Below are 53,408 nucleotides of genomic sequence, written 5' to 3'. Positions count from 1 at the left end.
GGTTCATAGAGGCCCATGTGCTCGCACGGTGGCCTGTGAACTTGTATAGCATTATTATTATATTATTATTATTATTAATTTATTTGGTAAAGCAGGTCAGGTTCTATATACAAAACTATATACAATTATACACAATTCTGTACATATTGGCAGTAAAAAACTGATGTGGACCTACTGGCTAAAAAACGAAAAAGTAAAATCTTGTGAATCAAGCTAAAAGTTGGTTGAATCAAGCTAAAAGTTAGTTGAATCTAGGAGTTTTTGTATAGGAACAAAAAGTTGATTAGGATTAAGACTCAGGAGAATTTAGGAGAAATATACATATATAAAAGTACATAAATAAACTCTAGGTAATAATAAGCTAAAAATTTGCTAAGAAAAAAATATATATTCAGTAAATGTAATTTAGTAATAAACATAATCTTTATATAATAGTGCACGACCCGTCATATTAAAATTAATTTTATCCAAACAATCAGATTTATTCAAGGCTTTTGTAAAAGCTTTGTAAGTTTTTATTTCTCGTATTGAGCTGGGAATGTTATTCCAAACAATAGCTGCTCTGTACATAAATGATCGTTTATAATCAACAAAGGTGAATTTTACCTGGTCAATTTTTGAAGATTTTCTATTTCCACGTGTATTTGATTTGCTGATAAGTTCCGATAAAAGTGGTGAGCTGAGACCGTTGTATATTTTGTACACTTTACACGCAATGCTCTTCTTATAATAATAAATAATTTCCTTCCATTTGGCCTGTGACAGAACATAGATATCTGGGACTGATTTCTTTATCCGCTGAATGAAGCGGGCAGCTCTTATATGAACTTTTTCAATGCTTGATAGTAAAGCATCGGAACAATTTCCCCAAATCAAAATAGCATACAGGACGGATGGTAATATTCCTTGAAAATAGATGGTTGAAAGGGTAGACTTTGGCATCCCTCTCATTTGGTATAGCTTCTTGACTTTAACACCAAACATTTTAGTAATTTTTTGAGCATGAACATCCCATTTCAATTCGTCATCGATTGTAACTCCAAGACATTTTGTTGAGTTTATTATCTCAACATTTTTATGACAAATAGTTATATTTTGAAGAGGACCAACAAAGCGATTTTTAGACATAAGCATAACTTTGCATTTGTCAGGGTGGATGGTTAACGAGTTTTTCTTGGCAAACGATTCAAGTTGATGGGCACTTCTTTGAAGGTTTTTGATGACAATATCGCTATGTGGATCTGATGTGTACGCTGTTGAGTCGTCGGCTAACTGATCTAGATCACAATCAATGCTTTCACTCATGTCGTTAACATTAACTGAAAAGCACGGTGGGCCGATAAGTGACCCTTGCGGTACTCCGAATTCCACATCAGCACAATCTGAGTTGACTCCATTGATAACAGTGAATTGCTTACGATTCGACAAATAACTCTCAAGATAGGTTAAAAAGTCACCTGATACCCCTGAAGCGCTTAGCTTTTTTAGTAGAATTGGGTGGGATACGCTATCAAATGCTTTTCGAAAATCTATGAACAGGGTACCAACTGATTGGCGGGAGTCGATGGCTTTTCTCCACTTCTCGGTCATATAGAGTAGGATGTCATCGGTCGATCGATTTGGTCTAAAGCCCCACTGGTGTTCGGATTCGAGACAATGCTCTCTGAGATGGTCAGTTAATTGTGAGCAGACAAGATGTTCAACAATTTTACTTGGGATTGAGAGTAATGATATCGGCCTGTAATTTGAACAATCCGATTTAGAGCCTTTCTTGAAGACTGCAGATACTTTAGAAGTTTTCCATTGAGTTGGAAAAGTACCAGACGATAAACTACATTTGACAACGTACTGTAAACCCTCAACTGAGGCTTTCGGGTTCAAAGATAGGTCCTTAGCGGTGATGTTATCAGGACCCCCGGCTTTACCAATTTTTACAGCAGCTTTGAACGATTTTTGAAGAAGTTCTTTTGAGAATTGGATTGTAGATATAGTAGGGGTCACTCGATAAATGTACGAGTTCAAAGATCCATATTCGTCAGTCTGTGGAGGTGTCGCAAGTTGTTTTCCAATATTAGCAAAAAATTTATTCATTGTTTTTGCTTTATCAGTGTCATCAGTAACAATGGTATCATTTTCATTTTTTAAGGGACCAATGTGTCGGCTATTTGATTTCCCTTTGAATTTTTTTACAAGCGACCAGAATGATTTTGAGGACTCGCATGTCACAAATTTCTCTCTCCAGTAATTTACTTTAGTGGTTCTTATCAAGTTGGTGCATTTGTTTTTGGCTCTTTTGTAGTCCTTCCATTCTTTGGAATTTCGTGGGGTTTGTCTTGCTTTATTTAATAGTTTGAAGCGGTCATTTATAGCTTTACGTACATCCCCATTCATCCAGGGTTGATTGTTGTTTCGAACTCTCACTTTCCTAGTTGTAATGTGAGAGGAGAGGACGTTTTTAAAAAGATGTTCCCAACACCATAACGAGTCATCTGGGTCGTCAAACATAGAAATAATATGCCATGGACAGGTTTCCAGGTCCTTGTTAAGTTTCGCGTTATCAATGTCCTTGTAATTTCTAACAGAAATCAATTTTGGTGGTGAACTTATACGCCGTAGATTCAATAAGAAATAAATGAGGTCATGATCAGAAAGCCCCATTGCATATGTTCCTTTTTTCAAAACTTTATCTGGGTTCGATGTAATGGCCAGATCAATAAGTGTCTTTGAGGTTGCAGTGATTCGAGTAAATTTCATTATAACGTTCGTCAAAGAATGTTCAGCAAGAACTTGGTTAAAGTCTTTCGTTAGTTTATTGTTATCTTCGGACATGTCAATGTTGAAGTCACCAAGAAGAAATATATTTGATCGATGGTTAAAACGGTTCAGAATTAGTGTAAAACTTTGAAGAAACTTTTTCATTTTGGGAGGGCGATAAATACAACCCAGAAGGTATTTTTGAGAGTTAATAGTTCCTTCTATCCAAATCGACTCGATCTTTGTATCAACTTCAATTTCATCTACCACAAGGTCTCTTTTGTAATAGACGAGGACACCACCCCAACTGTTTTTAGCTTTTCTGTCTCTCCGATAGAAGAGATAATTGTCAATTTTTAGATCATCATCATCATGCTCAGTTTCGTTTAAGTGAGTCTCTGTGATTGCAAATAAGTCAAATTTACTTTCTCTTAAAAGAATTCTCACATCTTCGAGTTTGTGGAAAAGACCATTTACATTCAAGTGACCACATTTTAAACATGGGATAGGTGTCTGCAGTTGTTTGAGTAATATAGGATGACTGGCGACCATATTGTCTGTGAACTTTTCACCTAAAGGTGCAGGTTGATCGCAACCCTGTTTTTGGTGCTGTAATGATGGGCTTAACAGCATTAACCCTTGAACTTTTCACCTAAAGGTGCAGGTTGATCGCAACCCTGTTTTTGGTGCTGTAATGATGGGCTTAACAGCATTAACCCTTGAACTTTTCACCTAAAGGTGCAGGTTGATCGCAACCCTGTTTTTGGTGCTGTATTGATGGGCTTAACAGCATAACATAACATTACCCCCGTCTTTTGCCAGTTTGGTATAATATGTTATGAATTACGTGGTTCTGCTGTGCGACGATAGCTCAAGTGGTAAGGCGTCGGGTTTGGAACCATGGTTGCTTGCATTTGGTGGTTCGAACCGAGGTGTGGGAGTAAAGTTTCAGGATTAGCAAAATAGCTTCAAATAGTCAAATTCAGAAAAAACTAAGTCCAGAAATCAGAAAAAACAGAGTTAGTGATAGGAAATAGAGAAAAAGAGGAGAAGGGCGGAATTGGTGATTGAAACAGATCATTCCAAATGAAACGCAGAAAAAAAGACTGGGCCCAGACATCTGGAAGAAGCGGGAAAAAGCAAAGGAGATAAAGTTTTGGTACTATTACTATTATTTGTACAAAAGTTGCAATTTTCATAAAAGATCTTACATTATAATACTCAAAACATAGATTATATTCTATTAAAATAAGTAATTTATGAAACAAATACTTCAAATAGTGCTAAACTAATTTTAACCCCATCCAACACGAAGCAAAGTCGATATTTCGCCATCCCACCGGCTCATTTTCAGAAATTTTCGTACATATACAGATATTTTTACGCCACGCGCAGATCTAGAGAAAGGATGCTACACTCCCTATTCGGGCGCTTCGCGCCCTCAAAACGGTCGTTCCGCAATAAGTCCTTAGCAACGGGATTTTTTCTGTTGCTAGGGCGATTTTTCAAGCACCCAACAGGATAAAAATGCTCACTGCGGCCTGAATGATAAAGATATAGCTCTGAAATTTTCAGGAGATGTTCAGAAAGACCTAAGGATCTCAAAACACCCAAAAACCAGAATTCGACAATTTTCTCGATGATTTTTTATTTTTGGGTAGACTACCACCTTAATTTCAGGGAAATCTTTCCAGCTGGCAAATCAGAACAGATATTTGCAAATTTTAGGTCGGTGGCTGCTTCTGATTTTTTCAGTGAAGTAGACTAGGAGCGTTTGGCGAGGTCGCCATTTTTAAAAGAATGTTAAAAATCCAAATATCAAAAAAACTACTTGGAGTTGAAAGATGCAATCAAAAATGAGAAACAAACATCAATAACAGATTCGCAATCCCTTATTCTCAAATAAAAACACTGCTTCGTACTGTTTTTACCTTTCAAAAACAACTAAAATCTGCGGCGGACTGTTTTACAGTCCCCCTAAGCAAAAGCATATTACCATATACTACCGGGCCACTTAATCGCGCCATCCAGTCTATCAAAAAGCTTTAAGTGGACCCCGGGCTAGTAGCCGGCGGAAAGGTTTTATAGAAATATGTTTTCTTATCTTCTAGGTGACCAAATGTTATGACCTTTCAAATTTTGATACAAATGATATGTTCTGATTTCTAGGAAACCTATATTATACATCGCACTATTTGTCTACCTTAACTTATCACTATTTTATTTATGGTTTGATGATGTGTTCTAAAATCTAAGATGTAAGAAAAGCAGTTTGCCAAGATAAGCTTTGCAAGATATTTGTTTTTCTCCACGAAAGATGTGTTCCGAAGCTTTCTAGGGTTACCTAGACAACAAGAACACGTTAGATGACCTTTGATTAAATACCCCTGTCACGTCAGAACACATCATTATTTCTAGCTGATTAATTTTCGAAGATTTTATCAAAACAGATCAAAATTTCTAACTGAAACATACTTTCAGAACACATCAGAAAAAAAGGTCACCTCGCCGAGTCCATTGATTATCAAGCTCAGAAGGGACTAAAGAAATCTAGACATATATTTTAATTAATTTCACAAAGTGCTCCTATTTAGCTAGCCTAGGTCGCCTCGCCGAGTCCATTGATTATCAAGCTCAGAAGGGACTAGAAATCTAGACAAAAAAACACCTTCTGATTAATAAAATACCTGAAAGAAAACTGTTTATTGATCATTAACAAATTTTTCTTGTAAATTCATTACTAGTCCCCTGAAAAGCCGACCTACCTGCTAAGGGTTGATAGGTGTAAAGATTCTATGAGATACCCAGGAATGGCTGTTTGTATCTAACGGGTTCTCGCTCCTTAAGCTACCTGTGGTTTGTAAAGGTCTGCAATTCATACTAGAGGGAAGAGGAAAGGTTGAAAAAAGAAAACACGACAAAAAAAATTTATTCGAAACATTTTGATTTATTTTTTTTTCTGTAAAAAATTTTAGTTTGCGATTTTTTAATAGGTACTCAGGGTTTGAATGTTGGTTGAATCTATTTACAAAAAATTACAATTTTTATGAAAAAAAGAAAAAAAGATTTGAGAATATTTCACAAAAACGAATCCTTACGAGGCATTCTTAGAAGATATGTCATACTTACTCAAAATAATCGAAAAAGTTCCCTAAACAATCTAATGAAAAACATTTCCGCTGGAAGTAAAAATTTACGAATAATTCGAGAGGCGAAACAAGCTGGCCGGTTAACAGAGACCCTGCAAAAAGTCTTTCGTAGATAAAGCACCAGTTTGGTTTTGTCTTTTTTCAAAGTGACTGTACCGCAACACTATCTGAATTTTTGTCATATTGGCGCGTTTGATTGTTAGGTAACTTTTGGATTGTTTTGGGTAAGTACGGTAGAAGCCATCATAATCTGGAAACGTAATAACATTGAAAACCCATTTAGCGTAAACGTCCAACATTTACGAAATCCGTATGGAGTTATATAAAGGTTTGTACAAGTTTGAAAATGATTTGAAAGCAGAAGTCAAAGAAGACTAGTTGCATAAGGAAACAACACTCATAAAACATTTCAAGGGTCTAGAACTGAATGATAACCGAAAGTCATATGACTGCAAAATAGGAAATAGAAAACAAAAAGTTACAAAAGCAGAAAACAAACAGATAACAAAAAATGACATAAAAATTAACTCTTTGGATTATAATGTACTCTATATAATAAATTTTGTGATCATGTGTCGTAGAAGGGTTAAACTTTTTCATTCCCGACAAAACTTTATCGTCCCTTTACAACAGAAGATCAAAACACTGGACGGATATGAAAATTACTTCATTTTCCTAGGCGATCGATCAGTCACAATACTGTCGGGATTTGTCTACGAATTTGTACCGCTGTAGAAAAAATTACTTTTGCAGGTATGACCTGAAAAACAGCAGGATGGATCTCGGAAATACACAAGAAATGTTTCCCCATGAGTGAAAAAGTTTACCCATCCTACGGTAGCATCAGTTTCAGCTTGTAGTACGGACAAGAAAGTAGCATTTGGGATTGAATAATAAATTAATAATTATCGATTGAAAAAAAGTCTACGACTCTTATAATTACATCATCATTTTTGAATTATCCAGACGTCACGAAAATTTGACAAAATATGATTCTCTATAAATTCCATTCCTATCATAGTAATGATGGCTGACAGTCACATATCAATATGCCGATTCACCTTTGTATTATCTCGAAGTTGGTAAGCTGGACATGTACTCCACTCGTTTTTGATTGGGCCTTGACCCGAACTTTTACAAGACAGCCTACACATAGCACCGAAAATAATAACTCATCTAACGTCCGAATTGTACGGCAAACGGTCGTTTAAAGTTTGCTAGATGGGCAATGGTTGAAACCCAGTTTTCAGATACAATGTATCATATCGTGTGACAGGGGCTTTAATAAACGCCAACCTGAATAGAACCAATCAGGAGGAAAAGATTCATCATCATCATTCCATGTAAGACTCTATCTACACTATCATACGACACCTTCCAAGAAAGACGTGTCTAAAGTCTTGATGACGGTTCTTAAGAAAGTCATTTCTTTGCGTGTGTTGTCAAATATCTCCCTGGGATCGTCTGACGGACAGCGTAGACAGTTGGGCGCCCACACCATGGCTAGATTGTCCTCTCCCATTTTTGAAAAATGAACATTATCAGGGATCATAAATGCCTGTATAAGAAAAACAAAAATTATAGAAGGTATAACTTGCTGATAGAAAAACAAAGGACACTATTTTTTCTTTGGAAGAACAAGCACAGCAATATGAAAATCAAATTCGGTAAAAATTCGATTCGATAGTTTAAGCGAGAAAAAGCGAATATATTTAATGATATTCAGTAGGTACTATTTTCTACAGAAAAACGCCGGTTTTTGGCAATAATGGCAAATTTTAAACGATTTTCCTTTATGTTAAATTTGGCACTACTGGCAAAACAGGTGTGCTTCTATAGAAATTCATAAATTGGTAAAAATAGAATAAGACATGGCCTCTTCTATCGTAAACAAATGGTAAATCTCTCGAATTTATGTCTTGACTAGACACGACGGGACGTATTCATGATATGCAACCACTGGACAAACTTCTGAACACTTTTAAAATTTTCCACCCCATACGTCACTTAAACAATAGAAAAAGTGACGTATTGGGTGGAACAAAAAAAAACAGAAAAGTTGCTTAATTTCGTGAAGTCATTGCAGTGGTACATATCATGAATTGTTTGTGGTAAAATAACTTCTCATTCAACTTACCTGTAGTAGTCTTATTAGATATGAAAAGACGATGCGATTACTATCCGGTAAAGAGTTCACGATATTTAGACAGATCTCCGGTGAGTCTGCATTGTGTATGCATTGGTCGTAGAATCGTTGCGGTATTAGTGGCTCGTACAGGTCGCGAAACCATAGTTTGAGAAGAGAGGCCGGTGTGTGAGGGTCCTTGACATTGTTCTTGGTTCCTTCCCATTTGTCGATTAGTAGTTTGAGTGCGTTAACGCTATCGATATCACCAGGTACTCTAAAGAAAAAGGAATAGGTTGTCAATATGAGGGGTTTATAAACCGGCAAATAAGTCGAGTGTTCGAGAAATGGAGAGTTGTGTTCGGTTTGAGTTATAGAGATCCTTTTATTGTATACCTGAGTAATTCTCTGAACGCCCGTCTGTCCGTCTCGTGTGTGTAAAAAAGGCTCCTTTTCAAAGAATTTAAAATTGACCAGTAACATAAAATCTTTGAAAAAATCAAGCGAAATCGGGCCGAAATCTGTTTAATTCAAACAGCTTTTAGACTTCTGAAATCGAAGAAGTAATTGTATTAAGGTGAGATTTTCTCTGATTTACTTAAGAAAAATCAGCTCGCATCATTATACCTGAAGATACCCTCTGTTTGTAGGCCGTTCAATAACAAGATGGCGTCCGTCAGAGTGGTCAGAATCCACGGTAGCCGATTGTCAGGGAAACGTTGTGATTGCATTTCCATGATGTCTTCAAGTGTGTTTCCGAACATGGAAGGATTGAAGACACGTTTCTGGCAAGAGAAAATGAATAAGTAATTGCTAAAAATGAAAATAAAACAGCCGTAATGACGGCTGCAAACTCCGGTAATTGTCATTTTTTAATAGCGAAGCATTGTACAAACATCTTTATCGTGGTCAGCCTTTCTTAATATATCTAAAATAAAATTTAAAAGAGTATATCCTAGTAAGTGCGAGCACAAACGCAAACCAAATCAGAAAATCAAACCGGAAAGATCGGGAAATCGAGACAGACTATCACAATTAATCGGATTTACGCACCATTACAAATGAAAACCATTGATTTTAAGAAACTCCTTAACCGGAGTTTAAAAAGTAATTACAGTTGACTGTCGTTAATTCGAACTCCAATGGTAAATCTTATTTGCTCGAAATAACAGAAAGATTTGAATTTTAGAAAGTATTTTACAAGGGTTTACCTTTGACGGGTACTGGGAATAAGTTTGAATTATAGAAAGATTCGAATAAGAAAAGTTCGAAATAGCGAGAGTCTACTGTACTAAACATGAAAAAGGCATCGTGTTGTTGTGTTGTATTCTACTTGTACTCTACTACCCTGGTGCTTGAATACTAATTTTCATAAATCATTTTCAAGGTCCCTAATTTTTCTGTACAAGCCTCTTTATTCAACAAATTCTAATCGAACTTTCTCATCCAAACACCCTCCAACTTATTAAGTTTTGCAGATTTTTTGAAACCACGATTGCTTATTTCAGGTCCCTTCTATTAGGGACCCAACAGTATGAGATGACATGACTAGACTTGGTTGTTTTGGTGTCGTTAACACCAAGCTCTGGTTTAGACCACTCTGATTTAGACCACCCACTTTAGCCCTGTCTGTTCTAATTGTGAATTAAAGTGTGCAGTAAGTTGGCTGTTTCAAGTCAATGCATTGCCCTCTTTTAATGTCTATGCGATGATTTCTTTCAATATCTTTCCCACTTCAAACTTACTCTAATGATTAGATAAGGCAGGGCAGAAAAAGTCGGCCGTCCAAACTAAAGCTTACTAATACACTACAGGAGCCTTAATACATGAACGTAGCATAAAACTTACTATAGCAGATTGTATTTCGTCAGTTGTGGGGCCTTTCAAACCACGCTTTGCACCCATCTCACATATCCTCTCCAGTTGTTTGTAACAATGTTTCGCGTACTTATCCACTTGTGCCTGAAAGGGAAAACAAATATATTTGAAATTCTCTATTTGAAACTTCAAGCAATTAAGAATTCTCTTCGAATTACAGAATATTAATGGGTCTCGGATTAGAGAATGGACTGTAGAGCTGTATTTCTATCATTAAAATTTCTAAAATTACACAGTAAATTTCAGAGTGTGTTTGTTCGTTTACACGTAGGAATATTGCAATCTTTTCAAGACCAACTCTAATCATGATATTTATTACATACGGTTTTTCTACGGAAATACTTCGGTTTTCGCCAGTAGTATCAAATTTGAAACAATTTTTCTTTAGCTGACATTTGCCACTACTGGCAAAAACCGGGATGCTTCTATAGAAAACATTACGTCATGAATATCATGAGCCTACGGGGGATTTAATAGCTTTAGCAAGATTTGACGTCTTGTTCTTACCTCTATGGCAATGGGCGATAGGTCTTCGGTGTCCAGATATTTGTAAATGTAACCTTCCAAGTATCCATGAAATTTGTTGGATGGTGGGAAGATGGTTAAACACGCTGTCATCAACTCCCAACCGTACCGTAAACTTTTCCTGTGAACGGAAACAAAGTGAACTGATATTATCCCGTAATAATAATAATCGTTTCATTATATATCACCCATATTACTGTATTACACCGATTATGAAAGACTCCAGTCGTTTTTTAAGACTTATGGCATCGCATGAACACTAGTTTTACGAAAATGAGATAATAAGAAACTGCTTTTGTTCCAATTAGGCCATTTCACAAAGAAAGGAATCGTGTAAATATGGACCTCCACGCTCTGATAACGACTCTCTAATGCTCCAAAAATTTTATGTTTCCTCGTCTAACCAATGGAGAGCCGTCAAGGGGCGCAATCAATCCTGATTACCCATGATTCATTTTAGCCTATACAGTCCGAATCTTCGGGGTTGGAAATAAAACGTACAAGTGTCAGTACTTACAGTTTATCATTACCCGTGGTTTGTTTACATAACTGCACGTAAATTTCATCACGTAAATGTGTGGTCTGCCATCCTCTAGTCGTCACCTCCACCGCTAGCGATTCGAAACTTTTACGACTTGATTTGTCACCCATGCATTGTAATATGACTAAAAGATACGAATATTCGATCAAATTTCAAACCCAATTACTAAAAGGGTATGGGCTTCCAATATCAAAGAAAGCTACCGAAATTGTCGATCCAAAATTAAGCGTGGATAAATCAAATAAGCGCAATTTACTCAAATTTGGGCTTTTTTTGAGATAATTAGTTCTCGCCCAAATTTCGGCTAAAATTTCAAGTAAAAAGGTATAAAACAAGCCAATTCGCAAATATTGTCAACGCGAAAATTTCATATTCTGAATTCAGGAAAGTCCATGCAAAAATTTATCTACTTATGAATGATAAAATACATAGATATTTGTACGTGACCCGAGAATCAAAGAGTAGAAGGGTCTCATGAACTAAAAAGCCTACTTTTGAATACTTCGACAGCATCTTTTCGCTGCTGTTTATCACGTGTCATCACCATCGGTTTCTTGATTGGTGTCTGAAAGGGAGAATGAATTCACAATATTATAATATCAGTTTTACCAGACAGTATGTATAAGTGTAATACTTACGCTTAGCACTACAACCTTGAAACAACCTTGAAGGCATAATCAGATTGTTTCTGATGTTTTTTATATTTTGACATATTATGGTCCTGAGAAAAGCCTCGAAATATTTTTGAGCCAATTATTCTCTAAAATTGGAATAACCTTACAAGACTATGTAAAGACTCATTAGAAAAAAAGTCGGCAAAATAATTGGAGGTTTATTATCTATGGGCTATGTAAGGTCTAAAGTACAAACATAAAAACTATCTGTTACCACTTCAACGAAAATTCATTACCTTGTAAATATGTAATAGAATAGAATTTAGCATTGCGTTCACTTGCCAAATCTTAAAAGTCAGCCGATGGTATTGAAGCGTTAAGATTAAAATTTATACAATCGAGTCTCCGTAACTCGAACTCACACGGGGAACACAAATTTGTTCGAATTGTAAGGACATTTCGACTTACGGAGTAAGGGGTTGTTAACTGAAGGGATAAGACAAATTTTTCGAGTAATAAAGCTTCGAGTTAAAGAGACTCTCATGTACATCGTCATGAAAATCAAAAATGACAATGACAAATACCTTAGACCATGATAGCATACTATGGATAGACATCCTCCTCCTGAAAACACCTTTACGATGTGTGTTTAACGATGTTTTGACTTCTTTGGGAATTTCACCTGCATTTGATGGTGTCTTTTTGATCGGTTTGCTACCACCTGTTGCTCCAGCCTGGTGATAGAGAATTGGGCAATATTGAGGGTATGAAAGGTATAGTTTTACATACGTATCTATCGTTTCTTATCAGATACTATTAGTCACACGGTCTTCTCGGGGTGGGATACGGGATATACAGGGTCAGTAACAACCGTATTGGTGGCGAGGCTTGCTGAGGAAGACGAGCCACGTGATGTCTTTTGACCAATGAAAACGCTAGAATCTTACTGATGCGGGGTAATATTTTCAAAATTTTGACTTTGCAGAATATTTGCAAACAATAGTGCTGCTTGACTGGAAATGCTTATTGCTGAAAATGCTTAAACTTACACCAAGACAAGACAAGACCAAGACGCTATTGTTTTGACTACACCAAGAAAATTGTTAACAATCCATGACTAGGTTTGGGCCTACTGGAGTTCGTTTTCCAATCCAATCTCTGGTCTGGAATTTTTTAGAGGCCGAAAAGTTTAACAATTTTTCCTGGGTATCCTAATAGGTTTAGGGTCATTCATGTCCAGCAGATTCCTGGGGAAAATATGGTTAAAAAGACTTCCAGAAAAAGTGAGGACAGTCTAGCCACCATAAGTGAAACAGCTGTATATTTAATATTCTAACATGACAGAGAAAAACGATATCCATACCAGATTCATCATAGAGATGGGCCGGAAGTTTTGATTCGCCAATTCTGTATTTTTTGCGAATTTAGCGCGTTTCTGTACATCCAACGTGTCCGATTTCATTCGCGTTAGCGGCGATCGTTTAGCGGCAATTGGTTTGTTGTCGTACGTCGCCGTAGACGACGCCGTATTGCCGTCGACTTGTGACGTTGGAATGGGACTTGAGATGTTGTATATTTCTCCATCATTCTCATTATCGTTGAGTCGTTCATAATATGAAGATCCTGTGAAGGACATGAAACAAGTTTAGGAATGGATATAAAGCTTACAAGATTTCTTTATTGCTTTCTGTTCTAGATAAGACGATAAACGATAAACGTTCTGGACAAGGTTTATATCTGTGTTTTCCAAAGCACCACCTACAAGTCCAATGTTTTTGAAGCCTGAAAATGTTCTGGATTTTGCCTTTTTGTGAGAATTATTTCAGTGCGGTTTCCTAAAAACTGCACGTTCTAGAGCCTAAAGCCTCGAAATGTTCTTATATACTTTGTTCTTATAAAAAGAACGTGTAGGAGCCCGATTAACTCAATTCTTTGGTATTTATTAGAGGAAAATGAAGGCCTATTTTTTCCATATCATTTAGAAATTATCGATAATGAATTGACTTACGATTGTTTTCTTCACCGCGTAATAGCGTGCCACTGGGCGTGTACGAATCATCTGACGTCGCAAACCTAACGTAAAAAGAAGATCAAAGATTGTTAGTTACACATAGTCGACATAGGGATAGTAGTACAGATAGCCTAGTTATAATTTTCCTTCCCTATTTGATTGAAGTAGAATAACGTGCCATCTTCAATGAAGTGACGTCACAATTAACCTTGCACGAGACTTGCAATTTTGAATTCATTGCAGTGTCAAAAAAACCTCAACAGCGAAAACAAGGTTTCTACTGTGGTCAATTTTTAACAAAGATGGCGCATTATTTTGCTTCGTGTGCCGTATTTGGATTATCGGAGGACATATCCTGACTGCACATGAAATTTACGGGCCTTAAAGCTAAAAGACTATGGTGGGCATTCAACTAAGTGATGATAACACTGATACACGTTGTTTTTTTTATAAGGAACACGTTTATAAGGAACTCGAGGCTGAAAATGGTTCAAAAAATAAGGAATTGTTAAGGAACTGCTCAGGCTGAGAATAAGGTGATTTGAAAATAATGTACCTTATTGGGACTAATTTGACCAAATTTTGATCTTTCAAGGGGCAAAAAGTTCAAAATTTCCTATGTAGTAAGGAACTCGATAAGGAACTTTGAGACTGAAATTTTCTGTAAAAATAAGGAGCTCCAGGCTCAGAGCAAAGTTAAGGTTCCTTATAAAAAAAAAACGTGTATATTAAGTGTAAATTTGGTTATTGCTCATTCCTTCGGTCTCTTGTTAAGTGATTAGGGTAAAATAATAAGGGTTTTCCTATCCCTAAGGGTTCCATAGTACTCGCTTAACATATTTTTTAAGGAAAACTACTGAGTTGGAAAAACCTACTGAGTTGGAAAGTTCGAAACTATGTATTAAAGGCAATCTAACAATCCGTTTTAAAAGAATCTTTTATTCAATTTTGACTCGACAGATCTTGCGAAATGATCAAGACATTTGATAAACTTTAGGAAGTACTCTACCAAGGGGACTACAATCAGGGACAAAATACTTGGCACAAAAGGGAAATTCACCGGGGTGTTTTGAAACCACAATCGATTTGTAAGTGCTCTAAAGTAGGTTCGAAGGGTAGAGTTTTAACGCTAGACTTAAGGACCTTAGGATCTGAGGATCCAAAAGTTCAAAAATGGTCCAGTAGGGCTTGAAATATAGCCTAGAAACCAATAAATCCCTCCCAGATCGAAATACTCGATCAAATCAAGTTGAAGGCCTAAAAATTGACATTCTCGCTCGAACTTCAATTTTCGAAAAATTGTAAATTAGCCAAAAGTGCCAATATATTATGACACTGATTGTAGCGATCTGCTAACCCCTTTCTCTTAAAATCATAAATTCTGATTTGTATATAAAGGCAACGAAACAAAATGAACCGCGCTTAAAAGTTAACTAAGAGCTGTTCAACGTTCAGACATCTTCAACGCTTTGATAGCCTCTAGTTATTAGCGCTAACAACAAATTCAGGTCAGGAAAATGATATCATTGAACGATTGCACAAATAAAAACAAAACTTTTTTTCAACTTACATTTTACAATTTAAATAGTTCATCGTGAAAATAATAACAGAGGCCAAAGTCAGACCAGAGTGAGACACGCCTTTCAGTGTTGAATCGAGTAAACTTCTACTCGTTCACAACACTAAACCAACCAAAATGAAAACAGAACACGAAATTTTTGAAACGAACAAAAATGCGAGAAGACAAACTAGTATTCAAAACACATTTTCAGAATAAATTCAATAAAGCTCTTCATTAAAAAAGTTCCCAGCAGCTAAAAAAAGCATTCTCAAAAGCCTTGCTGAGCGAGCTGAGTAATGTGAGAATTTATTCTTAAATCTTGAAAAGAGCTAACAACTCTAACAGTCTTTCCAATTTATTGATTGTTCAAAACAAAATTAAAAGTGAAACAAATTGACATGATCCTATAGTGGTGGTACTGGGTCCTGAGCAAACGAGTTAACTTTCTATATTCAGCATACCGCAAACTTTGCAATGACCAAATTATTTTTGATAATGTCTTTATCCAAAACCTTCATACTAAGGAGGCAACAGTTTTCGTAAAAGACATTGACACCTAAAAGGGTATAACTTACTCGGGTGGAATATGTAGAAATCACTTTTGTTGAGATCTTTGTCACAACTTCCTTGTAGTTGAAAAGAGAGGTTTTCGCCTAAAATTTCGTCACTTACCTAAAAATTTCATCACTTTCCCCTGATTAATTCTACCTTTAAGGTAGCGATTTACGTGTGGCAGGTTGCGAGTAGGTTCTGCCGGGCAACAGTAAACTAACACACTTTTAAGGCCAACCCAACTCCCAGCCTAAAGTTTCCAAAAAAGAAAATATTCCTCTCCAAATAAAGAATTTGATAGAATGAGATTTGTTTCGTACCTGAAGAATGGGCACCGATAAATACAAAGTGCTGCCATTTTGGAAAACATTCGTTCTGTATTTTACACACCACCTTTTTTATTGTAAAGTGATTACATATAATGGACAGGTTATTATAACGTTGTAACAGATTGACAAAATAGTTAATAAAGTGGTATTGTACGAACTGAGAAGTTTGAGCTAGTTCTACCAAGACAAATCACCCAACTGGGACACAACGTTGTTTTAACGTTCATGTAACGTTATATGGACGTTGTGAACATTAGACAAACGTTGAAACAACCTCAAGTGCCAACTGGGCAGCTCTCTAGTCTCCGTCACTCTTTATAAATATATTTTATCTCCGTATGAAATGAAAGCCTTTCTAGCTATGTGTACTACTGTCTATCCAAAACTGACCACAAAAAAAAACTGGTCGACTCTACAGTAGTACAAAATGCTAAAGAAAAGAAAAACAAAATGAAATGAAATCCCCTCCCTTTCCTTTTTCTTTTGGGTTCCAGTTGGGACGTAAAAATCCACCTTTTTGACGGAAAAGCCACAACAAGAAAGGAATGAAGGAAAAATGGGGGAAAGGGTGACAAGAAGTTCCAAAAATGAATGTCAGACACAAAGGAGTTGTCTGAAAACCAATTTTTGTGATATGAGGAAAAGTAAAATACGCGTAACAAAATTTTGGTCTGGAAAGTTTCACGTCTTTTTGTCTTTTTCTGGGACATTCTTTCTATTTTCTATCTTTTTCACACCCCTTTTTCTCATCCCTTCTTGAAAATTGGGAAAAATTCTTTCCTTTTCAGACTAATTTTTCACACCTCTCACATAGACATTTCCTTCCTTATTTTGAATTTTCCTGGTTTTAAAATCTCCAAACTTCTGCTCAAGTCATTTTCTTTCGACTTTCTATCAAATGCCCTGTTTCCCTTGTTCACTTCTTGATAAGAATGAGTTTAGAAAATGAAAGATAAAAAAGTGAACATAGAATTTCGAAAAAAAAAGACGGCTATCTTCTATGGAATTAGACCTTCAAAGGGAAAAATATTGAAGAAAATTAAATCAAAATTGTTCAGTAATCTTTTTGACGTCTTGAAATAATAGCGTTCTTCTTTTCAAGGGCTAAAAATGTTTCAACTGAAAACAAATTACTCAAAAAAAAGTTCTAAAGTATGAGGAGTCTATAAAGAAAATGGTTTGTACTCTTGAAATAAAAAATTATCTTCAAAATAAAGTATTTGTAAAACTTCAATTGATTGGCTGGTCTAAACTTTTGCTATAGACAGACCCCTCCTCGTGAGCGCTCTTGCACTAAAAGAATCTAATGTTTAGGCCCTGACCAAAACTTAGACACTGTTAAATACAAGATCTCCAAGCAATGTCATATCATAATATATCTCCAAACTAAAACGACATCAAAATCACGAAATCGACAGAATGATAATCAAAAACCGATGGTAGCATTTGCTAAATCTTTTACTGAATCAAAGTTTTGACTATTGAAAAGCTTCTCTCCTAACGTATTCAAAACAATCAATGCACATTTTTCTCAATCAAAGTATGTGTGAATGACTCAATGTAGAAATAATCAAAAATATAATTCTGATTTTTCATAAGAAGAATATTCCCGAGAGTTGGTCTCATAGGATTAAATCATAAGTTAGAGTGAGTGCTGTAATTTTTGGTAGATCCCTAATAGCGGCCTCATTTCAGGCAAAAAAGAACTAATTTATCATGCCAGTTGCCAAAATTAGTTCTTGGCAGAGTTAAAAAATAAGTTCCTCGACAAATTTAAACATTTTCACTGCTTATCAAATTAGGCCCTTTAAAGGCAATCAAAAGCCTTCAGTTTCTAGTTAGTACTATGAAAAAGCAATTGCTCGTAAATATTTATTTGCTTGAAAATTCTACTCAACATCCCCGTTTCATTAATTATCAACAACCCAGTCTTGAAATGGTGCACAAAAATCAAAGGTTTTCAAGACGAGAGGAGCAAATTTTGGGCAACCTTTAGAGTGAGAAGATCAAACATCCCAGGGCGTTCGTGGGCTTACAGCGTCCCCAAAACCCCCTACAATTTCGACCACCCCTGAATTTATGCAAGTGGAATTCCACACTGGTCAAAAATGGCTGTGACATACGTTCGTTAAACGTCCATCCAAGGTCTATAACACCCGAATAGAGGTGGAAGATTGAAACAATGCTTTTTGCCAGCAGCTGTGTCCTCTTACGCAAAAATGGGCTTTGTATTCCCAAATGTGATCTACATTTGGTTAATTTCCTTTTTCACTTTTCAATACTCTTTTCCCGAGATGCACAAAAGAATTGCGGGCCTCATTTTGAAATGGTATAATTACTACATATCAATTATACATTAATCTACTCAAAATTATCTTTCCAACGAGGTATCACTTTTGATCTCCTTTATTCCGCCAAGAAAGTAAAAAAATTATACATCCAAATTGTTCTTATAAAGAATTCTTATTTGATGCCAAATGAACAATCAGTTATGAATAATAGAAAAAGAGCAACATTCAAAAAATGGTGACAGAAAAAATTGAAAAACGAAACACCTCCTTTCTCAAGCAAAAGCAATGTTTGCAGAATGCAGCTCGAATTGATCATTCACAAGGCATTCAATGTGAAAAAAAAAATCGTTACAGAGGTCCCCAAAATAAGAACTAAGTATTCACTTATTAATGTATGTTTGTCAGGCCCATATAAAAACAGAAATGTTCGTCTGTCCGCCTTTCTCTACACGAGGCCTTTAACTTTCACCATTGTTGGATTCTTTCAGGGGAGATATTATAGGGATTTGTTTCTGAGCTTGACGTTTGTGTAGTTTGTCCCAAAAATCCCATGAATACATGTACGAATCTTTTAGTCTTTGGTGACTTTGCGAAGAGGTATTACGATATAGAACATGAAAGATATTCATTTATTGTCTCTACTCATAGCTTTTTAGCCTCTCGTTACCGATTTCAAGGAAAATCCATCATTACCACAAAGTGAAAGGTTGACTTTTCCATACATCTTCAGTCCTTTCAGAGAACAAAATAAATTGTGAGTCGCCTTTTCTTTCTATAAATTTTTAGATGTTTAAGCTTAAAAATCAAAGACATACATACCAACCATTGTCCAACACCAGCTGCTGGGAATAATAGACGAGAAACTGTGAAGTGAACACACATTTTGTTGTTACCCCAGAAGAATGAATAACTTTTACCTTTGACACTGTTTATAGTTGCTTGGTTGGAAACAGCTTGTGCATCCCAAATAACGGCGTATCTTCGTTGAAAAACATGGCTTTGTCGATACTACCATGTCTTGTTGTTTGATGAAGCCAACTTCAGAATATTTCCAAATTTCACTCAATTCAGATGATATCTTTCAAAGTTTTATGATTTCAGTTTAAAGTGCTACACGTTTCTTAAACTTTTTCCTTTCAAAATGGTTTAAAAGCAAATTACAAGAAAGCCTAAGTAATGATTTATAGCAGTGAAGCCAATATGAGTAACTTTTTATACTTTATCCTGCTTTATCAAGTCATACCTGGCAGTAGGGCCAAATAAACGCCCCCTTGTTAATCCTTCGATTTCTTTAAATCCTTGGACTTTAATAAACTTTATTGATTTCGTTTATTAGGCTCCTAAGAGTAAATGCAATAACTCAGCAAAATACCAACTCTCATCAGACTAATCAATACAACTCTTAGTAGCCTCTCCAAAGAAACTATATACCACAAGATATCAACTAACTTGCAGCTGGTAAATATTCATACATAGAAAGTGCAAACGACTCCACAACTATTTTGTGTAATTACTGTAATCTCAACCAGACCACAAGGTGATTGGCAAGTAGGAAGATAGGAGAGAAAAATGATCCAAATAGACCTTCATTCTTTATAAGAATATCAAAGAATTTGGAAAGTTAGTGGATAATTTTTAAGGCTGAGTGCTAAAAGAAATCTTCCAAACATTCTAATATTTAGCATTTTCTCGGTATTTTAGAATAATATAATTATAAACAAATCAATAAAAATTTCAAGTTTTTGAGTTTGCAAGTAAACAAGTAGTTCTAAAAAGAATTTCAATATTTTTACGCGAATTCGAAAGATTTGATGACATAGCATCGGGACCTCTCGTTTTCTAGCCCCTGGAAAACAAAATCCAATCAATGTTATCCGCCAATAAATCACGAAAGTCAATTTTCCATTTTCTTTGAGACTTTTATCCAAGAAAGAAAAGTTCCAAGAGAGAATAATTCCACTGTCTCAAAAAGAGAAATTTTAAGCAAGAAAGCTCAGGAAGCTCTATATATTAGAATATTATAATAAATGAAATAGTCTGTTCGTATTATTATCACCAAGTTCATGCACCAAAGAAAACGAAGAAGGGAAAAATTTGGAAAATGAAAAAGGAATTTTAAAGAAATGTGTTAAGGAATAAATAATGTAATATATAGTAATATAAGAAAACGAGAGAAAAACAAGAGCCAGCCAGATCAAGATCTTCCCAAAACAGAATAGCTGAAAAGCTATATTTCCATCATAATATTTTTCTCCCAGCTCATGAATTTTTTAATGATCATAAAATTTCAAAAACATTCTTCTTCTATCTATCGCTTTTTATTTGCCTCTTTTTCAATTCAATTCAATATGTAAACGAGGCTCAAGTAAATAATAGAATGCCAGTTTTTATAAGAATTCCCCATATGGCAAAATAAATTTCACATTTAAAACTCTAGGTTTAAATGGATGTAAAGTTGCAAAGAAAAGCGACGTTGTTTGATGACTGATGGAGTTGAATCGTGGAGGAAAAATATGTAAAAAAGCAAGATACAATAGTATATGCTGAACGTCAAAACCTTTCTTTCTTAAAGTTTGAAGTAACTTTCTATGTTCTTATGAAAAAAAGATATTTTACAATATGTTGATATGTTTGCAATGGCACTCACAAACACAAAAAAAACAAGAGAGATATTCGTTAGTAACCAGGGGCAACTGATCAAAATCAAAGAGTTCCTCCTCTGCAAACATGGCTCAAGGTAAAATAAATGAAATCCTCAAAAAAAAACAAGCTATTTTTTCACATTCATTAGCCGGAATAGTAAAAGGAAAAAGATAACTAAAAGTCACTCTTCTACCAGCTATTTAATACCCGAGGGTGGGAGCACTCGATTTCCAAGCCACAACATGCGCCGCCAAAAAATTGGCTTTCAAGTGCACCCAGCTAAAAAGAACATCCTTACACTACATTTCAAGGGCCTTGAAAAGCCTACCCTTAAGGGCGGCGCATGCCGTTGGTCGGACCATATGAGTGCCCCCCCCCGGATTCAATAAAGATATATTAAGTGTGATTAACCGAAGACTCCTTTCCAAAGCCTTCTATTCCATATACATGATTCAACCAGCAATAAATTTCCAAAGTTCATCAACATTTACATATGAAAAATGCGAGAAAGATGAGAAAATTCAAAGAGACCCATCAAATCACATGCAAACTGATTGCAATCATCAGAAGATCAATCAAGATTCTTTTAAGAGATTTTACATCAAAACAAAAAGTTTGATCACATCTCTTTATTTGATTTCATCATGATGAAAATGTTTCAACACACAGTCGTAGAATCAATTTGATGAAAATCTGAATTATAAAATCATAAAATTTAATCCGACTAAAATTATGTAGATGTTTTTCTTTTAAGCTGATGCAGAATGATAGTTTTTGTATGTCAGGACGTTGAAAAATTGACGAAAACATTACCAAGCTAATGAGAAGTTGGATCAATTGGTCTGAAAAATATTTAGACAAAGGAAACGTTCCAAGATGGCTTTCTATAAGTCCCTAAATTAATTCTGTTTGCCCACAATATCAAGTTGCAAATGAAATAGCACCTATCCCAAACGAGACAAAAATTAGTTCCTTTTGAGACCATTTTTTAATTATAGTTCTTCCTTAACTAGTTTTCGTGTCCCCCTTCTCAGTCCAAAATCTTAATTCTAAATAGTCCTGGTGTTCTCTATACAGAGCAAACGAAATCTTTTAAAAATTAAATCAGGTCCGATAAATAAAGAAGAAACACTTTATCTTCCCTTGCTCAGCATGGTACAATTTTCTCAAAACACTATCTCAAAAACTGATTAGCTGACGTTATTCTCTGTTAGGGGTTAACCCTGAAACTTCTATTTTGCATAAATAGCCTTATACAGCTTCTTCCACGCACTGTCCCCTGTTCAGAAAGTATAATTAAAAAGCCCTCTTATTTTTAAACAGTTCCAAAACCCTTCATAATCAGATTTAAAGTTAAAACAACAACATTCCTAAGTATTCTCACTCCGAGCGATTTAAAACGGAGCCGAACAAGATTAAAAAGAAATTTAAAATTCATGACTATCAGATTTAAAATTAGTGTACACTTTATTAGCCTCGCCAAACTCTTGAAGACAAACACACCTTTTCGACCATAGTCGCACGGTCAGGCGCGTGCCACTTTATAAAAAAACTGGGGTGGTTTTAGGGTGGTAAAACGAACAAAAAAATGCCCGCGCAGCAATTGGCGGCTACGGTCGAAAAGGTGTGATTCAACAGAGAAAATGAAATGATCAAACTCACGTTTCGTTCATACTGGAATTCGTCGTATCCATACATCCAAGATCCTCAACACTTTCCTCGTTATCCGACACATTATCATACATTGATCTCGGTACGTTGTCGTAAATCGACATTTGGGCGTGACGCCCTGGTGGAAAACGTTGTAAAGAGGCGGGGATGGGTGGAGCGGGTGGTATAGTACTTCGTGATTCAGTGACCGTGCTTTCCTCTCGTGAAGACAAAGGCGGTTTTGAGTCGACGTCATCTTGCGACTGTAATAAAGAGAAAAATAATGTAGGATTGCAGTAGCGAACGGTGGTATTTATTTCGAAATAATTTTTTCGGGATGTTTTTGAAAATTTGGCAATTTCCAGCTTTATTATAGAAATCCTCTTATCCTATTCTTCCAGCATTTTTATAAGAATACGAATTCCACAAATCCCTCAATTCCCATGCCGAATCGTGTTTTCTTTGGTTTAACCTTTATGGTGTCACTAAATTCAACCCTTCTCCTCTACAGAATCTAAATGGTCTCATACGGCACGGAAAATTTCTTTCAGGTAACTAAAGTTGACGCTCTCTTATTCGACTTTCAAGGGCAACTCGCTTAATCGAATAAGGGAGCGTATCGAATTAGGGCGTTACCTATGAGAGTTTCTTGTTGACAGTGATTTTCAATATTATCGAATAATGAAGCGCAATAACGTCGAATACACGGGTTGCAAAATTATATCAATGCAGTCAAAACATGTGATTACTCGAAAAAGTTCACGTGATTTTATTCCCATGTTACTTGTTTTGCAACTTACAGCTGATAACTTTGTTAGTGTCAATTTTGCAACCTGTGTATTAAAGTACCGGCGAAATTGGTTCGATATAAAGAGACACACTCACTAAATCATCGATAGCGGACGGTAGATTGACATCAGTGCACATTATATTGGACGGTGTATCATAAGTTGGTTCTTCAACATCTGGCCCTATGTTCTCTTTGTCGCCTTCTTTCTGTGGGGCGTCTAGAATATGGGTGCGTGGCGGCTTCTTGGGTGGGCGTAACGAATGGAATTTTTGTTTCTTTTCGATCGTTGATTCGTCTAGAGGAGCGGTCGTCTTTTTGTTTGGCAACGTAGCGCTCTTAGAAAATGTAGTAGTTGAGGGGATCGTACGTTGGTGATTGTTATTGGTGAAAGTGTTTAACTGTGAAAGAGAATGTATTTATGATATGCACCATTGCAATGTCTTACACGGACCAAACAGCTGATTGGTTGCAAGTGACGTAATGACTGATTTTACGTCACTCACAACCAATCAGCTTTTGGGTTCGTGATGTATTGTCAGAAGACAATTCAATGGCGCATATCATGAATATGAAAGTCCAGTCATTTCACGATTGAAGGAAACATGGGTAATCAGAATCACCACGCTCTGATAACGACTTTTCATTGGCTTAAAATTTCGGAGGCTTGTGCGTCTAACCAACGGGAAGCCGTTATGGGGGCGCAATCAGTTCTGATTACCCATGATTCATCTCGACCGTGAAATTGTCCCTGACCGAAGTATGGAACCGTTAATAGAAAGTGACGATATCTAAAGAAGTAACTTATCAGAAAAATAAAGATAGGTTAAAAGAGACTAATCTAGTTTAACTAGTAATGACTTAAAAAGATATTATGCTGACAAAGCAGCAGAATTACCAAAAGAATTTCTCAGAATTATACACCCACAAACGGTAGTTTAAAAAATGCTGTGTAATCAAGGAGAAAAGTTAAATGATGTTCGGTAAATGATGTCCGGTAAATGACTTGGGTGAAATGACTATGTAATGATCACTGGTGGACAAGACATCGGAAACATGCGAAGGAGTGCAACAGTCGTCAAAAGACAATGAAATTACAATTACAAATCTCTTCCTCTGATAAGTCTTCCACATGGTCTAAAATCGCCAATGAATGATTACCTGTGGCATACTGTCACTCGTGTCTTTAATGTGTTGTGATGAAATGATGGAGAAATTTTGATAGTGATTTTCTTCTTCATCATCACTGCTGTCTTGACGTTGGTACATCATGGTCCGCTTATTTTTTGTTGTACTATCCACTGATAGCGCGCTCTCGGAACTGTATTTCTGTAGGTTCTTGTTGTTGCGGTGAGCTGTTATTGATCCTTTGCCTGTTATTGTTGAATATAAATGAGGTTTACATTAAAGTACAATAAAAATAGAATTTGACCCGTATCCACGGTAAACATTATAGTAAAACCTTCAGAAGATTAATAGCTCGAAAACAATGAGTTTCGACGATGCAAGGTGTTACATACAAGAAGTCGAGTGGCAAATCTGCATAGATTAGCTTTAGAATGAAACGAGTGCTAAAAAGTAGATTAAAGTTGGTCCATTTTGCCTATTTTTGGGCCATTTTTAGCGTACTTTGAAGGGTTTGTATCTTTCGATCCTAGAAATATGTGAAAAATTTAAATAGATATTTGAAATCAGCGAAGTCCCAAGTTACAGAATTAAGTGTAATTTCTAAATCTTTGGTCTAGTAATCATAATTAAATATCTTAAAATTTTCGTTTTTCATCTTCATTTTCGAATAATTTGAGAAAATTAAAACCCTTCAAATCAAAACTCATAATTATCTTTCCAACAAAATAATACTTTGAGTTTTATATTTTTTCCTTCGAAAGCTTTACATTAAAATAAAGGGACAGCAAATTTTTTGGAACAGGCTCTACCTGAGAAAGAGCTAGAACTTCTTGGCAAATCGGTGATGGTATTATGTGATGAAAATTTCTTCGAAGTTGGCGATGAAGGCTGTATGAGGCTTGTCGTGGATGATTCTTTCTGTCTAACCTCTTCTTTCGCTTTCAGCATCTGCAAAAAATAGAAATGAACATTAAGGGTCTCGTTTTTAAAACAAGTTGGTATTATTTGGGTGCTTAATTATGTCAAATTTTACAAGCCTTTTGATATTGAATCACTCAGATGTTCTCAGATGTGGTGTGATTTCAGATTGAAGATTTAAGGAAGGACTAAGTTTTAGAAACTTAGTTCAAAATATCTCTCAGCTTTGGAAAATTATAAAGTTAAAAAAATTAGATGTGTTTCTAAGGTGGGCTAAATATCTAAACTATTTCATTACATATCCAAAGATATACCACTCCGAGGCAAAAGAAAATGCCGGGGATTTCTGCTATATATTTTCCAGCATTGCCTTCCCACATTTTTAAAATGAAATCCAGTAAAAACTCTTATCCACTGGACGAAGGAATTCGACTGTCGGACTATGTGTATGAACAGCTACTGATAGCTATAGCCAACTTATAGACTTACAAGACCTTCAAAAGTAATTGGACAAATAAACTACACTACAACTTTCGCTTTAACACTACTGGTAGCTTTTTCTAAGTTTTACTTTTCAGTTCTGGCCTTTATAGAACAGAGTCTCAGGCATATTTAGGCCTTGTAAAAAAGAACTCGAAGAAAGGGCCTAAAATCTTTACAAAATATAATAATTGTTTACATGAAAAAATATGGGGAATATGAAAAATTACATCTTTTGAAAAGAAGGGAGGAAAAGATGGGATCACAAAATATTATGGAAAGGAATATTATAAAAAAGAGGATTTTATCAAAATTGGAAAACTTTTTCGTGAAATATCTTATAATGAAAATGTGCGAATGAGAGAGATGGGTAGAAAAATCCCGAAGTGTGATTCTTCTTCATATAAAAAAACCGAAAATAGTACCCTTACTTATCCTGAAAACAATTCTCCCTAATTACACTAATTTCTTTTTCTATCACTAAATTTTGTGACTGGCGTCATTTCTAACCAATAGAACACCTTCATTTCATTTAGTTTCAGAGCAGTAACGTGTAAGAAAAAATGAGCACTCAAACTCTATTCATGATGTGCGCCATTGTAATGTCTTCTGACATTACATTACGGACCCAACAGCTGATTGGTTGAAAGTGACGTATTGACTTGACGTCACTCACAACCAATCAGCTGTTGTTGTGTCTATGATGTTAAGTTATGGCCGAAGACATTGCAATCGGGCATATCATGAACAATCCGAGAAATAACACTGCAACTAGCTTCGATAAGAACATTTAAACCAGTTTAAACGGAAACACTGTATACTTCATTGTAAAGCCCAAGACAAATTCAATCCAGGATTCTTTTTCTCAGAAACGATTATAATGTCCAATTAACTAACTTTCAATACAATGTTTAAGATCAAAACCGATAATACAATACTGATAGTAATTTTACTTCTACCCAAAAAAATCTTAAGAAAGTAATAATGTGATAATTCATACCTGTCTGCTGCCACATGAGCAAAAAATGCCTCTCATAGTTTACAAGTGGAAAGTTTTCGAGATTCTTCAAATACTCCAAAATTTCTAACACTCTTTATAAGATAGATAATTGTAGGTATAACCCAGTAGTAAAAAACTTCGGAACTATACCAGTATTTGTAGATAATACAAGAGAAACAAAGAATTTTGAAATGCAGTCAGTAAGATTACAACTTCAATGTCAAGTAGCATACAAATCAAAACCACATCAATCTCTTGACGACAAAATGTTAAATCGGTGAGCTTTCCTTTTGCAGTTTTTCATGTATCTTTTTACACGTTTTTTTATAAGAAAAAACTATATAAGAACAAATGGCTGAAATATTAAGAGCAAGTTAAGAATATTTGAAGACTTTGCCGACTCCAAAACACCCGATTTTAGGAAAATGGACAAAAATACTCAGAAAATGGTGAAAATAAGAACATGTTAAGATTTTTAGGCTTAAAACTCAAAAAGTTCAGAATATCCGAAACTTTTAAAATTTTTGAATGTTCTTATAAAAAACATGTAAATCCGATTATAACCAGAATGGAATGCACGGTTTAGAATGTAATCAATGCAAAATAAGGAAGAAGGTCTTCTTTATCTTTCTTCCCTGACGTTATGAAATTATATATTCAAGTTTATATACAGTTTGACTCATGTAGTTCGAGCTCTCGTCATTTGAAAATCATGCGATTCGAAAATAACAAACTTCAGCTCAGCACAAATGTACACAATATACCCTTTTGATTTGTACGGTAATTGAAATAACGAAATTCGAAAAAAAAACCTAAGCTGTCCTGACTCCGAATTACATGAATTTTTCGACTGTATCATACTATATGATGCAAAAAAACTGTTTTAATCTTTTTTCATCACAAGAGAAACTTATCGTATCACCATTGAGATTTTGATCGATCGATACATACATAATGTATGCTAATTGGAGCTCACAGCAGGTTTGCAAACTTGTTATTTCAGACTTTAGGACACTTAAAAATTTTAAACGATTTCGTGGGCATACTGATCTGTGAAAGTCATTTGGAGGATAAAAAAATTGAGCTGATTTTTTATTGAAATTAACTACACTCGAACAAAATGCACAAATTTGGTACAAATTTAAAAGGTTTTAAAATTTATATTTGACCGAGAAAAAAATTACTGTATAAAATATCACTTCAACAAATATGGCAACAATTTTCCTTTTTAAGCACGATATAGCAATCATATGGAGTTTCAACAGGGCTAACAACGGGCTTAAAATTGTAAACTTCATAAAAAATGTATCCATACAAAATACATGAAAAAAGAATTGAATTATCGAGGCAACAGTGCTGAGAGTGAGAGTTGAAAATTTCGTAAAAAGAAAAGAAAGACAGAAATTAAACTTACAAAATACTTTCCAACAATGTAGGAACGCGGAAAAAATGCACAATTAATTCATCATACAGTCATCGATACGTATTTTCTGTCCCAAAGCTTATAACATTTCTGACTGTTCGACTGTGCTTCAAAAACATTTAGGAACCATGCATGTATATAAAACAACAAAAATCAATCAGTCAATATAACTTCCCTTTCCATATTTTCTATATACCCATTTTTTTGACATAGCACTATGTTATTTCTTTCTAAACGCTTTCTTAACGAAATTATTAAGAGATCTCTATATAATCAATTAATCCAAAGCTTGTGTCATTTTTTTTGTCAAATCGTATTTTTTATTATCGACCTTTTACGTGTCAATGCAATGGTGTATAGTACAAGTATTATGAAAAGAAAGTCGGATAAGTATTCAGTGTAGGCAGAGATGGTATGCCTTTCATTCCTACTTTTTAGAAAAACAACCAGCCAGTCTTGACGATGTAGGTGTAAGAACTCCTGCTTGATTGGATTGGAGCACTGGCAAATTGTATTAAAGACCTTTACAGCCTCATCAGCGAGCTCTACACTTTATATAATTTCTTGAAAAAGATCTGGGTTCTAATGTTCTTATAAAAAAACGAATTATAGAGTACTGTGGGAGGTGAAAAGGTGTTCAATCGTTTTATTTGTAAGAACATCCTCAATTTCATGTATGAATTTTCATTTCATTTCATTTATAGGAAATGGGTTACTACACGCCGTGTCCGTGTCACGGGCATATAAAGCCTTTCGTTAACCGATAAATACAAGATTAACCGCGTAAGGTCACTAGATCTAATTTCGATCGACTTTCAGCCTAACTTTCTTCCGTTTTGAGAGACGCATAAAGTCGGAAAAATTGGACAGTTTAAATCTCTTTGCTTGAAATGTAGTGAAAAAAGTAATTGCATTGACGTTCACGAGCAGGCACTGCGCTGTGTGGGTGTAAAGCAATAGTTAAACAGAAAGGTATTCCAATAGAGTAGATAACCTTTGACTCCAAAGTGTTTTTTGAAAAGTAGAATTAGTAAGTCAATATCGAAAGTAATTAAGAAAATTGACGTGCATGCAGTTTTTTAAGATGCTTAAAAGCATTAAATTTGGAGCGCTTGACTGAGATATTTTTAATGAAGTTGTTCGAGGAAGTTTACGACAAAAGTTTTATCAAGGATATGGATCATTAAATTTTATCATGGATCGATTTATTGGTATTCAATTACTGTCAATTACTGTATTGTGTAAACATTTGTCGGCAAAGAGTAAGTGTTCTAAGTTTTGGGTTATTCGAGGGAACAGCTGGGGTCAATACCGTCGACTTGGACCAGTTGGACTTTTTACAAGCTCTTATTTGATTTGGTTGATCGCTAACCTGCTATAAAACAATTTAGTTACTTTTTCTAAAGAACGGGTCATTACTCTATTACTTCAAATGACCAATATTGGTGAAGTAAGAACTCCAGCTCATCCCGGGTCGAATTTGGCCATTTTTGTCGTTTTTTGTTTAATTCTCGTACTATCCCAGAGTTTTAAAGACATGAAGACGGTCACAGAATAATATTCCAAGGTACTATTTAATTAAAAACTTATATATGCATGCAAGAATGCATATAGATAATTTCACACGATTAAAAATCCAATGTAATTGGGTAATTGGCTAATCATGTACAAAAAAGTTGAAATTGACATTTTCAACAACACAAGCCGGAACGTTGATTGGACCTACCTGATGATTAAAGTTAGAGCAAGGTCGAAGGTGACAAGTTGCAGGTCAACAAAATACAGACCGGAAAAAAAATCATGAGATTGTAAAGTTAAATGAATACATAACATTGTAACATATCAGAAAAAACTAATAATGAAATCTTGAGAAAATTATAAAAACTGGTTTTTCCGGCATATTTTTTAATTTTTTTCGAAAATTGGACTCTGTCACATTTTGGGGATTGCTATTTTGCATCTTTGTGCCAAAAATCAGAAAAAAACTAATCAGCCAATCTCGAGAAAAGCTGGTAACAGACAGACGAACGAACAAACGAACGAACGGACAAAGGTCAATTTATCGGACCTCCAGGTAGGTCCAAGAAACAACAACAAGTGCAATATCACAACTCATAATATTAAGAAAAATCATGTTTTTCACATCCTGCTACAAGCGAAAGGGAATAACAAAAGATAAAGGAGAAACATAAGATAACGGCATTAATCGACCAATATCAAGAACAACGAGCTGTCGAACAAGATTAGATGTGCTATACAAAATTCCGATTCTTCTATGCACCGAAAGTACTATATGACTTGAAATTCAGCAATAACAGCATTGTTTTGATAGTGTTCTTATTTTTCAAGGATTTAGAGTCGAATCTTTCTCTCTAATCTTTAAAACACCCTTGTGTCACACCAACTCCTTTATGAATAGGCTAAATACATTTCCACTCCAGAAATCATCTAAAGTTTCATGAACTACAGATAAAAAGCACTGAGCATGTAGGATACCCATTGGGATAATCTGACTTTTAAGCTGTAAGCAATAGCATTTTAAATCCCCACCAACCAAAAAGAAAAGATTTGTCAGGCATTAATATTAATTAGCTACTGCATTTGATAAACATAAAAAAAAAAGATTTAAAAAATGTTGTTTTTCAACGAACCGTGGCGACATACTTCTTAAAATTGCTTGTGACATAAGGAAGTGAATGGAAGATTTGAAAAGATCCTTTGGGATTAGAATACCAGTACAGAAGAATTCAATATCATTGCTTCTCAAAAAGATTATATACAGTGAAACTTGACAAACAACATGATTTTGGTTAACTTGAAGTTCAAAGCTAGTTCAAGGAAATATTTTCAGCTCTGTTATCGAAACAATATCGAATTTAAAATTTAAAATTTAAAACAATATCGCTTTAATTTAAACTTGACATCAAACATCCAACAACAATTATCATTGAAGCTTACCTTCAGAATAGAGCTTTTATAACCTCAATGTATGCGCAGTGATCTGATTTAGGTTAGGCCTGTTTTCACTTGGAAAGGAGACTGCCTTGAAATTTTTAACTGCCTTGTCAAACAGTTTAAATAATAATTGAATTTCAGTTTGTTACTCTTAGCTCTCCAAGGCTCAAAATATCACAACACTCATGAAGACTAGGGAGGGCTAGTCATACAGTTGACCACAACAACACGCACGTTGTTCGTATTAAATTTGTAAAACAATTTCTAAGTTTCAAAAAACTCTTTCAAAGGGCTAATCGAATCAACCCTTTACTTTTCAAAAACAATTTTTTGATACTACAATCTACAATATATGAATTACAGCTGTATAGGCTTTTTTCACGAACACTTTTAATGTTCTAACACGTCCCTTCAATCACTATATAATACGATATGAAACAAAGTTGATATTACACCTCTATTCAGGTCGTAACCACTTGATAAAAATTTAGCAAAAACAAAATAAAGAAAGATTACGTATGAATTAAACTTGATTAAACCTAATAATTTAAAGTTAAAGGGTGAAAATGAACTCTTTAACACCATAACTCTAATAATTTAACTTCGACGAAAATTTCAAACTTGTATATTTTTATTATGGATACAAGAAAGATTTTCTTTAAAAGTTGACCAGAAATACAAAACTCGGTAAAAGTCGCTTAAGCATCCACATATCCTTGCATAAAACCTCTATAAAAACAGGAACATTGCTAGGGTAGAAATATTAATTTTTTCGCAATTTGAAACACCACCCCATATTGTTTCATTCCCTAGCAAGGATTCTTTGTTCCCCAGTAGACCATGTTCCTAAAGCAAACCCAAGAAATGAAAGCTTTATACCTGTAGTTTGGAAAGAGGTATGATATCGCCTTCTTTGGGTTTATGCCAGACAGTCTTTTGTGAAGTTGCATTGTAATAGTAATAACGTTTGGTGTTGGAATCGAACAGTTCCCACCATTGGTTCTCGTGTGTCGGCTTCCTAAGAAAATGATGAAATGATGGAAGGTTAAACTCAAAATCGTCAAAAAATAAGAACAATTTAAGAACGATAGTGAGTCTAAAATTACTCAATTTCAAGCAATTAAGGGGTCACAGCAGTAAAAATTGGGTATAACGCCTAAAACACCTTAATTACACCCTAAAATAAGAACAGGATAAGAACAATTTGAGGCTCAAAGTGCCAAAACAATAAGCACAGCCAAGCCTCAGCAAAATTTTACTGGCTCTTATAAAAAAAGTGTATGCACCACTGCAATGTCATTTGACGTCGCTTTTACGGTAGTTGATTGGTTGAAAGTGACGTATTGGGTAAAAAAAAAAAACAATTATTTCGCAGAAGGTATGATATAAAACGTTCCCAAGCCCTTGACAACCTTACTTTGAAAACAAGGCCCGAAATGATTTCTAGAAGTGTATTATCCAACAACAATTAAAATCAGAACAATCTCGCAACAATTAGCAAAAACATTGTAACCTACCGCATAATGCTTTGAAGGAATATAATACAATGGGATAACATTCGAATATCTTTCTTGCCAACAAAAAATGCAAAAATGACCAATAAAACCTCAACAATTACATTAAAAATTCTTATTATTTAGTGACTTTCTTATACTAGTTGATGAAGAAAAAATATTAAATTCTACTTCAAAACTAAATCCGAAGAAATAAAGCGTTTTCTCCAATGTGAAATAACAATCTAATGCAAAAAGAAATCTCAGCTAGATAAACTGATAATAGACTGGGTACCACCGTACTCCAGAAGAAAGAAAAACATACACGGTTTTCAGTGCCAAGAGGATAAAGCTTATCAAATTTTATAAAATTGCCATCTAATGACGTCATCCATTTATGATACGAAGGGGGTATAATTTAACATGGAAATGATGTCTTTGCAAAAACCACCGAATACACCCAAATACACACAAGTTCTGAGAAAGATGACCATTTAATTATTAAAATTAGCAATTTGCTATACTTTCAAAAATTTCGGCAGCATTTTCTAAGTTTGATGTAATTCCTTATCAAGCCTTATCATCCAGTTTATTTTGACTCTATTCTTAATTAGACTTCTTCATAAAAAATGACCAGATTGATTTCTCTTATTACGAATTTTACTATCTTTCCACGAGGAATGAAAGCTCTATGTATCCATGAATCTCTAAAAAAGCAAAAAAGAAAGGCAAATAACTTGAAAAGACAATTTTGTACTACAAAACAACACCAAAGAATTTGTCAAAAATCAACAAAATCTTTCGTTCTTCAAAATTCAACTTGGTATACAACATGGTGTAAAAATGCTGTCAAAATACTATGAAATATTTTCTTCATCGCCAACAAGGAACTCCACACAACCAACCAAGAAGAACACACAAGAATAAAAATACATCCACTGAAAACACTGAAAAATGTCCAGTAGTCTTACATAAAAAGTATTGTCTTTTTTGTCAGGAACAAACACATTACAACATACGCTTTAACAGAGAAAGAAGAAGTTTTAAGTGCTGTAAGAAAGAAATGTCTTTTTGTCACAAAATTCATTAATTTCAATTGGTATTTTACAAAAGAAAAACATATTTTAGTTTTCAAAGAGTTTGAACTAATATTTTTCTAAATCTACATTTTATAAATATCAAATATGAACCTGAAGTCCCCGAATCTACCATTTCAGATTCTAACCTTGGTAGAAATGTTCTTATACTAAATTACTTCTAATTACCATTACAGTACGTAAATTACTTTACAAAAAACTTTCATACAATTTTTGATACTTCTTTATAAAGAGAAGCAAGCCAATTAGGCAGTAGTTAAAGATTGATCAATCATGGACATTCGAAAGTGTATGCACGTACGATATCTTCGTGAACATCTTTATAAGAAACATTCTCTAGAGAACCTTTTTTCAGTCCAAAATTGCAAAATATCAATGAAAACAAGGCTGTGCTTTCACCACTTTAGATGAGCAATTATGAAAAATATAGACCCTTGTGTCAGGGTTAGAATATGAAAGCTGTGTTCTGTATCTAGCAAGTTCACTATAGGATGACGAGTTTGAACTTGAGGTATATAATACACAGTAATGATCAGTAATGATGCAATAAATAATTGGTAGAAAGTCGGTAAAAAATAAAGAAGTGAATCTCAATAAGAGACTTGTGTTTCAGACATTAATAATTTCTTTGAGGATTTCACGAGACTTTGTACCGGCCTGCTAATTTTGTGGAAAAATGGCTAGGATGCCTTTCTCTAAGTTTGTAGATGATTTCTTGTCAAAATAGGATAGACAGTCGACTATAACAATTTGACTGAGACAGATTATCAGGAATACTCAGAAATGTACAAACAGTTCCACCAACTCTTTTATTTTGGGAAGATAAAATGCTTGTTCTTACAGGTCAACCAATGTTCAGTTTATTACTTGTAGAGTACCAATTAGATTTATAATTTGATTTAAAATTGCAGCTAATTAGGTTCATAAAAAGTTTAGAATTTAATTTGAAAATTGGTTGTGATAAGAACTCTCACCCATTAGTCTTCCGTGTAGTAAACAATATTGGGTCGTTATTTTAACTTTTCTAAACCCTATGTTTGCGATGTAGATTTTATCATTTATTAGAAATTTAGCTTTACATTAGACAATCGAGCTTCGACCTTGCATCTCCCCATTTGTTGATGAAAATCAATGTAGAGTCCATGCAGCGGCATCTTTGAACCTCTTTTAAAATAAATCAAAATTAAAATTATCTTGTGCCTATTTTCAGCCAAACATAATGGCGAGACAGATAGTCGGTTAAAAGTTAGCCGTCGTCAGAATTAGGGGTTTCTGATAATAGTTAGATCGTTAAAGATTCTTCGCCTGTGCATGCACTCCACAATCCTGAGCAAAGCCTGAAAGTCTTTTTGTCTAACTTTATTCCAAAGTTGAAATCATTGAAAATGGGTTCGTCAACGATTTTTACGTCAAAATTCTATCGTTTTCTTTATACTAAAACTAAAGAAAAACTTGTAACTTTAGTAACAGGCAAGATATCTCAAACCATATGATTATCCCTTTAAAGAGCCTTGTAAAGTGTAGGTTTTTTAGACAGAAATAAATACCTTTTCATCAGTCTTGAAGTAAGAACCTTTCTCAATAAACTGTTTTGTTGAACCATGACGATTTTGCGTCAGTCGAGTACTTTGAGTATAAAACTTAAATCGTTTTCTTTTATACTCAAACTAGATTTTGCGTCAGTATTGATGAAAATAGCAAGTGTAACTTCTTCCACAACGTTTTATAGGAGAAATGATAGCACTATGTGACAGACATCTATGTATTATTAAATGGGCCGTTGGATGTACTCTTTTTTTATTGGAACAATTTTACTACAGCAACGAGGCTCAAAAAACGACGGAAAAGCCTCATTTTTGCCGGAGGTCTGCCGAGGCATGAGAACAGGATAAGGCTTAAATTGACAAAAACAAAAATACCTGGCAAAAAATTTCATATGTTCTAATAAAAAAGAGTACATCGAAACAGTTTTTAAAGACGTGATTAGTTAGTTGCACCATGCCCTATCAAAACTGATAATGTGCTCAAATTGAATTTAATGGTGTGACTTTTACCATTTAAACTAGGAAGTGGTCATTAAGAGGCCTGGACTGAAAACGTGGAGAGAATTAGATAGTACAGTTTGTGATAACGAGAAACTTTCTTAAAGAAGAGTGTCGAAATTAAAGGAGGGGTGTCGACATTAGACCAAGTGATTGAGTTCTGAGAGTTCTTTGAGTTTTGAGAGTTCTGAGAACAGGATATCCAGGGATATCATGGTCAAACGTGCGCAACGCACTGGGCTCAACTACAGTAGCTTCAGTAGATACATTTTTGAAGTATCCAAGCTGCCCAAAAGTTTTTGGCGGTCACACAGACACACAGACGAACATTCTCAGATTCTAGCTCAACTGAAGTTGAAAATATTACTTTACATTTAAGATAAGCTACAAAATCAGTTTAAAGTGAACAAGTCCACCATTTTGTTTTCTATTTTTTTGTCAGATTTTCGAACGTTTCAATTTCAAAACATTCGAATCCAAGAATGGTTAATAACCAGAACAGATATCACAATGTTAAAGATTTCCTAATTAAAAATATAATGTAAGAACTTACACTTTGACACCATTCGGAGGCTCCCAAAGACATTGACCAGTGGTGAGGTTGGCGAACATGTGTTCTTGTCGACTTGGTTCGATTATTTCCACCCATTCCACCCTAAGAAAGAAAAATATCGTTCATTGCACTGGTTATAGATTACATTATACAAGCTCAAAAATTTGGTGAACCTTAACTGAGGCAGACAGACAGAGAAATTTATAGTAAGGTGGTACATCTTTTGTAGAACTATATACCAGACTGAATCATTCAGTTAGATTCGTAAGTATGATTGTATTTTATTGAAGCAAAGGTGGACGACGCCTAAACCAGAGGTGTACAGATAAGTCAAGTAAAAGGCGAGGAGAGAAATTGGAAAAAATAAAGGTGTGAATCTCAATACAGACAGGCTTTTTTCATAAGAAAATCCAAAAAGCCTTCGGATGTTCTTAAATCTTTTTGTGCTTTAAGATATTCTGAATATTCTTAATTTCACCATTTTGTGAGTAGTTGTGTGCAATTCCCTAAGAAATTAGGTTTTTTTTATAAAGCCCTCAGAAAAAACAATTTGGTTGATTAAATCTGTTTGGCTGACATTTTCCAAACTGTTTAGAATGACATTTTTGAAAAGTATTAATTAGAGGCTTCGTATTTAAATGAAGTGACAATTGCTTTATAATGACAAGCTGGCCACCATAGGAGGAGTCTCCAAGGTAGTAAAACCAAGCGAGTTTATTTTCGATAGAATGCGAAACATTACAATGTTTTAACTACTCATTTTTATAGGTCAAAGTTTTAATAAGTCTCAATGTTCTTGTTTTAAAATACATAAAAGCACAACTTTTTATCATCATTTTAAATGCATTAACTCGTCTTGGTGATGGCAAACACATTTGGTGTCGTTGTAAAGGAAATCTCGAATATGGTACTAAGTCAAAACTGCCAGCAATCGAAAATATCGTTTATGGGCATGGGGCATGAAATTCTGTAGTTTGGTAAACGGGTCAACTAGACTTTTAAGAGCGGTTCAAAACTAAAAGGGGTTGAACCTCACATAGGCTTGGGTAAAGAAGTTCACATAGTTTAGTAGAACTAAAAATAACATATATAATAAAAAATTACATTAGTTGCTTTTTATTTTTAAGCCACATAATGATAATACTTCTCCAATAACGATTGGACTCAGAAAATGATATCAATATAAATCAACCGTCAAAACTATTGTATTAACAACAATGAAGCCATCCAATTCCTTAACAGAAGCATGTCCAGGAAATGTTTACACAATTGTTCACAGGAAGAATGATGCTTTTTAAAGTAAAGTATCTTTGTCTTTTCTTTCTCTGCTTCTTTTTCCAACAAATTATGTGATTCTTTTAAATTTTAATAATCCTTGCGTAATGAAAATCCTGTATGTTTGAAAATATTAAACTCGTGAAGAAACAAAAATAGAAACAGTTTGGTTATAAATAGTAACACAGAGTTGAATGAACAGAAAAACTGAAGATGAAAATATTTTCAAACAAGCCTTCGATTCATCAACTTGAAGAGAGAGGTGGAGTAGATCTTTATTTGGGATAAATAAAACTGTCAAGGGATATTTTTCCTCCATATCTATCTATCTCTTAACTAACTGTCTTTCTCGCTTGAAATCTATCAAGAAAAATATATATCATTCATTTATAATTCATTAAATGTTCATTTTCATGTTAAACTTTGAATGTTCTTTCTGACAACTTTTGAAAAATGAACAGTAAGAGGGTTCTATCTAAAACACTCTCCAACCATCGCTCTGTTTGACACCTTAAAGTATATTCAAAGGCAGAAATGAACATGGGACAAAAAAACAGACATCTTCTATAAAACACTGGATGGAGCCACTTTATCCCTGGTCTATAGACAAAATCTATGCATTTTGAGATCTTACTTTCCTTTTTCTATTCTCATTGTTAAGGAGACCAGACTACTATGTTTTAAGATTATATATCGTAATACTTACAGAGTCAGACCTAAAGCCTGGAACAAGCAGTAGCTTTTTCTTGAGATGTCTGTGATAAAACCAGATTCACACTGAAAAACACTGAAAAATTAATAAAAAATCTCACTCAATCAAAAAGGAATAGAGAGAACTATAGGAAAATACATCACCTGAGGAATGTAAAAAATGAACTATAAGTTATATTATAATATTTCTGTTTTCTCAAAGCAAAAGAATCATGAATATCTAAACCATGTACACGATCCAATAAAAACATTTTGCAGAGACTTTTCATAAAGTCAGAACATCACTAATTTGTGAGTAATATAATAATAAGGTAATATATAAAAAGGCTTAACAAACTTTCAGGCTTCACTTTCTTCTACACCATAAAAAAACAAACGTATATCAGCTGATAGCCTTTTTAAAGTGACACCAAAAAATTTCATTACATTCTCATTTCGAATTATTTCAAAGTTACCACAAAAGAAGCTCTTAAACACCTTCAAAGTGTTAAATCAAATTATAATCCATACTTACATAACTAAGCACTCTCTCTCCTGAGAAATATTGAACTGAAACTAGAAATTTGATCCATTATTTACAATAATATTGACTATGATATGCTTGATCTGTAAACTTCATGATGTTTATGTATTAGCTATACAAAAACCTTTCCAGCAATAATAAAATCAAATTGAGACAATTGGATTCCTCACAAAATGCTTGTGGAATAATTTTCTCCAAAAAAGTAACTAATTAAACTCTAAAGTCTATAATGATACTCAATTTCAGGCCATTGTCTAGCGAGTTCGAATTATTTGTCACAAATCGATATCATTCTTTTTCAATCGAAAAGAAAGTGCTGTTTAATGTTACTTCTGTGAAATCTATACATCACTATTATTTTCATAGATATCTAAGACCTAACTTAGACTACCACAGGCATCTTTTTAGCCTTTTTGTGTAGCATCTGTGAGATGCTATCCCTTTCCAAATCACAAAATTTGTGGTAAAAACAGCCTTTTTAAAGTGTAAAAAACACTGCTGAAAATACCCTTATTAGCCACTAAAATAGCCTGACTACCTAACTAGATCGTGATGCATAATTTTATCATTGGATGTACCATGAAGAGACGTAAATATAGATATTTTCTCGATCAGTTATTAAAAAGTTCTTGTATTCTAGACCATGATGCATGACATAGCATCCCCAGAAATTTCACTCATATGGAGCAAAACTATGCCCTTTTAGCGTCTGGTTATCGGGTGTTGCCCCTCCTAAAATCACTAAAATTTAGCTAAAAACAGCCTTTTTAATGGAAAACACTAGAAAAAATGTCCTTTTGGACCACCACCGGACACTGCCTTGCCTTTCTCAAATAGTGTCTGCATAGCAATATATGTTAGACTATAATTTGTATATGACAAACCATTCCCCAGTGTCTTTCCATCAAAACAGAGAATTTCTCACACAAAAAATAATTCAAAACTCAAAAAAGAATATATATCTATTTCACAGCAAATCAAGACGGTAAATTTTCCCATATCTTACTCTAGAGAGATATCAGGATAAAGAAAACAAAGATACTTCATTGACATCAAGAGACTTTTATCACCTTACTGACATGTAATCAACAACAAAAATAAATTTGTTGCATTTATGTGTTCTCAATTAAGTATGAAATACCATTTTTTAATAAGAACAGCTCGACTCAATTCTATTCAAAACCTGAGAACAAACCAAGAACAAATTTGGAAATTGGTCATTGTATTTTTAAGTTATTAAAAAACGAAGTTAATGAGTATTATTCAAAAACAGAATTTGAAAATTTCAGGCTGAAATTATCATAAAATAAAAAAAACATAGGTTTAAACAAAATTTACAGGTTGTTACTTATAAAAAAACATGTACTCTACTCTAATTACATAATGCGACATGGAAATACATTTACCAACATAGCAACAGTCTAGTAAATACACTTCTTAATTATAAGAATCTTTTTCATTGGAAATACTATTTAAATTCACAGCTGCTGTTTTTTATTGCAAGTTTTCTTACTTACAGTCAGCAACATAACCCACGTGGTAAGATAAAAGTTTCGAAAAAGTAAGCATGGTAAATTAAGTAGAACCAGACACCTATAGTATATAGTCATATCTATCAAATCATATATATAGTCTGGATTAGGAATAATTTCCAATAATGAGAATAATAATTTAAAAAGTTTAGATTTTTAGAGTCTTCAAAAGATTTAACTTTATACTATAAAAGAGGTATTGTAACTTTTCTTATAGAAAAATTTGATAAACATAACAAGATTTAACAATGTTAATATTGATTACTTGTTGAGTGTGAGGGTAGGGAAATTCAAAATTTCTTTTGATTAGATAACCAGATAGCTCTGAGAGCTAGCGTAGCATTGGAGGCTGGTTAAGATTGTTGGTAACCCTAATAAAACCCACACATCCAGAAAATGTTTTTTAAATCTCTATCTTTATTGATCTCTTGAAATTTACTGTTGTCTATTGCTTATGTGTTTATTTCATAGTTCTCAAGAAAACATCATATACCAAAATCTGAAACCTTTAACATAGCAAAAAACCTGCTTTAAGGCTTGAAATAGTACGAATTTGGGGGAATGCGTGAAATAAATTTAATTTCGCAGGAATTTAACTTCGCGGTTTGACGATTTTGTAAAATTTTGCGGGCACTTAATTTCGCGGTTTTAGGCAAAATCCGCGAAAACCGCGAAATTTTGTTCCCGCGAAAATTTCTTCCCTTAAGGTAGTAAAGCAAAGTTCTGAATCCAAATTCTCTGTAGAAATCAAGTGAAAAGCGAGAAGCAAGACTAAATGAGTGATCCTCCAGAGGCCGTCCTAAAAAATTTCATGTTTTTATTTCATCGGCCAGATATGCAATACAATCCATATAAATTTAAAATAAATTTAATTACAAGCTTAGAAAAGTAAAAGGGATCTTTATTGAAAAGAAGAAAAAAAATAACTTTAATGTCATATTTACGGCAACTTATGAAGATAGTTCAGATACAATCAATGATTAGTTCAGAACGCCTGAGCATTTGAACTTCATTTTATAATTTCAGCTGTAAGCTTTTTTAAACAAAGGGTCAAGTAATTTTTAAGAAAAACCTTAAGCAAAGCTGTGGAAAACTTGCATGGATAAGAGTGAAAGAGTAAGATTATTCATATTTTCTGTTCAACTATTTTATCAATTGAATAAAAATGGCTCATTTAGTATGTTTGAACAAGGGCACAAAAAAAGGAAAATTTGATGTTTTTTTTTACATAAAATTGTTTTTTGCTTAGATAATTTGACCAAAAAAATTGTAACAAAATTCCTCTGAAAAAGTATAGTTTTTGTAACAACTGTCTTCTTTTCAGCAGAAGATGAACTTTTTTGGAATCAGTTTTGTTTACATTGCTTTTCTTTTCATTGTTATGTAAACTGTGAAACTTGGTCAGGGTTACACACTCCATTTTAATCTGGAACACCATTTCTTTTAGGTAGAGTGCGACCTGGAAAAGTTTGAAAAGGATGATGTTCTAAAAGAGCATACCTTCTGCATTGTTTAGTTTTTTATTTATTTTTATTTATTAAAATAACAAACTATACCTGTAGAATTTAAATGGTTAAGGATTTTTGCATCAATAGTGGTTGTATGCAGGGAATGGAGTTGGAGAGTTTTCTATAAGTACCATCTGGCTGTTTGTTAAATTACTTTCCATTTGTATCTACTTGAAAACAGATTACAATTAATGGCAATAAAAAATATGATATAGAATATATTTTCAATCAAATGATTAGCTGAGGGTTTCAGCTATGGCCCGGACCTTCAGTTGTAAAATATTTATTTTCAGGAGAATTGATTTGTGAAGAAAGTATTCTTATTTCCAAAGTCAATTCCCCAAAATATCTACACAGGTATCTTAATGACTGTCCCCTGTTCTTCTGGCACCTTTCTGTTCTGAATTTACTTCTTTATTTCTAACTACTTATTGTCAGATTTAAATGAATTTAATCATTTTTTTCAATCCTTCTGTAATGTGTATACTTGGTGCACAAATAAAAGTATACAGTTTCGTCCTGTTTCGTCAAGATATTGTGAGCTTATGGCTAAAAATGGTTGTTGATTCTTTTTTTATTCTATAGAGGGTAGTTTAACTTAAAATTTGATGTAAACTTTAAAATCAATCAAAAGTTATGTCAAATAGACTGAAAATTTTGACCAACCCAAAGTGACAAAATTTATTAAGAACAGTGAGCAAGACTTTCTCTCAGTTAATTACCAATCGAACAACAATTTTTAAGCAGACAACAATTCTTTGTCATGCTCATTTTGTATAGATTTTTCAATTGGTCATTCTTCAGTCTTAAATAAAAGATGTAAAACCATGTAACCTTTTTGTTTGTATTTTTTCATCTTTTTTTATTACCTTTTTAAGAAGAGCGTTTTGAAATTTGAACACTTTTCTCTTCTTTCTCTTTTTCCATTTCTTTAGATTTTCAAAGCTATTCAAAGTCTTTTGATGGCTAAGTTACTCCAAGCATAAGAAAAGTTTTACAAGATACTCTGGATTGAAGTTAGCAATAGATTGAAAAAATGACAGTTTCCATTCGAATTTGCTTACAAAATGACTACCTTTTTTACCTTTTTTTAAGACAAGTAAGCAATTTCTTTTGAAAAATCAACTTGATGAAAGTAGCAAAAAATTGCTTTAGCTAATTTTTCTTGGAACATATAGAACTTGTATGTAATTTTCCTTAGAAAATACAAGAAATTGTATGCTGATTTTCCTTGGAAAATACAAAACTTTGCTTTAGGTTGTTTTTCTAGCCAAATACAAGAAATTATTTTAGGTAATTTCTTTTGAAAATATTAGAAATTTTCTCTACATTATATTCTTTAAGGAAAATACAGGAAAATGTTTTGATTAATGTTCCATTCAATATATATGAAAATATTGTTGTTCATACAAGAGATCATTTTTAAAAAATTTCTCATTAATAAAAGTAAAAAATACATTTAATTTCTCAAAAATGACAGTGAGTGAGCAATGCAAGCATAATTGTGATGGAAAAGAGTCATCATCTTAAATCTTTGCTGATAATTAAATTCAACTTTCAGTTAATCTTAAAAAAAATAATGTTCACTATAATTTCCCCATGTTAAGACAAGGAACAACTTCATGTAATTTTCCATATACAAAGAAATGCTTTCCGTCATTGAGAAATAGAAGAGATTACTGTTGGTTATTTTCCTTGACAAATACAGAGATTTTTTATATTATTTTCCTTTAGAAATACCATTAAATACTAGCTTGTTTTCTTGATAAATACCGTAAGTTGTTATAATGTTGACATCATGTAATTCTGACACCCTTCTTAGAGATTAGGATTAAAGGAAGGTCAGATTCCAACCAGGTTTAAAGAAGGGTGTCTGAATTTGATGGTGGATGTTGACATTAGACCAACTTACCAATGAGTTAAACTTTGGTAATATTTCTTCTAAACAAATACAAAATATTGTTTTTAATAATTTTCTTTGTTGATAAAATGACAGATCATTTTTAGTTATTTTCCTTCTAAAATAAAAAAATATTTTGTTTAGGCTTTGACCCGACGCTAGATTTTGGAGGTGGGTGGGTCGGTCGGAAATTTATTTTATTTTATTTTGACAATTTATGAAATTTTTGTACATGGAAGGGTTAAAACAGTTTGTTTACATTTAGGTAATTTTAAATGGAAAACAGAAGAGCGCTAGCAGGGAATTCACGATTCTTATGCTTGAGACAGACAAGATACGAGTTTTGATTTGATTGTTTGAAGTTTTTGAAGAAAAAAAATTTTCTTCTTAAAAATGGCAATAAAATTCTTTGGGTCGGCCGGCAGGTTTTAAGGTAGGGTCGGTCGGGTGATGGCAAACCAACAATTTTTTAAGTCCAGCCTTACATTTTCCTTGGCAAATACAGAGAATTGCTTTTAGTACTATTTCTTGAGGAATACAAAGTAGTTATTTTGGTAACTTAACTTTGGAAATAAATTTCTTCTAATCTAGAAAATCCCATAGATTTATAAAGCCTGAAGGGCCAGATGACGTACTTTAGCTGAAAAGTGTGCAGTGGTTAGGTAGGAAATCCTACCTAGGTCACGTGATATTACAATAGAATTTCAGCGCTTGACCAATCAGAAGCTTCGCGGGTTTTGGAAAACAATAGCAATATTTTTTCTGATATTCACTTTTTTTTGCCTGCTATGGCTTAAAGCACAACATCTAGCCCTTCGGGCTTTATAAATCTATGGAAAATCCCATCCTTGGTAATTTGAGATAGAGCTCATTGTCAGATTGCTTGTTTGACCCATCCCCTTTTTAAAGCTTTAGGTTAGTCAGTAAAAGAAACAAAAAAATACAAGAAAAAATTCTAAAAAGGCCTTTCACATAATTTTGGCCTTTTTCTACAATTTTGGAATTTTCTGATTTACCTATCATCTTATGAGCCTAGCAATGTAAATCAACTTTTCTTTTTAATTTTTGGTCGGACATAGTAATAATAAAACACTAATTTACGCCAAATATTGAATATACATTGTAATAATACATTCTTTTATAAGAACATAACTATTTTGGTTATTATTGCAAATTTTGATATAAACATTGTATGGGGAATACTTCTTCTTCGTCCATTTGTTTCAGCACCATTTATGCCACTTATGCCACTTATGCCACTTATGCCACCTTTTTCCCATTTGTTTCATTGAATTGAAATGTGCTCAAAAGTGTTAAAAAATTTTCTAATAGTGTTTCTAATATTGACACCCTTCTTTAGAGATAGGAATACTAGGAAAGGTCGTAATCACTGATAGACTAGATTTTTTCCTCTCTGGTCGCTAATCAAAGAAAATTATTTTCAATCAGCGATTCAGATCTTACTATTATTCCTATCTCTAAAGAAGGGTGTCGAAGTTGGAAGAGGGATGACAACATTAGACCAACTTACCGTATATATTATGTGTATTATGTTTTCTTGTCTTTTCAGTTAAAGATTTCTTATAAACCTTACTATTACTAATCATTCCAGGCTGGAAAACAAATCATTGATACAGTGCTGTCAAATGCTCTAACTTGCTTGGAACGATTGGTTGAAACATAGGACTGTTGATGTCTGGCCTGTATTTTCACTTACTGTTTAAAGCTCTTTGACAACAAATTTGTTTTGATAACTCTACCAAGTTTATCAATCATACTTTCTGTCATAACATGTCACAATAACTTTTACTAATAGCACGCCCTTTTTAACTTGACAGACACTTTTTAGCTGGACACTGATTGGGGAATTAGAGAACGCCGGCCGCCTAGCCGCCTAACTGCCTATTGCCCGATGGGATTAACAAATAATGAGTGTGGAACTTGCTGCGCGAGTGACGTCAAACGCCTCATTGTTTTGCCACTAATATGTGACTCCCCAAGCGATTTAAAGTACCTGAAAATGGGACCGGTCTTTAGACGGTCTTTTGAGGGCCGGTAAATGACCGGTAAAATTTTACCAAAAGGCCGCTACGAGTTTAGGGGACCGGCCCCGATCGCTCGGTTGACATCCTTTTACAACATTTTTCTGATATAATTGTTACTAAAAATCACTAACTAGCGGCCCGGACCGGTCTAGTGAACGGCCCGGACCGGTCCAACGATCGACCACGAATGTCTAGAAGCGGCCACGACCGTTAGAGATTACATTTCTAGAAAGTCTGGAGGCCGATCTAAAACAAAAATTTGACCGCTACTAGACCGCTCGTAATACCGGACCAAGACCGGTCTGATTTTCAGGTACTTTAAATCGCTTGGGAAGTCACATATGGTCTTCTTCGTTCCAGACATTTGCGTGTGTTCCACTACGGAACGGCAAGTGAACAAACCTTGAGGGGAATTGGGTAGTCAGAGCATCTATAGTTGGGAGAATGGGCTCCCCCAGAGCCTCCTGTAACTCAACCAAAATAGATAGACCTGTGAAGCAGATTTATGCCTCAAAAAAATTACAGTGGGAAATTTGAATTTAGCACTGTCCTCACTTACTAAAATAAAAACCAAGTTGCACTTTCTCAAAGAAAGTGTGACCGAGAGAGAGAGAGAGAGAGAGAGTGAACCATCCTAGATCATTAGGAATTGGCCTAGAAAAATTAAATATTAAATAAAATATCTCTAGGAAATTACTACGCGTAATAAAGCAAAACAATATAGCACTAAAAAATAGACATTATGTAAAACTATTAATCATTCTACGCCATTCACAACGATCTTGCGCCAAAACAAACCAATTATCTTTACTGATATTAGCACGACGAAGTGCTTTATACATTCCACGCCCAAAAGTAAATTCAGGTGCGCCCCTTGGTCTACGATTTTTGACCCACGAAGATAACAATTTCCTCGGCATTCTTTCAAAAGACATTCTAGACACGTGGCCGAGCCACGACAATTGCCTTTTTGTAATATAAACATCAATCGAATGGATATTTAAATTTTCAAGCAACTCATTACTACTTATCCGGTGTAAATAAACGTGTCGACGATTTATTCGGTGCATTGAACGAGCACATCTATGATGAAATGTTCGTAATTGATTATAAAGATTTTCCGTTAAACACCAAGATTCTGCACCATACAGAAGAATGGGAAGGATGAGGATACAATAGGCAGCACCTTTGGCTTCATACGTTATCGATGGGTTTGAGAATAAAGAACTACGTAATGCACCAAAGGCATTACCTGCTTTTTTGATTCGACAACATACATCTTCGCAATCTTTACAGTCGCGGGTAATCATGGTGCCGAGGTAACAGAACTTTTCAACTACAGGGAAGAAATAACTTCCACCAAAATTGATATTTGAAAGATCAGTATCATCAAAAGTGGCAGCGTTTCGGTAAGATTTCTCAGGAGCGGATACGAATAGAACTTCCGTTTTCGCAGGTTTGTCTGGATGTTCTAGGTCACCTTTATGGATTTCCATACCGAAAAGATCGAAATGTTCAAAAGTAGCGGTGAGTACTCAGCCAAAGTCTCGCGAGATTCGAAAGTACTGCAGTGTCGTCTGCATATTCGGAGTCTTCGACTGGGAATTCGGAACCTTTGGCATTGTAACGACGACCCGTCATCTGGAAATCATTTTTTGTGTGGAAAAGACAGAGTGATCGGTTCGTTTTCTTTCTCCAGGTGATCATGATTGCAGCGATGAAGATGGTGAACAGGGCCGGTCCTAATATGTCTCCTTGTTTGACGCCTATTGTGCATTTCAGCGTGTGGGACACTTCGTCGACTACGAATTTCACTTGGAAGGATGAATGAAGTGATTTGAGCAGCGAAACGAGCTTCTTTGGCGTACCGAATTTCTCAAGGACCATCCATAGAAGTTGGCGAGGGACCCTATCAAAGGCTTTGACAAGGTCTAGAAACAGTATCCAAGTCTCTTGATTATGCTCTCTGCGTTTCTTTATTGCCAGCTTGACAGAAAACACCGCATCTACGCAACCCCTATCTTTTCGAAAACCGCATTGAGTTTCATGATCTAGGCTCTCGATAAGTGGTTGAAGTCGACTGTGAATCAGGATAGCAATTACTTTATAAGAGGATTCTAAGAGCATAATGCCTCGATAGTTCCCGGGCTTTCTTAAATCCCCCTTTTTAGGTAATATCCTGAGGAGACCAGTGTTCCAATCAGTAGGGCAAATTTCGTTCACCCATATATCAACGATAATATCTTTAAGTAGATTAAAACATACGTTGTCCTCAAGTAGAGTTTTGAACATTTGAGGTGTAAGAGACGAATCTCCCGGTGCTTTGTTCTTGAGGCGACCGATGGCTTTACGTATCTCATTGTCATCTGGGATATAATCAATATTCGGAAAAATCGGTCGTTGTTCTAAGAGGTCTAACACAGATGGATCGAAAGTAGCTGGTCTGTCGTAGAGATTCTCAAAATGGTCACGGAACACATTAGCATTTTCTTCAGGGCTGGTACATCTGTCACCGTTCGGTTTCATCATCATCGTTTGCTTGCTTGGGGGAGGTTTTTCCATTCCCCTTTTTAAAAGTTTAATGCTGTCCCAATATGCCTGAGTACCGGTACGAGTAGTGTCTCTTTGATTTACTTTATCACAGACACCTTTAATCCAATTGTTCTTTGCCCTTGAGATGGCAGATTTCAACTGCTTCCGAGCGACACAAAGGTTTTCAGTGGTCCTTCTTGTAACACGATTCATTTTACATAGTATAGCAAGGTTTCTCTTTTCAATCAAATTTGACAATTCAGTTTCATTTTCGGTGAACCAGTCTGGACTAACACGAGCTTTTTGTGGCAATACAGTTGAAGCAGCAGAAGTCATAGCAGTAGTGAGAACTTCGTATTTATCAAAAGTGTGACCAGTAAAAAATAATAAAATTTGATTGGCTATGTTTTCAACCGTTATTAGGATTTGGGAAATTCAAACTCTCAGCCCATAACATGCTGTATATTTCACCATCAGTATATAGAATAAGAAACCGTAGCATGGATCTCCAGGCTATCCCAAGTTTAGAGCAGTTGACGGTATATTCGACAGTGAAATAGTTGTTTGGGAGAATGCGACAACTTATTGGACTCGCTTACTAGTTCTGACTACTCAAAGACATGATTCCAGGCTATGTGAAAAAAACTATTCAGCATGCATGATGGTCCAAGTCCAAGATGCCTGCTGATGACGCTGGCAACTGGCTGGTACCGTGAGATAGCGACTCCAGAAGTCAGGCAACTTTCGTTGACGTCAAACCGAATGTTTCATTTTTCCGTGAACTTTGAACCCTTCGAACTTTTTTCTATGTATTCTAAAGTGTCCGGTTTTTACTAAAAGAAAGCTCGTGATCTTAGCCTTCCAGCGGTATATAACACTGTGGACTCGGGCTAGACAGCAAATTGGTAAAGTGCATTTCCAACTCCATTTCCAGAGGCCCCTTGAAAATGGGTCCTATCATATTTTTTGACTCATTTCAACCTTTTCCAAGTTTTCTTCAAAAACAAAAATAAAACAATGCAATGTCTTCTTTTTTCAAAAAAAGATACCTTATTGGTATATATTTTCGCGTGTTACAAATTTTTGCGAATCGCAAAATTTTTTCGAAAAAACGTGTTCGCGTGTATTAAATTTCACGATTGCCGACTTCTGGAAAATTTTCGCGTGTATTAAATTTTGCGATTCACTAAACTAGGTATTTTCAGAAAGAGGGAATATAAATCAAGAAAAAGACTGATTTTGCTTGAAACACAACGTTTTTGATGTAAAAATACTAACAAAATACTAAGAAAAATTTTTTCGCGTGTATCTAATTTCGCGATTTTGTAATTTTGAAAAATTTAAACAGTATTATATTTCGCGAAAATTGACCAAAAAACTCGCGAAATTAAGTACCCGCGAAAATTTGTAACACGCGAAAATATATACCAATAAGGTATATCTTTTGTTATTTTCATAAATATACTATATATATTCTAACACCATCAAAGAATCCTCCCTCCAAATTTCAGGTCTCTAGCTACACTAGAAAAAGAGATAATATGCAAAATTAAAGAAGCCTGACTGGGAAATATCTTTTTTCTTTTTTGACACATTTTTCGAATTTTTCCAAGCTATTTTCAACCTTTTTTTGACATTTTATAGTCAAATTTTTGACACTAAAATTCGAATATCTTTACAACCACTTATCCTCTTCTGGAGGCCTATGACCCCTCATTTTCTTTCTTTTTCAAAGCTCTAAAAGATAGGATAGGTTTTGAAAAAAAATTTGAAAGATCTTCTGGAGTTGCTACTACGTGAGATCGGATAACTTGCATCAGCAGTTGGGTGTTTAAGATGCAAACGGCAATTTTTTCAACGCTGAAATGCGGAATCAGCAGAAAAGTAAAAAAAGTAAACAAATGAAAATTGCTGTTTTTGGAAAGTAAAGTTGATTTTATTATTGAACACGTGGTATTTGACACCCTCTCACAATAAATAGGCGCACTGTGCCTCGTTCAGTTTTGTTTTCAACTGGTTTTTGTCAGAAATACAAATAGCAAAATCAAGTCATATGTAAACAAACTTACGACGGGGGTTTTATTTTTTCTTCGGCTAGTTCGAAACACGGGTCACGGGTCCGGGTCACGGGGCACCGGTTACGGGGCACGGGTCACGGGTCACGGGGTGACGGGGCAGCTCAGATCAAAGTAATTCAAACAGAAAATGTTTTACAAACACTAAAAATTATCGAAAAAATCAATTTTAAGGTATTTTAGCCACGTATGACTATTTAAAACGCTAAAACCTAACCACGTGCTTTCCACGTGCTTTCGAAGTTTGCGTCGTGTATAATGCAGACCAGAAAACACCGCAACATATTACATACATATAATAAGCTTATATTATCAATAATACACTTTTAGTGTTATATGCATGTTATATGTTATACGTAAGTAATATACATATTACAATTCCCATCGCCTGAAAAGCGAGCTTTCTCACGAAAATGATAGTACGACTATTGTTAAATCATATCTCATTATATCCCCTCCATCACCTTGAGTATGAATATAATTTTAATGGATAATAACGTAGAAATGATGGTACTTTATAAATGTGTCAATATTTTCCACCTACCATTATGAATTTTTAATAAAAATGACGTAATTATACTCATATCTCTAAAACCACTATCTTGCAACATTTAATCATTTTAAAACACATCAATCTGTATCCAGTCACATGATTAGCATCCTATTGACTATGAAAAAACATTTTGCTGTAAATTGGTTCAGAGGCCTTATATTTCATGATTTTGACAATATTTTTGTCATTCAATATCATTTTGTCAAAATTTGTGGGTGATATATTATTGAAAAATTTTCATGATAATACTATTCGTATATAATTGTTTCAGACATACTATACTAGTAGTATTAGTACTATTATATGTGTTATGTAGTACGTGTTATGAATTATACGTCATGATATCGTTATATTTTTTCCGGTCTGTAAATTGTATGCCCCGTGCCCCGTGACCCGTGACCCGTACCCCGTGCCCCGTAACCCGTGACCCGTGACCCGTGTTTCGAACTAGCCGTTTTTTCTTTCTAGCTGTGTTTCGGCATGGTTGGCAGACGATATCATACTCCAGGATGCAAGTGAAATTTTTCAATCCGCGGACCTAGACGGGGGTTCGGTTATTATCAGTCAGGGTTAGGGTTGGAGCTCGAGAGTCACAATATAAGGCCGCAGGCCTTCTTAGGGGCATTCGTACCCTGTGACTTAACTTAGGCTCCCTTAGGATCCCTACGGGATCCTTGTAGGGGCACCGGTAGGGTTGGGAGCTTTCTTAATTAAGGTCTGTAAATTACATGCTATAAGTATTTGTGAATGACAACTTTCTGCCGTGTCTCGTTGGCGTAAGCGGTTAGGCGTTGGGTTTGTAAACCAAGGTTGCTTGCATTTGGTGGTTCGAGCCGGGGTCGGAGACCTGTTTCACCGGTACGGGCAAATTTCAGAAAAATACTTAGAAAACAGTTAGGAACACTTGAGAAAGACAGAAAATCGGGATAGTAGATAGGAAAGTAGAAAATAGGGGGAAAATATTGAGGCGATGCATCCTGGAGTATGATATCGTTTGCCAACCTTTCGGCATCGATGCAGGATCTTTTTACATATTATAGACCTTTTTTCAAAGAGGACGTCCTGTTGAATAATTATGTAGTCCAGCCATAAAAACAATGATAGTATGTATGCATTTGTATTGTAATAATTATGCATGGTTTTATCATTGTTTTTCTGCTGGACTACATAATTATTCAACAGGGTGGCCTCTTTGAAAAAAGGTCTATTTTAGAGCTTTTCATGTTATTGAGCAGCAAAAAATTGAAAAAATCACTTTTAAAAATCTGAAAAACCTTTTCCTCAATGCAATTTACAATTTTCAAACACCTTTGACGTCTTTGCCCTTATAAGGATAACATATTTTGCTGACTTGGCATTTCATCGCTGAAAAAATTGCCATTTTCGGCAATAATTGCCAAAAAGAGCAATAATTGCCGTTTTTATCTTAAACACCCAACTGATCAGTGGAGGCTAACTCTAACATGCATAGCCCTCAAATGAATGACCTGGCTGGTCATTAACATTAAAATACAAAATTAAATCAAAACAAAAATGGTAGAGTAGAACTGCATAGTTCATTTGTTTTGAAATTTTGCTGCTTTGATTGGTCAGTCATTTGATGACTATGCAAGTTTCCCCCTTCACGGTACTCATTTCACGGAACTCAAAATTTCCTGAACTGAAACAAATTTTCTGTACCCCTGGGGTTCGAGTTATGGAGACACTACAATAGTATGATATCAAATTGAATTTGATCATGTTCATGCTTTAATTAACTCATTGTGAGTGAATTAAAATTTTGTTAAAATAAATCAAAACAAACAAAAAATATAGAAGAATTTAGAAAATTTTCGGTTTAATTCTTACATTTCTTCATTCATTTTTGCCTCCTTAGGTGTATAAGCAGCTAAACATCATACAGTGGTGTTCAAGGATACCAAATGTTAGGAATCCAAGCCAGAAATAAGTCTCAAATTTAACAAATTTTGTCAGCTCAGGTAATGTTCTATCACAACCTCCCTGCTACAGTAGCCATCTTGCAGTGAGCCCAGGGTTTTCATAAACATGCAGAATTGTGCATAAATTATGCAAGAAATTTTATTTGTCCGGCGATTAAAAAATACGGACTACCCGGTGCGATTTTTGGAAATGAAACAGCGGACATGAAGCAGAGGAGATATTATTGTGTGATCTCTGTGAGGCTCGGAAAACACGAGTTAAAAAACACGAGTTAAAAAACACGAGTTACAAAAAACACGAGCTACGTTAAATGT

The 53,408-nt window shown here is 34.6% G+C and overlaps 2 protein-coding genes across 2 annotated transcripts; both read right to left on the bottom strand.

The window, feature by feature from the left end:
• Positions 1–6,791: 6,791 nt before the first annotated feature.
• On the bottom strand, positions 6,792–24,780 carry LOC136804147 (rho GTPase-activating protein 39-like). The gene is made up of 13 exons (XM_067060882.1): positions 24,572–24,780; positions 23,509–23,811; positions 22,636–22,886; positions 13,595–13,659; positions 12,950–13,209; positions 12,171–12,320; positions 11,465–11,537; positions 10,949–11,096; positions 10,414–10,552; positions 9,877–9,990; positions 8,656–8,813; positions 8,041–8,305; positions 6,792–7,461 (listed from the first exon to the last, which is right to left on the bottom strand). Exons 1-13 carry the CDS (start codon positions 24,680–24,682, stop codon positions 7,267–7,269), a joined length of 2,232 nt encoding a protein of 743 aa, XP_066916983.1. The 5' UTR covers positions 24,683–24,780; the 3' UTR covers positions 6,792–7,266.
• LOC136804161 (rho GTPase-activating protein 39-like) lies at positions 24,705–53,184 on the bottom strand. The gene is made up of 6 exons (XM_067060895.1): positions 53,002–53,184; positions 36,500–36,601; positions 32,194–32,332; positions 25,348–25,486; positions 25,040–25,064; positions 24,705–24,783 (listed from the first exon to the last, which is right to left on the bottom strand). The coding sequence occupies exons 1-6, from the start codon at positions 53,013–53,015 to the stop codon at positions 24,705–24,707; spliced, it is 498 nt and encodes a 165-aa protein (XP_066916996.1). The 5' UTR covers positions 53,016–53,184.
• Between the last annotated feature and the right edge of the window lie 224 nt (positions 53,185–53,408).

The sequence above is a fragment of the Clytia hemisphaerica genome, unplaced genomic scaffold (genome assembly GCF_902728285.1).
Source record: "Clytia hemisphaerica strain Z4C2 unplaced genomic scaffold, Clytia hemisphaerica genome assembly, whole genome shotgun sequence".
NCBI classification, from domain to species: domain Eukaryota; kingdom Metazoa; phylum Cnidaria; class Hydrozoa; order Leptothecata; family Clytiidae; genus Clytia; species Clytia hemisphaerica.
Note: the sequence above shows the minus strand (reverse complement) of the source record. Positions and strands in the feature narration are given on the sequence as shown.

Bases quoted from the DNA above. Each gene is read 5' to 3' on its own strand.
- LOC136804147 (XM_067060882.1), bottom strand. From the start codon at position 24,682: ATGATGTACCAACGTCAAGACAGCAGTGATGATGAAGAAGAAAATCAC. The intron at 22,887-23,508 runs GTGAGTGTGTCT...TCTTTATTACAG, and splicing joins CGTCCGCTATCGATGATTTA to TCGCAAGATGACGTCGACTC. The intron at 11,538-12,170 runs GTATTTGTCATT...TCTCCCTTTCAG, and splicing joins GTATGCTATCATGGTCTAAG to ACACCAATCAAGAAACCGAT.
- LOC136804161 (XM_067060895.1), bottom strand. The intron at 25,065-25,347 runs GTAGAGCCTGTT...ACATATTTCTAG, and splicing joins AAGTTCTAGCTCTTTCTCAG to GATCGAAAGATACAAACCCT. The intron at 24,784-25,039 runs GTACGCTAAAAA...CAACAATAACAG, and splicing joins AAAGATACAAACCCTTCAAA to GCAAAGGATCAATAACAGCT.